General features: G+C 47.6%; 1 protein-coding gene across 1 annotated transcript; it reads left to right on the top strand.

The window, feature by feature from the left end:
• Positions 1-7,655: 7,655 nt before the first annotated feature.
• On the top strand, positions 7,656-43,645 carry LACTBL1 (lactamase beta like 1). The gene is made up of 7 exons (XM_074975637.1): positions 7,656-7,676; positions 11,134-11,278; positions 12,832-12,941; positions 20,936-21,093; positions 32,147-32,394; positions 35,711-35,816; positions 40,492-43,645. Exons 1-7 carry the CDS (start codon positions 7,656-7,658, stop codon positions 41,468-41,470), a joined length of 1,767 nt encoding a protein of 588 aa, XP_074831738.1. The 3' UTR covers positions 41,471-43,645.
• The last annotated feature ends 28,079 nt before the right edge of the window (positions 43,646-71,724 follow it).

The following is a 71,724-nucleotide window of genomic DNA, read 5'->3' on the forward strand; positions in this document are numbered from 1 at the left end:
AAGAAGAGAAGACTGAGGGGTAATTTGATAGCAGACTTCAACTTTCTGAAGGGGAGCTCTTAAGAGGATGGAGAGAGACTGTTCTCAGTGGTGACAGATGGCAGAACAAGCAGTAATGGTCTGAAGTTATAGAAGGAGAGGCGTAGGTTGGATATGAGGAAAAACTACTTCAGCGGGCAGGTGGGGAAGCATTGGAATGTATTACCTGGAGAGGTGGTAGAATCTCAATCCCTGGAGGTTTTTAAGTCCCAGCTTGACATAGTCATGACTGGGATGACTTAGTTGAGGTTGATCCTGCTTGAAGCAGGGGGCTGGACTCAATGACCTCTTGAGGTCCCTTCCAGCCCTAGGATTCTATGAAATGGGTCAATGGTCCAAGGATGACAACTGCCTGTGTGAGTTAGAGACACAACTGTGCTCTGAGTTGGGTTGAAAAAGCCTTTTCCCTTCCATGCCCTTCTCCACTGGTCCTGGAGAATGAGGTGTGCCGGGGGTGAGGGAATTCAATACTGTTGCCCATGTGTCCCTCAGATGAGGTGCTCATGCAACCACCCACAGGCAAACTGGAACCTGAGCCCTCTGGAGCTTAGTGCAGGAGGCTGTACAATTTGAAAAGCCAGCTAGCGCTCAGCAAAGGCTGCAGAGTTCTTTCTCTGTGTAAGTGGTGGAGGTGCCAATGCATGGGACAGTGACCCACACCCAGGTGAGTGGGTTCCCCGCACATGGTTCTGCAGGCTCACAAGGGCAGGAGAGCCTCAGCCAGGTCTCTATGCTCCCACTACTCATGCACTTACATGCCTGCTGCAACTGAAGCAAATTTATCCCACGGGTGAGGCAAACCTGCAGCAGCCTCCTGGACATGGCCCACGAGGAGCCGTCACTGCTGGAGGAGTAACACTGCCAACCCCACATGGCCAAGCTTGGGAGTCAGGCCCAAAATGCATGGAAGTGGCTTAAGAGTCAGGAGAATTTAAAACAAAGCATATGGGTTGAGTTTCCAGGCAGGCTACTTCCTGAGCTGCCAGGGACCACATTCTCCAGCTTGTTTTTGCAACCAGAAGAGCCAAAATGGGTCCTTATAAAAAAAAAAAAAAATTCAGCCTGGATCCTCCCATCATCCCATGACTCCGAGAGCAACACAACACATTTTACAACTCTCAATAAAACTGAATTTGCAACCCGGAAAGGAAGAGGAGCATGGTTCACGCCTTCTCTTGAGGCGCTTGAGAGTGTGCATGTATGTAAAAGGGGATTGTGGAACCCTTACTAAAACTCAGTGGGGTTTTGGTTGGCTTGCCCCCAGTGGCAAAAGAAAGAGAGACGGTCCATGGGAAATCAGGACCCTGAGACTGACAGTCCCCAGGAGCAATGGGAAGAGGCCAATGCTCCAGGTCTGTTTGATTGACAGAGTAGGCGGGCTCATGAGAGAATAGGAGGCTGGAAGGGGTCCCGACCTCCACGTGAACTGGACTTGCCTGGGTCAGACTGAGCAGGACCAATCTAAGAGGAGAGCAGGGGCCTGAGCTGAACTGGCATCAGAGACAGGCCAGCCAGAGAGAGCCAGAGATGGTGCACAGAGCAGATCCTGAGGCACAGCCTGGAGCACAGATCCATGCCAGGAGGAGAGCTGCAGCCAAAGAGCCAGGGAAGCAGCCCAGGAGCTGGAGCAGCCTGGAGCTGAGTGTGGTGAGGTGCTGGGAAGAGCAAGGAGGGCTCTGAGCAGAGACCCTATGCAGGGAGACGCCACCAGCCCTTCTGGGGGATCAACTCTGGGGAGAAGGGACCTACCGTCTAGAGTCTGAAAGTGTGTGGCCACCACCAGAGCAAGTGTCCAGCCTGCAGCACCCCTACAGCCCAGGCCTGAGACCTACCAGGAACAGACTGTGATCCACTGTGACCAGGTAAGACTGGGAGGGGGTGAGAACAAGAGGGAAGACCAGGGTAGGCAAACAAGCAGAGTGTGAGCAGCTGGGGAGGAAGCCGCCCTGGGCCAATTGGGGCCAGCTGGTCCCACTTAAGCCTGTCCCGCTTTTGCCTCTTGTTCTCACCCCCTCCCAGCCTTACCTTGTCACACCACCCTTACATCCCAGAGATTCTGTTTGTGATGTCCCTGTGCAACAGAGCAGGGTGGTGAGTTTTCCATTAGCTTTTCCCACTGTTTCTTTATTCTTTTTTTAAATGATTGCTGTTTATTAAATTGTATTTACTTTCAGCTGTTGGCAGTGATCAGGCATGCTACCCCTGCCCTAGGGACTACAACAAGGACGGGGGTTAAACTCCCCAGGAGTTCGGGGTCAAGCCTTATTGGGTTTCAAGGACTCTCCATACAGGAGGCTGTAAGGGGAGCCCTCAATGCCAGGCTGGCCACTCAGTAAAGGACATAGCAGTGAGGACTCAGATGCTTTCTGTCTCACTTCATAAAGATAGTGTAGAAGCAGGAAAGTTTCCCCTCAAGGGTGGGGCCGTTCATCTGCTCACACGTGGGTCTGTGTATGTGACGGAGAGACAGCTCAGTGCTCGATTAGGGACAGGAATCAGCACTGTTTCTAAGAGACTTTGCTGGAGGCAAGGATGGATTACCAAAGCCAAGTCTTCCACTTAGCAATAACAGCCATTAAACTCCTTGTTGCCATGGGACCGCAATTTCCAGAGGTGATACCCATTAACAGGGAGCTGGCTGCCCGCAGGCAGTTAACAAGGCAGATTTGGAATGGTTTAGTCAAAATCTAGGTCCCCTGCAGACTTCCGAGGCTTGTGTGAAATAGACCAAGGACCCCGGGCTATATACAGCTGCAAACGATACAGATGCAGGGCAGCTGGAAGCACGTCTATTGCTTCCCCAAGTGATGGAACCGCCTCTCAGACCTACCTCTAGAGGTTATTTCAGGCCAGAGTTGACTGTAGTAGGGCACCCGCGGAAATGCCTCCTGTCCTGCAGGGATGGCCTGAGGCTCTGTTCCAAGCATTGTGATTTGGGGCCATTCACCGCTCACAGCCACCCCCTTTATTCTGGACCCCTGCACTTTGGTGCAGTGGGGGGCTTCCCAGCTCCGCAGCTTCCCAGCTCCATAGGACAGGAACCACCGGCGTGTAGGGTGAGAGTGGCATGGCATTGATCCCCATTCCTACCCTTATTCCAAGGACCCCTTTGTGCACTGGCTGGGATCGGGGTTGTGGTGGCTGTCAGATAGTGGGGCTGCAGGTGGATGGTGCCCCCTGGGGGGGCCAAGAGGAGGCAGTTAAGGAGAAGTGTGACAGTGAATCAGGAGTAATTTGGTATTTGGTAATCCATAATAACCCCCTTTCCCCTGCATCAAGCTCTTCCCAGGCTGTAGAGAGCTTCTCTTCCTCCCACTCCCTGGGCACCCGGACTTGTTCACAACTTTCCTGGCATTAAGGATCCACTCAGATCTTGCTGGAGAACTCTGGGTGGTGCCCAAACGGCAGGAGCTGTACAGATCCCCGGTTTGTCTCCTGTGTTCATTCCCACAATGGAGACAATTAAACCCAAAAAAGCATTTCCCAGTCACCCGCTCCATCTCCCCCCAGCGAGACCTCTAATCATGGCAAGCACCTCCCAGCACTCCACAGTCCACAGGATGTGCTTCATGCCAGGCTCATTTTCACCTGTCCATCCTCAACACTTGGAAGCAAGGAACTTCTTCTCTTCTCTCCCAGCTCTGTGTTGGAGATGAAAGGGAGAACAGAGGTTGCTTCCAGAGCAGCAGTCGGGGGCCTGCAGATGGATTCTTTCAAGGCATCATTAGGAACCAGCTGGCAACTTGAGGGTTCCTACGTTGAACGGATCAGGTTACATGGCCCTCAACCTCACAGCTGTGTGGAGGAGATGACCCATAACGATGGCCACCTGCTACAACTGAGCAATGGGCAAGTAGGCCTGAACTACAGTGTCCCTCTCACCCAGTGTGAGGAGGTCTTTCTGTGGAGAGTTACAAAAGCTGCTTGTGTTTCCCTGTGGTAACAGGAGGGTGGGCTGGCCTGGATGCTGGGCTCACACATTGCCACGTGTGTAGAAGGCAAAGTCAGTGCGGAAGACAGGAAATAAAACTCCAAAGCACAGTGGGCTCAAGGTGCAAATTCTGGAGCCAAATCCTGACAGTCGCTCCCTCACTCAGGGCAGAGCAGGCCTGCGGGTGGGTATTCAGCCCCCTTTCTGCTTAACACAGTGATGTCAGACCCAAGCGCTCAAAAGCCATAGGTCACAGGACACCAAATGGAGCTATTTTATAGTCAAAGTGGGTCTGTGACTGGAGCCTCCAGGGGCCATATTTCCAGCTTTCCCATCTCACAGGGGGTCAGAAACATCCTGTATTGCTTTAATAAAACTTAGAATCTCTCCCAGCCCTGTGAGCTGGGTCTTTGTGGTGGTGTTACTTTCTCTCTCTCCCCCTGAGCCGCCTTTATCCTCACTACAGCACATTGTTCGCTTTGCTGTGGTGCTCTCCTTACAGTCCCGTCCTCCCAACAGCTGCAATAGTGTCCAAAGAGTCCAGCTAAATCCCTCAGGCCATTCATTCCCCAGGATAACGGGAACTCCAATCGTGGCGTCTTTCCAACACAAATAACCAGCCTGGGCAAATAAAGTGTATGTCTAAGCAGTAACTTGCCCTAAGCAGGTGATCTGCCTCTGGACATCCAACAACATCTAGTCTGTCAGCTGCTGTCAATTTTACCCAGCTAGCAGCCCGATAACAGAAGGTCTTTCACAACTCATATAAAAGTAACTTGCCATTATGGTGATAATTTCAGATCCTATGTTATGCAAAGACCACATCTTCATCCCTCCAACCTCCACTGCCATGATGGGGTTGGCTCCAGGAGCTCTGGCTTTCTTTTCCTCTGGTTGTGAACTGTCCATAGCTTTAGCCACTTGTTAACCTACCCTAGGTGAGGTAGTGGGCATCACATCCCCTTTTCTGAAAGTCTGTTCTGTCTTCACGGGAATCCCAAGCTTCAAATCTCTCCTTAATCTCTTCCTCAAGCCTTTCAGATTCATGGGGTTCTCTCAGACATGATCAAACCCACATCAGCCACAGCAAATTGTCCTAGTTATTGCTGGGGATCTCCTGAAGTTTTCTGCCCCTCCAAACACATTGCTTGCTGTTGAGCTCAGTGAACGATTTGGCTGATGCACTATTTTAAACGGCTCTTCTTGTTGACTGCTTGTTCATTGTACTGCTTTGTACGAACTCTCCAAGGCAGTGCTTGTAGACTCCAAATCTGCCAGAGTGGCTTGGATATTGCCATCATTTTCCCTCTATCACTACTTATATTTCCAACTCCTTCAGAATTCTTTCATTCTCCTCAGCTCCTCAATGGTTTCCCTCATCAGGTCACAAAAAGTCAATGTAGGCCAATCTCCTTTCCATGTCATGTCCTGATGACCTACCACTTCAGATCCATCATTCCCCATCCACATTAATCCTCAGCTTGCACATGTTGTGTGTACTCTCCTCTCTGGAAGGGCACTCAGCACCTCTGTTTTCATCACTGGAAGGCATAAGGACATATGAACATAAGAACAGCTATAGTGGGTCAGACCAAAGGTCTGCCTAGCCTAGTATTCTGTCTTCTGACAGCAGGCAATGCCCCAGAAGGAGTAAACAGAACTGGGAATCATCAAATGATTCATTCTCTGTTACCCATTCCCAGCTTCTGACTAACGGGCCAGGGGCACCATTCCTGCCCATCCTTGCTAACAGCCACTGGTGGACCTATCTTGCTCTTCTTTGAACCCTGTGACAGGCTTGGACTTCATAGCATCCTCTAGCAATGACTCCAATATCTCTTTCTTGAGCGGCAACAGCTAATTAGTCCCCATCATTGTATGCATGTAGTCGGGATTATGTTTTCCAATATGCCTAACTTTGCATTTATCAGCATTGAAATTCTTCTGCTATTTTGCTGCCCGCTCACCTAGCCTGGAGCTCCTTGGACTCCAAAGCGTATGAAGGGAGAGTTGTCTAAGGATCAGCCTATCCTACAGGGAGGGGGTGTGACTCCTGTGCTGATGTAACAATAACAAGCGGACTTGTAGCAACGTAAAGATGAACACCTTTATTTATCAGGTCATGAGCTCTCATGGGCAAGACCCACTTCGCCAGGCTGAGGGAGCACACCTGGGTAGAGGCCATGCCGATTACATATCCACTGCTTTCAGGCTGTGTCCATGAGCCAAGAACCACATCTCTCGCTCCGAGTGTGGACCTTCCTCTAGGGTGACTGCAAAGGGTGGTGAATGAAGATGTGCCATTGGGTCAGACCAGTCACTTCTCACCCCTTTGGCTACAGTGCCAGATGTATTTGTAACGAGCATCCCAAGAGTGTGCAATGAAGACTAATGACTGTTTTGTCTATGTGGCCAGTTGAAGCCAGCCACACCTGCAACCCCGTGTGATGCTTGTTGCAGTCCAGGAGAATAGCAATGCCACTCTCATTTTTTGCAGCTTCCCTGGACAGATGTTCCATCCCCTATGCAAGGGGGAGGCAGGGAGGATAATCTGCGCTGAGAGGCTGCCTGCTGGGATTAGTGCTCCAGCCACTCTTAACAACATCTGCGGCAGCAGGAAAGCCCCAAATTCATCAGCCCTGGAACCCGGAGGATGACAGCAACAAGACTGGTAAGAGCTTTCCAGGGTTCTTTTACCCACCACTGAAACCATGGCCAATGGACCACAATGATGGGAGAGGAGGGAGGCTTTGGTGGCTTGAGGGGCCAGTCCCTTGGGTGCTTGGAGCCCATGACAAAGGCCCTGGGCACTGTACCCAGTCCTGAGTGCACCACCAGCCACTACCCTGTCTTCTGTAATCATAGGCACGCCAGGTCTAGAGGGGCTCATGTCTTTTTAGGTGCAGTAAGTGGCCAGCAGAGAGAGGCCGGAGAAGGACAGGCATTTAATGACCCCTGTGGGGCCTGTGCAGGATGGATCATAGTCAGAGCTTGACCAGAGAAGAAATTTAAAGCCTTGAAGAGCTTTGCACTCTAATTCTCTGGGGGGAGATGGGGAGCTGCTGCCAGCCAGATGATTATGGAAGCAGGGTCCCAGCAGCAGGAGGGAAAGGGAACAGGACAATTCGGAAAGGATTCTGTATCGCTAGTTACCTCCCTTACGGCAGTGGTGCTCCATGAGGGATACGCGTACTGTTTGGAGCATGCCGAGATCTTCCCGGGGTACATCACCTTCTCTAGATATTTGCCTGGTTTTACAAGAGGCTACATAAAAAGTGTTAACAAAGTCAGTACAAACTACAAGTCCACACAATGGCTTCTTTCTGCTGCTCTAGCTACGGTACTGTGAATTGTAACACCATTGATTGTATGGCAATTGCTTCAACGTGATAAATAGGTGGGAAACTGAGAAAGGAAGCAATTCTTCAGTGTGCTGTGCGGCGTTCAGCTTATACCCTGGAGCCATCCCCCCTGCCTCTCCATTCCCTAATGCTGGGCTCACCCATTTCATTATAATAGAGAGCCCTGTGCTCATTTGCCATATACTAGGGTCTGGGATCTCTTCCTGCCTTGCTCTGGCTCACCCTACAATCCCTCTTTTTCCTCTGTTCTAACCCTTTGTTCCCTGTTCATAGGAGTTTCCAGCCCACCAGTCCTGGTGATGAGGCATAACTCCTGATCAGCCATGGAAGGGCTACCAATCCAGGTAAGGCTGAACCTTCCTAACATCCACAGCTCCTTCACGGCACCCTTCCCTGGGCTGCTGAGTGTCAGTGTCAGGCCAATAGAGAGGAAGCAGTCTGACATCCCTGTGTCCAAATACAGCATTCAGCTCACCAACAAACGACTGGGCTCAATTGTCCTCTTGCTTTCAGCAGGCTTGCTCCAGTGACTGAACGGCTGTTATTCCACCCTCGGTGTGGAGGGTGGGAGAGCAGGGTCTGCCTTGGGGTCCCGTGTCTCTGCCCAGTCGGGCTTGGGCCTCCTGGATTTTGTAAATTAGCAGCCCGGCGATTCTCCATCCTGCCTGCTGCCTGGCTCAAATGCCCTGGGGCTGCGCGTGTGAGCTGCGCTCCGCAGACATGGAGGAGCTCACACTCACAAGAGTTAACTGCCTCCGTGCACAGATGCCAAGAGGAGATGAAGCCGCTATAAATAGTTTCCTAAGCCCAGATGGTTTTGGCCCCAATTCGCACACATGGTGGCAGAGAGGCATTAGAATTAATATTCAATCTCTCAGGCACTTTCAACCCCAGAGAATGAAGAGCAAGCTCCACCCTGGCCCTGTCGCTTTAATCTCCTTGCCAGAGGAGATGAGCCCACACTTTCTGGAACCTCCGCTGGAGTTAAATGGGCAGAGAAACACAGCAGCAAAGTAACGGTCAGCAAAATCCACTTCAGACACTGCCAGAGAGGCCAAGCAGCCCCTTCCTGTGGCGGGAGGCTGCAGACGAGAGTAGGGTGAGGCCAGGTGGCTGGCTCTGCGGTTGCCACACTTAATCTCAGCTCGCCGGGATCGGAGCCATCCGGCACATTTTGTGATTCTTGGCAGTGGCTGAGACCAGTGTAGCTGAGACATCATCTGAGGACAGTACAGATGAGAGCTGTGAATCCTGCTGGACCTTAGTAATTTACAATATGCTCTGTCACCAGCTGTGACACATGCAAGTGTGAGTGTTAATTCCCTGGGAGGGGGCCCAGCGATATACAGGTGAAACCTCTCTAACTGTGACATCTCTCTGGCAACCTCCATAATCTGACATGATTTTATTTAGCCAGACACCCACTTATCATGGGTGAGGCCAAGTTTCCTGTGGGCCCATAAAGTTCTTTTCCAGCCACCAGCTCTGGGTCTCAGTGTTCTGTGCTGTTATTTAGCTGTAATTTACCCCTAGATGTTTTTTAAGAGCTCAGGAAACAGCGGGAGAAAATTCTCTCATTTGGCTCTGGTCAGGTCCCAAGGGTGCCAGATTAAAAGGGTTCAACCTGTATTACATGGTCTGGTGAAGAGAGGCATCTGATCCGAACCTTTCCCCAAACTCTGGGGGTTCAGAGAAAATGGACCATGGATGGAATCAGCTTTGGATTTGTCTCTCCCTCTGGGGGTGCGTGTGTGTGTGTGTGTGTGTGTACACGAATAGGCCCATGTTTCTCCCTGAGTGGTGACTGGGGCTTGCACAGTAAGACTGGGTATGTACTGAGCACTGCTGGGGACAGGACCTGTTCGGAGTCTCTACCCTGCTCTCTTTCTGTTGCTGAGGGAGAAGAGAGGGGAACAAGGTGCATTTCCGAGTGTGCTGGGTTGGGAATTATTTGTGTCTAGTTCATTTCCTACAAATGCCTTGGAGAACGAATAGCCGTGGGCAGTCAGGGGGATGTAAGTGCTCCGTACCCCAGTGGAGGCCATTTGTGCAGTTAGGACTGGGCCATTTGTCTCTGGGTTTGGGGAGAGGACACAGTCACTGGTGCTGTGGTGGGAGAAAGGTTCAGGGCGCTGACCTGTTGGCGGAAGTGAATGAAGGTGGAGACAGGTCAGAAGGTGCAAAGAGTCTGGGAAAGTCTGAAGTGCTAGAAGTGAGCAGATTGGGGATTACCTCCTCCCCCAGGGATTAAACCAAGAAAATCCCCAGATTTCACTCTGACGTCAGGCCCTGGGAGTCACCAGCAGCACTGGGCTGGGGATGAAGCCAGGAGGAGACAAGCTGGGGAGGGTGCAATCAGGGGAAAGGCAGTTGGACCATGTGGGAGCTGCAAACAGAGGCCCTGCTCCATGCTCCCAGGTCCTGCAGCAGGAACAGGTCATCTCTGGGAGGCTGTAATGACCAGCTCTTCAGCATGGAGTAACTGACAGGTGAGAGCAAGCTTTGTCGCTGAGGGTTGCCAGGGCTTGTGGCAGCAGGTCCCTAGCAATAGACCTGGGTGATAGCAGCAGAGGGGGTGATCTATTCCTTCCAACCATGTGAGCCTTTGCACCGGTGAGGGTGGTTCAGTGTATACCAGGCCTTAGCTTCGTGTGGCCCTGGCTTCTTTTTCCTCCTGCTCCCATATCTATTGCCCACTTCCATCACTCTCTTCCCTGGCTCTCTCAGAGCAGGCTGTCTGGAATCAGTGAGGTGTATGTTGTCCTTCCTATGTATGTCATTCTCCTTCGTCTCCCCTTCCTGTCCCGCTCCCAGCCCCTCCCCACTTCTTTCTACCTCCATCAGGCAGATGGCCTGAGGTTACTCCTCTTGGTGCATGCTGCTTCCTCTCCTTTCTGTGGGACACAAGATCTGAGACAAACCCAGGACTTTTCTGCTCCATGCTGCCTCCCTTAGTGTTCCCTTGGCAGGTGAGATCTGTCCTTGCTCCAGCAGCAGGAGCCAGAGAACGCAAGGGTTCAGGCAGTCAGCAGTTTGGTCCACCCAGGATGGCTGATGTCTGTACATGTCTGATGGAGGCAGGGAGAAGGGACAGGGGCTTGAAGAGCCCAGAGTACTAAGCAGCTGCAAAATCTTCTGGGGAAATGTTTGAAATAGACAAAATATTTACAACCAACCTCTGATCACATTCAGAAAGTGCCCTGTGGGCGTGGGTGTGGAGGGCGCTAAGAGCTGAAGGAGGCCGGGGTCCCCATTAGGATCCTCAGTCATATGGGCCAGAGGGGAAGAAAAGCATCTGTGAGTCTGACCATGCCTTCCCGAGACCCCTTGTTATACAAGACAGCGCCCGCACCCCACTGCGTTTGGGAGAAATCCTGAACCAGCCATCTGAGATGCCAGTCCTGGGGAGGAGACCAGGCTGTGTTGTAGTCCCAGAGGAGTTGGTCAACTGAACCTGATACAAAGATGACTCAGAGTGCAGACAACTTAATGCGACCTCTTGCGTGTGTCCCTAAGAACATCACACACACCGTGACTCCAATTGAAGGTGTGATGGGGAGGCCGGGAGTAAGCTATGATTGTTCTGTACCAGACAGGGCATGATTCTGTAGCAATATGGAGACCCAAACCCATTTTTAAGCAGCTTCCAGAACCACATCATAAGCTGTCTATGAATGCTGCACCAGCAGCTGGTGCCACTGCCTGTAGGTTATGCACCTACCTGTTCTGAAAGCATGGGGGGCTGTTCTTTTCTGTGTCCTGTACGGAATGCTACTAAACTCCCATGTCTCTGCTCTGCAGCAGGCTTCCGGTGGGCGGAGTCTCGTCAGGCTCTCTATGATGGAAGTGAGGTGGATCCATGTGGCGCTGATGTTCTGTTTCCTGCTCTCTGTGGCCATGACGGGCTGCTTTCTGTGGCAGTACAGTCTGCCCAAGGTGGAGCCTGGTGAGTACCCATCAACCAGACTGCAGCTAGGGGGTCTTTGAACCTAGAGGCCTAGTGCCATTGAAGCCAAGAGGCGGTTGCTTGTCTGAATAAATTCTGCAGGGTTGGGCTCCACGGTTAGTTGGCTGGATCCTGCCAGGTAGTAGCAGATACAGCGCCCCACCCTGCTGCCCCTCTGCATTTCATTACGCACACCCTAATTATTTGACCTGTCGGTTCAGTGAGACGAAAGGGTCTCACAGCTGGCACTGAGATTCTAAATGAAACAACAAGGAAAACCTGCCGGGGATGACAGCAAAGAGTTGCCTCCAGAAGTCAGGAGCTGCCCCGTGGTAGTAAATTCAAGGGTGGTGAGCGAGGTCGAGTATGACAAGCTCCTTAACAGCTGGCTGGATTTCCTTCTACCTACCAAAACCAAGCTGGAGTAACTCAGAAGAGGCATGTTACTGTACACCTGCTGACTCCCTCCTGCTAGCAGCATAACGTGTTACTTTTCTTTCCTGGTCCCTTGCCATCAGGGTCACGACTGCTTAGACCCCATAGTTACTGCAGATTCAGTGGGACAACTGCAGCGGCAGCATTTGCAGGGATGTAATGTATCCACCGGTAAGTGGATGTGAGGCTAAGGGAGCCCAGAGGGTTACAGAGACACACTGTGAAGAGATCAGAAGATGTGATACCCAGACCGCCTCCATCTAAACTCACATGGAATCACCTCAGAATCTGGATCTCACTTTCTTCTTATGGAGTTGCACTGGTCAGACTCTTCCTGGACAGCAGGGGCATTGCTCCATGATGGTCCCTTGCAAAGGCTCTGCAGTGACAATTTTCCCTGCAAAGTGGCACATATCCACCCCAGAGGGAGGGGATAATCACAGGCGTTTGTTTTATAATGTGCAGGGCTAAGGAGCTGTGCTTCAAAACTCATTCAAGTCTCAGGGTCAAATGTTGGCCCCAGGCAGGAGAGCTCCCATTTTCCTTGGCAAATGAGAGTTCTTCATCTGCAGCAAAAATCTGAGGTGAGGAACACAGTTCTGGGTCCCCAACTTCTCCCTGGCATGGCCGTTTTCTGTGGGTGGCCCTTGTGTCCAGTGTCTTGTGCTCTGGAGTTGCTTAGTTTCCTCAGGTACCCAGGTTCCCCTCCTGGGGATGCCTGTGCCCTATTGATGCTCGTGCGGGAGACCTTGGACACATCCTGGTCCCACGGAACTCAACAGCAAAACTTCTGCCAACTTCAATAAGACCAGGATTAGGCCCTGTGTCAACTGTACTGCTCTGCCAGCCATGGGCGCAAGCACACCCGCTCAGGGATTTCCTTCGGTATCTTGCTGGGGGAGCTCTGAAACTGCACCACCAGCATGGCACATGCTGGAATTCCTTGTGAGTGGCGGGTCTGTCAGCCCCTCCCTTGTTTACACAAGGCCTCTTCCCAGCTGTGGATGGCAGGCTCTGCAAGGCCTTGCCCACAGCTCTGCATTCGGCCTAACCCTCAGTTTAAAACTTGTCAGCAAACCCTTCCGCTCAACTGGCCTCCTCTCTGGAATTGCTTCCAGGCCCGTCTGTGATGGAGGTGAGATCGGAAGTAATGCAGATGTGTCCCCGCTATCCAGAACCCGTACCACTGGACCACCCAATCCCAGTCCTGAAGGATGCACTTGAAAAGGTCTGTGGGAATGGCATGGGTGGGGGGTCTGTATGTCTTTACTTCTCTTTGTCAAGGAGTGTAAAAGAAGAAGAGGTCTGGGTTCTTCAGGCTCTTGGCTGCCCAGAAGCACAGTGTCATATTAGGGGAATGGCTACACTACCAAGTTTTCTTGACAAAACTTATGTTGTCATTCAAAAGTCAACAAAACAAAAATTGCCAGAGGGTGTTCACGCTTGGCTGTGAACTTAGGCTGTTCTCAGTAGTGCTGGATGGCAGGACAAGGAGCAATGGTCTGAAGTTACAATGGGGGAGGTGTAGGTTGGACATTAGGAAAAATTATTTGACCAGGAGGGTGTTGAAGCGCTGGAATGCGTTACCTAGAGAGGTGGTGGAATCTCCATCCCTGGATGTTTTTTAAGTCCCAGCTTGAAAAAGTCCTGGCTGGGATGATTTAGTTAGGATTGATCCTGATTTGGGCAGGGGATTGGACTCGATGACCTCCTGAGGTCCCTTCCAGCCCTAGGATTCTATGATTCTGTGACTTTCTCCCTCTGTCAGTAGATCGTGTCCACATTGGGGGCACCGTCATTGACATTGTGAGCAATGCACTGTGGGTATGTATCCAACAGTGGCATTGTGAGAAGGCAGAGCGGATCCCTGCACATCTTGGGATTCCCTCTGAGCTCTCCTGTAGCATCCTCAGCTGTTGGGAGCAGCACTGGGAGTAGACAGCTGCACGTATCTCTTCCTGGTGCTCGACTCCTTCACAGCAAAGTGTAAGTGTCTCTTTATGACTTCACTGGGAAGCTGTGTGTAAGGGTGAGCCAGGCTGTAGGAATGAAGAGGGAAAACTAACAGCAGGTTCAGTAATCCCCGTGCCCCTCTGAGGTAAGGAACTCTTGTACCGAATGACATGGATAAATGTACAGAGGAGTCTCCAGTAGGAGCAGAGAGGTTATTTCACCTCTGTGTTTAGAGCTGGTGTCCAGAGCCCACAATTCAAGGAGGATGTTGATAAATTAGAGAGGGTTCAGAGAAGAACCATGAGAATGATTAGGACAATTAGGACACATGCCTGATAGTGATAGGCTCAAGGAGCTCCATCTGTTTAGTTAAACAAAGAGAAGGTTAAAGGGTGACTTGATGACAGTCTATTAGTACCTTTATAGGGAACAATTATTTAAAATGGGCTTTTTGGCCTGGTAGACAAAGATATAGCATAATTCAATGGCTGTAAATTGAAGCTAGATAAATTCAGATTGGAAATAAGGTGCAATTTTTTAACAACAAGGATGATTATCCATTGGAATAATTTTTCAAACATTGTGGTGGATTCTCCATCACTGGTGACTTTTAAATCAAGACTGGATGGTTTTTTTTTTTTGTATAAATATTCTCTAGTTCAAACAGAAATGAATTCAGATAAATTCTCTTGACTGTGTTATTCAGGAAGTCTAACTAGACAAACATAGCCTTACAATCTGTAAATTATACTTCTAGTTCTTAAAACCAGCATCTGGCAGGTACGTTTCCAGTGGCACCCTGCAGGGATCAGTTCTCGGCCCTACGCTATTTAACATTTTTATCAGTTACCGGAAAGAAAACATAATCATTACTGATAAAGTTGGCAGGTGACACAAAAGCTGGGCAGAATGGTAAATAGTAAGAAGGACAGATTACCGCATCAGAGTAAGCCAGCTCTCTTGGTAAACCAGTTGCAAACCATGTGCAATTTAATCTGGGGAAATATAAATGCATGCATCAAGGTACAAAGAATGCAGGCCATATTTATAGGGTGTGGGAATCTATCCTGGGAAGCACTGAGACTTTATATTCACTAAGAGATGTTTACATTACAGAGCTATTCTGGAATAGCTTATTCTGGAGTTATTATTCCAAAATAAACTATTCCGGAATAATGCGTCTACACTAAAGGGAAGCCCAGGAAAGAGCAAAGCTGATTCTGGAATAGTGTGTCGATACATAATAGAGCATATTTCGGTTTAGAGCTCCTAGAAGCACTGCTTCCAGTGGTTCTAACGTGAAATATTATGTCTACACAGCATAGTTATTTGGGAATAAACTATTCCAGAATATCTTATTTCTAAATATCCCCTATTCCCTGTTTACATGGCCCCTTTTTCAAAATACCTATTTCAAAAGAGGCACTGTTCCTCCTTACCAAATTCAAAATAAGCCGTCCGCTATTTTGAAATTATTTTGAAATAGCAGTTGTGTTGTGTAGACGCTTGCACAGTAGTTTCAGAACAGTGGCAGTTATTCCGAAATAACTTTGCAGTGTAGACATACCCCAAGAGACGGGGCTCAGGATAACATTCTCCCGATGAGATAGATTGTTATCAATTATCTATAATTGCTCATGTGATGATGATAGACCAGGTACCAACTCATGCCGAGGCCCCAGGCTACACTGAAGCATTGCAGTGATCGACGGGCATGTCCAAGGGGGCTGTCTCTGACTCCATTATATCACCATTAAAACAAAAAAGCAGTCCAGTAGCACTTTAAAGACTAACAGAATAATTTATTAGGTGATGAGGGTTCGTGGGACAGACCCACTTCTTCAGCTCATAGACAGACCGGAACAGACTCAATATTTAAGGCACAGAGAACCAAAAATAGTAATCAAGGTTGACAAATCAGAAAAATATTATCAAGGTGAGCAAATCGGAGAGGGGCAGAAGGTGTGGGGGGAGTCAAAAATTAGATTAAGCCAAGTATGCAAAAGAGCCACTAACAGATTGGAAAGAGAGGCTGCTGAAGTCTCTTTTGTATTCAAATTCAACACATTAACATGTGGTTTGAACCGTGATGGGAATGTTTTATGTCATTATAGGGGTCTTTTGCATACTTGGCTTAATCTAATTCTTGCCTCCTCCCCACCAACCTTCTGCCCCTCTACTCTCTGATTTGCTCACTTTGATAATATTTTTCTGATTTGTCAGCCTTGATTACTATTTTTGGTTCTCTGTGCCTTAAATATTGAGTCTGTTCCGGTCTGTCTATGAGCTGAAGAAGTGGGTCTGTCCCACGAACCCTCATCACCTAATAAATTATTTTGTTAGTCTTTAAAGTGCTACTGGACTGCTTTTTTGCTTTGATAGTATATAGACTAGCCTGGCTTTCTCTCTGCTACTATTATGTGGCCGTTGTAGTACTTTGGGAGTTCACATTTATTCCTGGGTAGGTGAAATCTAATTTTAAGCATCCCATAGGTTTGGGAGGTCTGTCCTGCTTTCTGACAGTCTGCTCCAAGATTGGCTCTCTTGGTCATAAGCTACAACAAGGAGTGTGACAGCCCAACTGCAGGAATTCTTGCACCTTCCTTTGAAGAATCAGGTATTGACCAGAATCTGAGAGAGGCTCTTGATATTGTCCGTGATATATGCCTGGACTTCAGCAAGGCTATTGGCATAGCCCCACCCAGGGCCACCCCTAGGGAGATGTGGGGCCCAGGAAAACCAACCCACCCCAGGTCCCCACCCTGGTCCTTCCTCTTCCCTACCCTCTGTTCTCGTCTGAGGATATCACAGACAATTCTGACGTTCCCATGAACTCTTTCTTGGGTTGGACATGGCTAGATGGTACTTCTCGTCATTCTTTGGGTCCCCTGCACTGGGAGTAGGCGGAATGTCCACTGTGGCTTCCCAGGTGGCTGCCCAACTTTTATTCAGGCTGGACTTCAGCCCTGAGCCCCGACCCCTGACCAGAGGTACCTCAGGTCCCTCTACCCACCTGCTGTGTGGGGAACCCGGGACACAGGGAGGGGGCTGTTTTTACCTCCACCTCATCATCCACCACTTTGGAGAGGGATCCAGCACCCTCACCCTGTGCTGGGGTGACTCAGACCAGCCTGCTGCCAGGCACTTCGGGCTACTGGAGTAGATGCTTGCATGGCTTGCCCACTCAGTGCTTCGGGGCCATGAGGTACTCAGTTCCACAGTCCTGCTATTCTTACAGTTAGGGAGTTTTTCTGACATTTAATCTAAATCTGCTCTGCTGTAGTTTGAACCCATTGCCTCATTTTATGGCAGCCTTATCTTCCCATAATCTTCTCTATTCCAAAATAAATATACCCAGTTTCTTCAGATGTTGCTCATGTGACTGCGTTCCACCCCTTCGGTAATCTATGTTGTGCACTCACCTCTGGATCCTTTCTAGTTTCTCTACGTTTTTGCTATATGTTGATGACCAAAACTGGACACAGTTCTTTTCAACAAAGGCCTAACCAGCCCTGAGCAGAGTGGTGCTATCACCTCCCCATCTGCATGTCTCTATGTCTCTGTACCTGCAACAGAAAATTGTAGTTGCTTTTTTTGCAAGAGCGTCACATTGCTGACTTGTGTCAATGTTGTGAGCCACCACAACTCCCAAATCCTTTTCAGCAGTGCTGCTGCCAAGCCGGGTATCCCCCATTCTTTATTTGTACGTTTGTTTTTCCTACCCTAAGTACCTTACATTTGTCATTGTGGAACTGCAGTTTGTTCTCTATAGCTCAGTACTTCAATTTATCCTGATCTCTCTGAGTTTTAACTCTGTCCTCCAACATGTTGGCCACTGCCACAGCTTTGAGTCATCAGCAGATTTGATCAGCGCCCCGTCTGTTCCTACACTCAGATGTTAAACATCCCTGGATGAAGAGCAGATCCCCTGGAACCACACGTGACACCACCCTCCAGTCTGATGTCATTTTCTTAATATTTGATCTTTGTGGTTGTTTAACTAAGTCTGTGGCCAGTTAGTGGTAGTTCTTCTGTCCCCATATTTCTCCAACTCACTTATTAGATTATCAGGTGGGAGTAGAACTGGGGGGGGGGGCCCTGTGGGGCCTGGGGCAGCCAGAGGACTAGCAGGGGCCCTGGCACTGACAGCAACCCCACACTCACCGGTGATGGTGGAAAGCAGAAGAACATGGCTGGGAGCCAGTGGAATGGAGTACGTTTGGCCCGGTTTTCACTGCTTCCCATCATTGCTGGTGAATGCGTGGGGCAGGTCCAACCCTGTTATTGGACAGGATAATGAGCCTTGTGGGTAAGGAAGCAGTGGATGTGGTGTACCTAGACTTTAGTAAGGCATTTGATATGGTCTCACATGCTATTCTTATCAATAAACTAGGCAAATACAACTTAGATGGGGCTACTATAAGGTGGGTGCAAAACTGGGCTTCCACAGACATCTGTTTTGGGACCGGTTCCGTTCAATATCTTCATCAACGATTTAGATATTGGCATAGAAAATACACTTATTAAGTTTGCAGATGATGCCAAGCTGGGAGAGATTGCAACTGCTTTGGAGGATAGGGTCAAAATTCTGGACAAATTGGAGAAATGGTCTGACGTAAATAGGATGAAGTTTCATAAAGACAAATGTAAAGTGCTCCACTTAAGAAGGAGCAATCAGTTTCACACATACAGAATGGGAAGCGACTGTCTAGGAAGGAATATGGCAGAAAGGGATCTAAGGGTTATAGTGGACCACAAGCTAATGTGATGCGGTTGCAAAAAAAGCAAACGTGATTCTGGGATGTATTAACAGGTGTGTTGTTTGCAAGACCCGAGGAGTTATTCTTCTGCTCTACTCTCCACTGGTTTGGCCTCGGTTGTAGTATTGTGTCCAGTTCTGGGCACTGCATTTCAAGAAAGATGTGGAGAAATTGGAAAGGGTCCAGAAAAGAGCAACAAGAATGATCAAAAGTCTAGAGAATATGACCTATGAAGAAAGGCTGAAAGAATTGGGCTTGTTTAGTTTGGAAAAGAGAAGATTGAGGGGGGGACATGATAGTAGTTTTCAGGTATCTAAAAGGGTGTCGGAAGGAGGAGGGAGAAAACTAGTTCTTCTTGGCCTTTGAGGGTAGAACAAGAAGCAATGAGCTTAAACTGCAGCAAAGGAGGTTTAGATGGGACATTAGGAAAAAGTTCCTAACAATCAGGGTGGTCAAACCCTGGAATAAATTGCCAAGGGAGGTTGTGGAATCTCCATCTTTGGAGATATGTAAGAACAGGTTAGAGAAATGTCTAGCAGGGATGGTCTAGATAGTATTTGGTCCTGCCATGAGGGCAGGGAACTGGACTCGATGACTTCTCAAGTTCCCTTCCAGTCCTAGTATTCTATGATTTTATGATTGGTCCTGGTCCATGTTGCTTGGGTAAGGGAGCTTGAGGGAAGGGGTGGAATTGGTGCAGGAAGGGTGTGGGGGTTTGGGGAAGGAGTGGACTGGTAGTGGAGCAAGTGTGGGGACTTGGGTGGAGGGGGATGGAGCCCTGCACCCCTCTAGGGATGGCCGTGGGTGGGACTATATCAAAAGCCTTGCCAAAGTCATAGAATCATAGACTCCTAGGGGTTGAAGTGACCTCAGGAGGTCATTGAGTCCAACCCACTGCCTAAAGCAGGATCAACTCCAACTAAATCATCCCAGCCAGGACTTTGTCAAGCCAGGACTTAACAACCTCTAGGGATGGAGATTCCACAGCTCTCTCGGTAACACATTCCAATGCTTCACCACCTCCTGGGAAAATAGTTTTTCCTAATATCCAAGTTATACTTCCCACACTGAAACTTCAGACCACTGCTCCTTGTTCTGCCATCTGTCACCACTGAGAAAAGCCTCTCTCCATCCTCTTTAGAGCCCCGCCTCTTCAGGAAGTTGAAGGCTGCTATCAAATAGCCCCTTATTCTCATCTTCTGCAAACTAAATAAGCCCAAATCTCTCAACCTCTCCTCATATGTCATATGCTCCAGACCCTAATCATTTGGGCTGCCCTCTACTGGACCCACTCCAATGCATCCACATCTTTTCTGTACTGGGTGGCCAAGAGCTGGACGCAATGCACTAGATGTAGCCTTACTAGTGCTGAATAATACGTTCAGGTATTTCATGTCCACTGCGTTTCCCCTCTCCACCAAATGAGTTGCCCTGCCAAAAAGGACTAAGCTGGTTTGGCATGATTTATTCATTGTAAATCCATGCTGGTTGCTCAGGACTATACTTCATACTCCAAATATTCCCAGACTGAATGTTTTGTACATCGAGCTAGTAGATAGCCAAGTGTCCAAGTCAGCCTGGTTGGTCTATGGTTCCCTGGCACTACATTAGCCCTTTGCCAGTCCTCTCCTATCAGACATGAGTCCAGAAATATTACCAATGTCTCTGAGATTTCTTCAGCTAATTCCTTCACTGCTCTCAGGTGAATATCATTGGACTCATTTCAGCTGAATTCATCCGGATTGGACAGAAGATCTCTGACCTGTTCTTTACTTATCCCCAAGCTGAATCCCTGCCCCTTTAGGACCTTCTGTTTGTGAAGACTGAACATCATTGGTAGAATGCCTATTAAGCACTTTGAGGTGTACTATGAAAAGTGCTACGTCATAACTAGGTATTGTTAGGGGAATTTTTATGTTTGTTTAAGATAACATGAGGTTTGCAGATACTCAGATGATGGGAACAAAGCAATAATCAGCAAGCAGGAGCACAGAGCACAAAAACATTAAATAAATGATGGGAAATGCAAAAGATAACATTTTATGAAAAATTCAATTTTCAGAGGCAGGTCCTTGAAAAATGCTTTGTTGTAAATAGTTTAACTAGTCTTAGTGCAGAGCTATTTCTTCTTCTTTGCACCCTTGTATTCCAAGTGGTGCATAGGTCATCTACAAGTCTCCTCCACTTCACTCTATCTCAAGAGAAAAACTTCTAGCTGACCCCAGGAGTACCCCAGTTGTCCTTGAATCTCAGTAGAACTTCTCCATGTTGGCCAAGGTCTTTCACTTTTGCATGGATTACCCTTCTCTCACCCAGGACAACCACCCAGTTTGGCACGTGGAACATTCAGACCATGTATCAAGCAGGGAAGACAGCAGAGCTAGTTGCTCACCAGTAAATAACAGTAATTATCATTGTTCGCTGTGAGTGCGTTATTGTATTGACTCATGCCTTTGTTCTACCCTGTGCTTACCTTCAAACTCCTCACCACTGTCCCATCTTCTCCTAGGTGGATATGCTTCTGCGCCACAAAATCCATAGCCCAGGCCTCCCTGCCATGTCTGCCATTGTTATCTACAATGACACCGTGCTCTGGACAGGCAACTTTGGGAAGAAGAATGGTTCTGACCCCTTCTCGGCAATGCCCAATGAATACACCATTTACCGGTGGGTTTGCAGGTTTACTCAGCAGGAGCAGGGTATGATTTAGCTATTGGTTTAGTAGATTGTTTCCCTTACCACACCCCCACAAGCAGGGAGTGCATAGGATGTATACAGTACATAACAATTAAATTGCTTAAATAGATTTTGAAATCTTAAAATGCCCCAGCTCTTCCAAACGTGGGACAATAAGAAAGGAAGAGCCATTACAGGTCCACCTTTTAAGTGCATCAGGTGCGGTTAATATGAAACAGTGTATCATGTGTAGCGTTGTAGTCCTACTGGTCCCAGGACATAAAAGAGATAAGAGCGGTAGGGAAATATCTTTTCTTGGACCAGGTGGAAATGACCTCTCCAGACTCACAGAACTCATCCTCAGGTCTGAGAACACTAACCAGAATGTCTGAGCTAAATACAGGGTGAGCAGATCGTTCACCATAAGAGTTTTCTGCATGCTGTAAGAGACCACTTAAAATGAAGGGCTAGCAGCAGTGCTGTGTGTTGGAAATTGTTGTCACTTCACTTAAAGCCTTGTGCTCCGGGTGAAGCATAGGACATCTAAAAGCCTCCTCCACTCTCCTCTGTCTTGGGACAAAAATTCTAGCTGACCCCAGGAGTGCCCCAGTTGTCCTTCAGTCTAAGTAGATCTTCTCCACGTTGTCCGAGGTCTTCATAGAATCAGAATCCTAGGGCTGGAAGGGATCTTAGGAGGTCATCTAGTCCAGCCTCCTGTCTGAAGCAGGATCAGCCCTAACTAAATCATCCAGCCAGGATTTTGCCAAGACAGGACTTAAAAAGTTCTACGGATGGAGATTCCAACACCTGTCTAGGTAAAGCATTCCAGTGAATGGTGAAATAGTTTTTTCCTAATATCCAGCCTATACCTCTCCCTCTCTAACTTCAGACCACTGCTCCTGTTCTGTCATCCATCACTACTGAGAACAGCCTCTCTTCATCCTCTGTGGAGCCCCCTTCAGGAACTTGAAGGCTGCTATCAAATCACCCCTCAGTCTTCTCTTCTGTAAACTAAGCAAGCCCAAATCCCTCAGCCTCTTCTCATAGGTCATGTGCTCCAGTCCCCCCATCATTTTCGTTGCCCTCCGCTGGACACACTCCAGTGTATCCACATTCTTTCTGTACTGGGGGGCCCAGAACTGGACACAATAATCCAGATGAGGTCTCAGTGCTGACTAGAGGGGAATAACAACGTCTCTAGATCTGCTGGAAATGCTTCTTCTAATACACCTCAATATGCCATTAGTCATCCTGGCTACAAGGGCACACTGTTGACTCATATCCAGTCTCTCATCCACTGTAATCCCCAGGTCCTTTTCTGCTGCACTGCTACTTAGCCAGTCCATCCCCAGCCTGTAACAGTGCTTGGGATTTTTCCGTCCCAAGTCCAGGACTCTGCACTTGTCCTTGTGGAACCTCATCAGATTTCTTTTGTCCAAATCCTCCAATTTGTCCAGGTCACTCTGGACCTTATCCCTACCCTCCAATATATCTACCTGACCCCCACATCTTAGTGTCATCTGCAAATTTGCTGAGGGTGCAATCCATCCCCCTCATCCAGGTCATTAATAAAAATGTTGAACAGTACTGACCCTAGAACCGATCATTGGGGCACTCCACTTGAAACCAACCACCAACTAGACATTGAGCCATTCACCACTACCCTTTGGGCCCAACCATCCAGCCAGCTTTCTATCCACCTTACTGTCCATGTATCCAATCCATACTTCGTTAACTTATGAGCAAGAATGTTGTGAGAGACTTTATCAAAAGCTTTGTTAAAGTCAAGATATATCACATCCATTGACTTCCCCATGTCCACAGAGGCAGTTACCTCATCATAGAAGCTAATCAGGTTGGTCAGGCACGACTTGCCCTTGGTGAATCCATGTTGGCTATTCTTGGACACTTTCCCCTTTTCCAAGTGCTTCAAAATGGATTCCTTGAGGATCCCCCCTCATGAGTTTTCCAGCGACTGAGGTAAAGCTGACTGGTCTGCAGTTCCCTGGATTGTCCTTTCCTTTTTTAAAGATGGGCACTACATTTGCCTTCTTCCTCTTCTTCATTTTCCTTTCGGGTTCCATGTGAGAGCTTGACAGACTGTGCTGGATGATGGTTTTCTGAGAGTGTGGCCTAGCTATCCCCACTGTCTTCTCTTGGTCTGAACATCATGTGGTTCTTGCCCTGCTGTGGTCCAAAGCTCCTCATCTGTGACCAAATCTGCCATTTGATGCATAGGATGTACCTCAGGCATCTGTTTAAGAATGTCTGTAGCTTGTGAGCAAATTGTTGTAATGAACCATAAGGCCCATGTCTCTGTTCAGTCCACGTTTTTTAGTGTCCAGCAGAAGTTTGTTCCATATTGTTGCACTGAGTCTGTTCAGAAGCATTTCTTTGGCTTTGGAGGTGATTAATATTATTATAGGCTTGCCTCTGAGCCAACCTAGAATGGGGGCCGTTATGCCAGCCAATCCCCAAACAGCGTAGTGGGCAGTCCCTGCCCCCAAACTGCTAACAATCTGGATCAATCAAACAGATGCAGCAGGGTGGAGAAGTACAGCACTCACCAAAAGGGGGAACAGAGACATGTCATGTGAATTACATGATTTCTTTATTGGCTGTAGGGGTGGGTTTAGTTTGGATAGGATAAGCTCAAAGGAAAGAAAAGGCAGGGGCAGAAGGTGATGGGGGCAGGGCAGGTGAGCAGAGGTTGAGGACCAGATATGGATGTGGAATGACACTAAGATGAAGAGGCTGTGGGGAAAAGTTGACGCAAAGAGCTAATCAGCACAGGGCAGTGGAAGTCTGGCCTAAGCTGTAGAAAGCTGGGTAAGTGGCTCCTTCTTCAGTTCTCTCCAAAGTTCATGTGAAAATGGGGCAACATCTGGTTCCAAAAACGCCCCCAGTATGTGTGTGGGCATCCCCCTGCACAACTGTGCATCTAGGGGATGTTAGGGGGTGAGGTGTCCCCAGCTGGGCTCTATTTCTCCCTCTCCCCTGGTTCTGCAGACTCTTGAGTTAAGGCTAGACAGCAGCTTCTATTATTTTTCCATATTAAACATACTCTTGGCTCATTGAAGCGTTACCACATGGGGTGAGTAGTCCCAGAAGGGCATTCTTGTTAGTCTGTAGTGTCCTACAATTTTATTTACTAGGTAATGAGCTTTTATGGGGAAAGATGCTACAGGACAGTTTGTTTCACTTGGGATGAAACTTTTAAAGCCGGCCTTCTGCAAACAGGTGGATTTCATGTTTTTGTTTTGTTTTGTTTTTTGTTTGTTTAAAGTTTGGACAATGCCAGCTGTTTTTAAGTTACATCAGAGTGAAGAGATTTTTTTCCACTGCAGAAAACAACTAATAATCATTTTCCGTATAACTATCGAATGCGTGAAACTTGGCTTGTGCATAACCCATACTGAGGGTTGAAGTTTTTTCTGGCTAGGGGAAAACATTGCATTCCTTCAGCAAGTTATGACTAGTTGGGAAATGTATCCTGAGTATGCCCACTAAACAAAACCGGTAAAGACCTAGTCCTTCCCCTATGAAATCAATGAAAGGTTAGTCATTCACTTAAGTACAAGGGCAGTAGGTGCTAGATAAGACCCTTCAAAGGCTGCCCTCCACATATGTGTGAATCAGGTTTTCATAACTTCTTTGCTATATTTAAATATTTCTAACTTTAAATCTATTGAATTGATTTTCCTCAAACTTGATATTTTGGTAGATCTCACTAAAATTCTGTGTTTAAGGAAAATCCATAGTATGTTGAAACTTTTGCCTTTCGTTTTAAAGCAGTTCAATGCTGCAGCTGTTCATAGCAGCTGAGGCTCTGAAGTATTCTGGTTTTGACTAGAGCTAAACTGAGTTAGGATGGTCCCAGAAATTGCTGACTTGAAATACCTATCACTCCAAAACTACTAAACTGACTTTCTTAAATTACAGTATCACGTGACTTTCTTACCAGTAAACTAGGGAGCTACAACCTAAATGGGGGCTACTATCAGGAGGGTGCGTAACTGGTTGGATAACAATTCACAGAGAGTAGTTATTAATGGTTCACATTCAGGCTCGAGGGGAATAACAAGTGAGGTTCCATAGGGGTCAGTTCTGGGGCCAGTTCTGTTCATTATCTTCATAAATGATTTAGATAATGGTATAGAGACTATGTTTATCAAATTTGCAGGTGATACCAAGATGGGAGGGTTTGCTAGTGCTTTGGATGATTGGGCCAGAATTCAGAAAGATCTGGAGAAACTGGGGAAATGGTCTGAGGAAAACAGGGTGATGGTCAATAAGGACAAAGGCAAAGTCCTGCACTGAGGGACGGACAGTCAGTTTCATGCATGCAAAATGGGACCGTCTAGCAAGAAGAACTGCAGAAAGGGATCTAAGGATCATAGTGGATTGCAAGCTAAATATGAGTCAACCGTGTGGAACTGTTGCAAAGAAAACAAACGTGATTCTGGGATACAGTAACAGGAATGTTGTGAGCAAAGCACAAGGGGTGCGTCTACACTTGCATTCCTTTTTCGAAAGAGGTATGCAAATGAGGTGAATTGAAAATGCAAATGAGGTATTAGTTTGCATATTCGGCACCTCATTTGCATATTCTAATTTCAAGAGAGCTTCTTTCGAAAGAAGAAAGCCAGTGTGGACGCTGCTCTTTCAAAAGTAAACCCATCTTCAAAAGAATCCTCCTTCCCTTTATTTAATGGGCAGAAGGATTCTTTTGAAAATGGGTTTACTTTCGAAAGAGCAGCATCTCCACTAGCTTTCTTCTTTCGAAAGAAGCCCTTTTGAAATTGGAGCATGCAAATGACATGTGGAATATGCAAAATTACACCTCACTTGCATTTCATTTGCCTCATTTGCATGCCTCTTTTGAAAGAGGAATGCAAGTGTAGACACACCCAAGAAGTATTTCTTCCACTCTATTCTGCATTGATTGGGCCTCAATTGGAGGATTGTGTCCAGTTCTGGGCCCCACATTTTAGGAAAAATATGGAGAATTTGGAGAAGATCCAGAGAAGAGGAACTAAACTGATTAAGGTCTAGAAAATATGACCTATGGAAGAAGATTAAAAGATTTGTGTTTGTTTAGTTTGGAAAAGAGAAGGCTGACAGAGGACGCGATAGCAGCTTTCAAGTACCTAAAGGGGGTTACAAGGAGGAGGGGGAAAAATCATTCTCCTAGGACAGGAGAAGGCACAATGGGCTTAAATTGCATCAAGGGAGGTTTAGGCTGGGCTTTAGGAAAAACGTCCTCCCTGTCAGGGTAGTTACACAGTGGAATCAATAGCCTGCCGTGGTTGTAGAGCCTCCATCCTTGGAGATATTTAAGGGTAGGTTGGATAAATATCTGAGGGACTGGACTTGTTGACCTCTTGAGTTCCCTGTATTCTATGATTAATCACAATTAATTTTTAATGTCTGGCATGGGAGTAAAGGGAAGAAGGAGTCTGTCGAAGATGGGGTTTACTTTCGAAAGAGCAGCGTCTACATGGGCTTTTGAAAGAAGCTCTTTTGAAATTAGAATATGCAAATGAGGTGCCAAATATGCAAATTTATGCCTACTTTGCATTTAGATTTCCCTCATTTGCCTACCACTTTCAAAAGAGTAATGCAAGTTTAGATGCAGCCCCTCAAGCAGAGGAACCCTGGCTGGTTGCAGCCGTGTCCCACTCCTGCCTGGGGGAGTCCGCACCAGCTGCAGCTGTTTCCCCTCCTGTCCCTGGACTCAGTCCTGCGGTAAGTGATCGTCAGCCACCCGGAAGCTTTTCCCCAGAGCAGGCTGGGTCTGGCTGGGGGAGGGGAAGCACAGCTGTGACTGGGCCAGGGCTCCTCTGGCTGGAGGAGGGGCAATCCGGGGGGGTAGGATGCATGTGGATCTGGCCAAGGGAGGGGGCAGGAGGGATCTTGCAGTTGCAGCCACGGGGAGAGGGTCCAGGGGGAAGAAGTGCAGTCAGGGGATAGCCTCCAAGCAGGGCTCTACCCACCGCCCATGCCTGGATGATGTAAAAGGGCAATTTAAAATGGCTACTGCACCAGTGGTGCCCCCCTCCTCGGCCCTTTTAAATCACCCAGGCCCTTGAGTCCCCCTGCTCCGCCCCAGCAGGCCTGGGGAGAACAGAAGAAAATGGGGCAGCAGGAGGAGGCAGAGTTAAATAGAAGCAGAGGAGGTGGGAGGAACCTGGGCAGGTGTAGCAGATTGTTTGGGAGGAGGGAGACATGCGCCGAGGGGAGCAGGCAGGGCCCGGGGGAGGGAGATTGAAGCAAAGGAGGAGGGGGGACATTGGAGACGATCACAGGCAATTTGGCGGGGCAAGGGTGGGGAGCGGGGCAGGTGCGGAGCAGATATGAACTGATGGGGAAGCAGGGGTAGCAGGTATAAGAGGCAAAGGAAGGCATTGCCTCCCCTGATCTTAGCACTCAGCCTCTCCCCTCTTCCTATCCCTATGCCGTCCGTGCCTGAGCGCTCCCACAGCAGGTGGTTACAGCAGCTGGGAGACCCAGTGTGGATTTGTTCACTCAAAAGTGAAAAGCTTCCCGGCTTGCCAGACCTATTGGCATAACGCTGGACCTGTGAATCGTCTCAGGGGGTGGCCGGTGTTAGGCTGTCAAGTCACAAAAAACAAGCAGTTCTGTGGCACCTGAAAGACTACGCATTTTATCTATTCAGTAATGAGTTCATTACCGAATAAATAAATGTGCTGTTCTTTACGGTGCTACAGGTCAGCTTGCTTTTTACTGAACCTGTGAAAGAGTCATCTTAGTAGTAATGAAACCGTTTAATGTGCATGTGCCAACCCTATTTACTGACAAAAACAGATGTGTGTATTAGTCTGCTTAGAGATCCCTAGTTTAAAATTTGTGTTAAATGTTTCATTAGGTTGTGTCTGAAGGTTATAAAATCACATCTCTAAAAACCCTTTTGCAGCTATTTAGAGGCACAATCTCGGTATTCAGCTTTAGCCTTGCATGCATGGGTCTTCAAACGTATATTTTCTTAATTCTTCAGAAAACACCCTTGTCTAAAGGGCTACGCCTACACTAGCCCCTTCCTTTTGGAAGGGGCATGGTAATGAGCAAGCTGGGAAGATGCTAATGAGGTGCTGCCATGAATATGCAGCACCTCAGAAGCATAATGGTAGCCAAGCATGATTTGAAAGTGCCATTTGGTTTTAGGAAGAAGGAGCTTTCAAAGTCTGGGGGTTCTTTTTGAAATGCCCCCATCTATGCGGGCAGCACACGATTTGACAGTGGCACTTTCGAATCACGCACGGCTGCTATTTTGCTAATGGGGTGCTGCATATTCATGGAAGCACCTCATTAGCATCTTCCCAACTCGCTCATTACCATGCCCCTTCTGAAAGGAAGAGGCTAATGTGGACACGGCCAAGTACTCATTTTAATTTTAATTACTGCAGTACAAAAACTTGCTTCCAAAGTCCTCCTGTGTCTTCTATCCATCCTTATTCTCCTTTCAGCCCCTTAAAGAGGCAACATTTCTTTTCTTCCAAATTGCTGGACAAATGAGTTTCCTTTTTTACTTGTATTGGATGAACGAGTGTTAAGAATATCCTCCACTAAAATCAGTACTTTACTAGGTATAAAGTCCTTTGATGTGCCGAAAATCTTTGGAAATCTACTTTAAGGTAAACATATAGTTAAATTTCATAAATATGTCTTGTTATGAAAATCATACCAAAAAAAATAGTGTTCCCTTTTTCAAACACAATGAACTCTCTTATGAACCCAGTAAACTGCTCTGACTGATTAATTTAAAATAATGTCTTTGTTTCAGTAAGTTTAGAAATGTAATAATCTGACATGATTACTTTATGCAGGTTTAACATACAACATAAAATCAGCTTAGAAATGCTGATAAAGAAAATGTAAAACAGAGAAGGACTTCATCATGTATTCCATAATATTTAATGTTGTGTTCAGCTGGACAACTGACTTGCCCTTATGATAAAATTTTTGCAAATAAATTTGTGACAAACTTCAGGATATATAAAAAAAACCCTGTAAATGACATTTTTATTCCCAAATTTAGTGCTTTGAATTAGGTACCTTCTTCATGTCCAGACTTCACACTCTGGTGTGCAGTGGAAAAGAAGCTCCACTTTCTTTAGAAAGAAATTTTAGGTGTGTTTTCCCAATGTCGTTTGCTACACTTACATTCAGGGATTTGGCTACAATAGGTGAGCAGGCAGAAAAGGGAGACGGTGGAGAGGGTGTGGGGTAGTGGGAAGGGACAGAGGGGACTGCGCAGTGTTGCAGACCATGGGGAACTTGCCTCCCCAAGCACCACCTTCAACCGCTGCCCCTGTAGTGAAGGGTACAAGAGTCTGGATGGGTGTGTAGGTTGAAGAAGAGAGTTAAAGGAGCAAAAGCTGAGGTTGGATTGGAGCAGAGGGGAGGAGGGAATAGGAGCCAGCACTAGGGGATAGATAGGAGATGAGCAACAGAGACACACTGAGGGCTCAGTAGAAGAGGCGAATATAAGCACCAGAGCCCACTCCTCTCCAGAACCTAGGTGCTCATTATGGTGAGGAATGCAGTGTAGGAACCTCTGCAAAACAGAATAGAGTCTTGGACCCGACCCTAGGAATTGAGTTTCTGTTTTCTGGCTGTCAACAAATACCTATGAAACTCACTGGCAAGGTGTGTGTCTCTACCCTCCTCGACTGGCCAGTGAACATGGAAGAAAATGGCCTATGGCTGCCACTAGTTACTTTGTTCAGTTTGGCCAATGTATATTGCAGTGGGGCATTGCTGGCACATGATGGCATATGTTATATTAGTAGATGTGCAGGTGTGTGAGCTCTTTATGGTGTGGTTGATGTGGTTAGGTCCTGTGATGATATCGCTGGTGTAGATATGTGAGCAGAGGTGGTACTGAGGTTTGTTGCAGGGATTCGTTCCAGGTTTAGAGTTACTGTGGTGTGATCGACAGCTGCTGATGAGAATTTGTTTAAGGGTGGCAGGCCAGTCCTCGCCTCCAGCCAGCCAGCAATGCCCCACTGCAATATACGCTGACCAGACTGGACAGTCTCTATGTAAAAGAATAAATGGACACAAATCAGACACTGGGAATGGTAACATGCAAAAACCTTTAGGGGAACATTTCAGTCTCCCTGGACACTCAGTAACAGATTTGAAAGTAGCCATCTTGCAACAAAAAACACTTCAAAAGTGAACTCCAAAGAGAAACTGCAGAGCTGCAATTCATTTGCAAATTTGACATCATCAGTCAAGGTTTGAACAGAGACTGAGCGTGATTAGCCAATTACAAAAGCAGTTTCTCCTCTTTTGAGGGTCACACTTCCACATTAGCTACTGGTAATGGGCCACATCTTCCCTGACGGGATTGACCTGATTTCTCCTCTCTTGATGTTCACAACTCCACATTAACTGTTGATAAACGTCCATATCCTCCGTGACTGAACTGACCTTGTCAGCTCTGGCCTTCCTCTTGACAAGGACTCCCTCTTTTTCATAAACTCATATATTTAAACCCGCCACTAATGCGTCACATATAACTGTGATTGGGCTTCCTTTTGTATATGCATTATAAGAAAGACTAATTTCATGGTCATGTGCTATTTTTTTCCGCAAGACCCGGGCTTATTTATTGCTATGAAGTTAGGACTGCAAAATTGAGGACAGGTAGAACCTGTCTCGTCCAGTACCCTTGGGACCTGCCCAGGGCCAAATGAGAGAATTTGCCAGACCATGGAGACTGATATTGTCTAACACATCACCAACACTTCTACTGCTTACTGGACTCTTTGAAGACATTTAGGGGTAAATTACAGCTAAGTAACAGCACGGAACACTGAGTCAGGACTGGTGACTGTAAACAAACTTCATGCAACCACGGGAAACTTGGCCACACCCATGATAAGGGGTCATCTGGCTAACTAAAATCATGCTGAATTACAGATGTTGGTGGATGAGAGAGTTCCAGATTAGAGAGTTTCAATTGGTATTCAAAAATAAAATATGAATGTGGAACCTACAACTGTATTCTCTCCCCATGTACATACACCTTATGTTACTGTTTTAATGAAATGAATGTGAAATAACTCAAACATACACGAGTGTCTTCAGGGCTGTAGAAAATTCTGTATTCTATTGTATTATTAGTGAACTACTTTGTGTTCCCATAAATGAAGGTTGTATCATGATGCACATGGGCAACTGGTTCAGAATATATATGTTCTAGCTTAACTTTCATCTTCCCTGACTGTTGGTCCCTTGTGGTTGTGTTCATGTAGGTTTTACATTTAATAAAGTGATGGACAGTCAGCTACTTGTGCAATCTGATATGCTGAGCACCCCTGAAATGCTTCCTCTGCTTGGATTGTTCAGATCGGCTGACTCGTTCAGGGAGGGTTTGGCGTGACGCAGTAGCCTCAAAGGCAGAGCTGTCCTGTCCCTGGGAGGCGGTGGGGCAGCCACCCCAAGCCTGGTGATTTCAGGGCCCCTCTTGCAGGTGCCCCAGATGTCCTGCGGATGGGGCAGGGGAGGTTTACCTAGGCCATTAGCAGGAGCAGGAGGCACTGCCCCCAGCCTTCCCTCACTCACCACGTGGGAGACCCAAGTAGCAGCTTGCGCTGCTGTGCCACAGCCTCCTGCCCTCTGAGCTCTGCTTTGCTGGGTTAGTGGGACACAACCTCTGCTCCCTGCGACCCTCCCTGGAGAAGTGGGGCTCAGCGGACCAGGAGGGCGCAGCGGAACAGGCTGCCGCTTGTGCCATGTGGTGAGTACGGGGAGCGAGGACTGGGGGAAGTGACCCACCTGCTGGTGCTGGTTGGCTGGGGAGGAGGTAGGGGGGCAGGGTGGGAGTGGAGTGGGGAAGGGGTTGGGCCCACGGCACAGGGGTTGCCCAGGGTCTCATGCCTGGGGCACTGGGGAGAGTTGCCCTGGACCCACCCCCTCCAGACGGCCCTGCTCAAAGGCCTTGACCCATGGACTAGCTAATGCTGGACTAGAAGCTGGACGTGAAGCCATATGCCTGTTTGTCCCCTGACAGGATCGCCAGCATCTCCAAGATCTTCCCAACCATCATGCTTTACAGACTGTGGGAGGAAGGGAAGGTGACATCTCTGGATGACCCTTTGGAACGCTACGCCCAGAGCTTCGTTATTAAAAACCCTCTCGGGCGACTCAAGGAATCGGAACACAGATACACAGCTGATGGGCTGATCTTCTTGGAGAAGGGGTCGTTGCCCCTCAAGCCATCGCCTGTTACACTGCGCAGGATGGCTAGCCAGCTGTCAGGTGAGAGAACCCTGCCTGGTCCCCAGATCTTCCGTACTCACCCGTTAAAGCCACAAAACTCCCTGTCCCCACTGGGAGCAGGTCACAGCAATGCCAAAATCCTTGGGCGTGTGTCAGGCAGTGCCAGCAGCCCCCTCCCAACATAAGCCAGGATCCTCCAGCAGGCAAGTCAAAGGAGAGACTTTTTCCAGTCCAGCTACTAGGAGGTGCACCGAGTTGGTCTGTCTCCCACTGAGCGAGCTAGGAGAAGCCATATGAGCAGGTCTTCCCTGTGGATTCCTGTGGAGCTGCTGGATTCCTGGCTGTTTCCCATCAATTTAATTTTCCTTTGCAATTCGGGCTCCTGAATTAAAATCAATGAGGAAACGTATTAGGCCGATGGACCTGGATTGTCAGCAGGAGGGAACGAACCTGCCCCTTTAAGGAACATAGCCACATGAGCTACAACATGAGCTAAAAGCCAGCTACTTTTAGCTAAGGCCATAGAGCAGAGACTTCACCCCCCCTTATCCTTGGTCTGCGGGTTTGTAAATGTAAAGCAGCTTCTTCTCACCGCACATTCCCCCTTGGCCCCAAGTGCTGTCACTGAGCAATGACGCTGGAAGGCAGAGAAATGCTAAACGCTGTCTGTCTGAAGACATGTAGCTTCTATAATCAAAATGCTGCAGGGCTGCCTGCTGATCTGGGATTCCAGAGCTATTAATAGCCTGGGGTTGGCTGTCGGGCTGGCTCTTGAGCTGCTGTTAGACACACGAGTACCTTTGATAGGAGAGTAGCTGTAGATGGCAGGGGCGGATGCAGTCTGGAAGGCACATTCCTGTCATTCACTGGCAACCAGTGCCCCGGCTCTGCCGTGTCTTTAGAAGCTTGCAGATTAACCCAGAATGGGTTGGCTTTCCTAATCTGGGACCTTTCCGAAGCAGGCAGGTCTTGTGCTTCCGCCTCCATCGCTCTCCCTGGGAAATGGGGATAATGATGCTAACCCACCAATGTAAGAGGCTTAAAGCTGGGAGATGAAAACACCTCACAGAGCAAATACAAAGCCCGTTAGGCGTGTTTTTATTGTCAGCAAGCTGCGGCCAGCTGCCCACATGGAGCCAGTCTAGAGGGGTGGAAACGCTAGTGCGGCAATGTTGCGCATGATGTGTATCTTTGGGGATACTTTCTACATCACAGAGTATCATACAGAGCAGCTGCACCGCCCTCCCCCTCTCTGATCTGCACACTGCAAAACCCATTCCCGCCTCTGAGCAGACGAAGTGCCAGTGCGAAGTGCCAGGCTGCCAAGATTTTGTGATATTGAAATGCTCATATGTATTCCTTATACTTTGAAATGCTGCTATAAACCATTTCACTACACTTCTCGGAGCAATTGACTCAGTATGTTGTGTAGAGTCGTGACCTTGCTTTTTCAGTTATGCTTACTTAGTACCTTGCTGTGAATCTTCTGGTCAGTGGTGCTAATTCGGGAGGCTCTGATGTACCAGCACCTGACCCTACAGGGGGCTGAGTTTGGAAGTCTTTGGAGCTGAGTGGCCTTACTCCAAATGAGAGGTGAGGGCATTCAGCGTTTTTCTAAAGGTTCTCAGTATGTTGAAGGACTGGCTACTATAGTAGCAGCTGGCTGGCTGGCCAAGAGATTGTGAGCCTACAAAACCCGAAAACACAGACCTACAAAACCCTCTGCAGGCCTCCGATCACAACTACCACCCAGCAGTTCATTGAGTGAGGGGAGAAGGATTCCAGTGGTGCTCTAGCTGGCAAAAGGCCCCACACATAATGTTCCATATTTGCGGGGAAGTTCTGCTTAAGCCAGAAAAAGTCATGTAAAGTAGTGTGATCAAGAGGGATCCTTGACCACGCTGTGATCGTGGTCTCTGCTTCGTCGCTGGATGCCTGAGCCCTGCCTCTCTGCTTGTGCCTGGGCTCCTTATCCCAGACTGCCTTCCGTTCCCAGTTCCTCACTCCGTGTCCCTATTTCTGAAGCCTACCGCTGACTCCGTCACCAACTCTGACCTTTGGTTTGGCTCTTGAGTCTCACCCTCGCTTCGATTCCAAGCTCCTGACTAACCATAACTGCCCTCCATCTTGATCCCTACAACCTGCCCCAGGTTAGGGCAGATAGGGGCACATGCATTGATCTCACAAAGAGGCAGGGTCTTCATTACACTTTGCCAACATTTTATGGCCTGTTTGATCACTGGGGTCCCTTCTGAATTAATGGACTGCAACTCTTGGCAGGCACTCATTGTGCTTGATGCAACCAAGGACGTTTTCTTGTACTCTCCATCATCAGTTCTCCCCAAACTGTGCTCAGGCCCGAGACCACTGAGGACTCTGCCCATGACAAGTTCCACACCTGAGATGCCGACCTTTGTGCATGGACCTCTCTGCCCTTTGATCTAAAAGGCAGCGGGCTCTCAGCTAAGACTAGAGAGAAGACTAATTCTTTCCCACCATAGCTGCGTCTACACGGGGATGGTATATTGAAATAGCTTATTTCGATGTAGCGAAATCAAAATAAGCTATTTCGATGAATAGCGTCTACACGTCCTCCAGGGCTGGTGCCGTCGACGTTCAGCGTCGACGTTGGGCAGCACTACATCGAAGTAGGTGCTGCAGGGGAGCGTCTACACACCAAAGCGGCCCACATCGAAATAAGAGTGCCAGGAACAGCTGCAGACAGGGTCACAGGGCGGCCTAGCACTTCCAGGGCAACAGCAAGCCGCTCCCGAAAAGGGCCTCTCCCAGGAACACTTGCACTAAACAGCACAAGATCCACAGAGCTGCCAACTGGTTGCAGACCATGTGCATGCAGCATGGATCCCCAGCTGCAGCAGCAGCAGCCAGAAGCCCTGGGCTAAGGGCTGCTGCACACGGTGAACATAGAGCCCCGCAGGGGCTGGAGAGAGAGCGTCTCTCAACCCCTCAGCTGATGGCCGCCATGGCGGACCCCGCTATTTCGATGTTACGGAACGCGGATCGTCTACACGTGCCCTACTTCGACGTTCAACGTCGCAGTAGGGCGTTATTCCCATCTCCTGTTGGGGATAGTGACTTCGACGTCTCGCCGCCTTACGTCGATTTCAACTTCGAAGTGGCCGGCACGTGTAGATGCGGCTTATAGGTGCAGCTACAGAGAACAGTGACCCACAGCCAGGAGGTGTGTGGGTCACAACTTCACTGAGTTGATGATGATTTATACAAACTGAGGGTCCCTTATTGACCAGACCTACTGAGAGAATCTTGATGTTACCCAAACAAAAATCACTACATGCCTCTGGCTGCTTTATGTCCTCTTGTTCCCATTGCACAGGGCTGCCCAGGAGGCTGCGGTCCACCAGTCTGCTGTGGAGAGGAAGCACTCAAGATGCCCTTGCACTCCTGAAGGATGATGTGCTGGTAGCTGACCCAGGAACCAGGTCAGGTGTATGCGCGACTTCCAGTTCTCTTGGCCACTACAGCAAGGCTTAGCTGCTCTGTGAGTCAGAACCAGAGCTGCAAGAGTAACCCACACACCTGGGCATGTGTCACTGTGCCATGCTGTGGTGCCTAGACCACTTACACAGAGGAAGACTGGGCCTCCTCTGCAGCCTTAGCTAGGAGCCAGCAGCCTTTTAGCTCAAACTTTAGAGGCACTTGCACTTAGCTCCTGAGGTCCCAGGTTTGAGGCTGTCTATAGGCAGCTCCTTCTTGTTCCTGTCCTTGCAATCCTTACTCCTCTTTAACACCCGCACACAGCTCTGTCCTGTTACAGTACCGGCCTTGAAATCCTCACACCCATCATTCACTCATGCAACATTACCTACAGAGCAAGAAGACAAAGGGAACGGTCTGGAAGTCAGCCTTATCGACTAGCAGTAGCCTAGTCAGCAGGGATGCAAAGCCATCCTCTCACATTAACCCCATGTCCCATGGCTGCTTTGTGTCTGGGGCTACAGCTACACTCACACACACTTACAGTTTGCGCAAAGCAACTTGTCAGCCAAACGGTGCCAACGTGAGAAATAAGCGGCTATTTCACCACAAGGGTTAGCGGAAATGGAATACCGCGCCTGAAATAGCCCCAGGGTGTTTAGCCCCAGAGTTGCTATTTCAGGATACATTTGTATCCTGAAATAGCAACAACAGTGCAGCCGTATCCTGGGAGAGAAAGAACAGGACTCAATTTACATCTGCAGTGGAGAAGGCACAGGCTGAGGTCTTGGTGATGCAATCCAAGTAAAAATTCAGTTCTCGGCTTAAGAAAAGGCATGAAAATCAACACATTGTTAATAAGATCTATAAAGATCCATTGCAATAAAACACTCGGTTATGAGCCTGTTTTCTAAGCTAAGCTTCCAAATTCAGGCACTTAAACAGTTGGCAAAATTCAAGTTGCCCAATAACAGAGACCTCATTAATCTAGGAGACAAATGGAGAACAGAAGCCAATGGCTGGAAATTGACAGTAAACACAATTCAAACAAACTTGGCCGATTGCTACTGAGGGTAATTAATCATTGGAAAAACTCGCCTTGGGCTTGGCAGGCTCTGCCTCACATGGACAGCACAGACACCTGGTTTTGAATGACCTGCTTAACTCCACCTGAAGTTATGGGATTGGCTCAGGACACTCTGAGGGAAACCCTGGCCAGGCAGAGTAGAGCCCTGTGCAGATAAAAAAAAATGTGGACTTGCATCCGATCCACACCCGCCAGGCTGCACCGTTCTTCCGATCCGTGATCCGCTAGCCGGGTTTTACCTTCATCCACCTCTGCACCCACAGCCGCAGGCCATTTGGAGAGGTGGGAGGGGAGCACGGATGAGCAAGAGGGGACAGGGTCTCCCCCCGAGACCGGCAGCTCTGGAGTCAGGGTACGAGGCAGCATTGGCCTCAGGGTGATGGTCCCCAGCGGGGAGAAGGGAATGGATCATGTGCTGCTGCCAGGTGCTCATGAATGGTGGCACTCACCAGCAGCAGCAGCAGCAGCAGCCACATTCACGGGTGCTCCAGTCCCCTGGCAGTCAGTGGGCCCTGCTACTCACGAACCAGCTGTGCCCTGGGCACTGCCCCTGCTTCTCCCACAGCTCCAGCTCTGACCCCCAGAGCCAGGCCTTCCCCTCTCAGGGTGGGGCAGCTCATAGATGCCCCTGCTCCTCTTCTGGAAATCAGAAGCCTCCCCCGTGCATGGTCCCAGCAGCACCAGCCGGCAGTGCCAGAGCAGCAGTGTGGGGTGGGTGGGGTGGACGGCGGGCAGGGGCTCCAGCAGGTCAGTGCTCATGAGGCCAGGGGGGCCCAGGAGAGTGGGTCATTTGGCATGAGCAAGGGGAGCCTGTTACGCCCTTTCCTGACCAGCAGCAGAGGGCCTTCCTGGCACCCCCCTTCCACCCAGCAACTAGGGAGAACCCTGTGGAGATATCCACATCTGCTCCATGCTCTGTAAAAACGGTCCATGGATGTGACGCCAATACCTGCAGAGCTGCAGGGCTCTATACATGAGCATAACGGTCCCTTATGGCCTGCAGATCCGTCTCTATTTCTCTCATCACAGCGGTACCTGCATGTTTGTTTCCAGCCACCAGGCCCGGCTCTCCGTGTTCTGCGCTGTTATTTAGCTTCAATTTACCCCTATATGTCTTGTGAACCTAGAAAGCAGCAGCAGTGTCACGATGCTGCTAGCCAGTACTAACCTCATGTGACCTGGCAGATTCTCTCATTCAGCACCGGTCAGGTCCAGAGGGTGCCAGGCTAGAGAAGTTCAGCCTGCAGGGAGCAAGGCATGCCCGTGTGTGTTGTTCCCAAAGCGTGAACTCGTTTGTTCTGTCTATGGACAGTATTCAAGCTTAAGACTTGTAGCTTATGGACTTACAAGACTCAAGCACTTATGCTTCCTTAAGGACTTAATATTGCTGTGCTGCAGCCCTGGGGACTCAATGCAAGTGAAGTGCTTTTGCCACCTGAAGGTGGTTTAAGTGCTTCTGCCAGGTGAAGTCTGCAAAGCAGCTCAGCTGGGACTTTTATGGCCTACTCCTGAGAAGCCTGGTGCGCTTCCACATGTGCGCGCCTTCAGCCCCGTCTGCCCTGTAACCAAACCAAACCAGACAAAGGCAAATGAAGTGCAGAAAATTCCACTCACTGTCTGCGAACAACTCAAATGAGCAAGGTAGTAAAGGCAGAATTCACTGTTCTTGCAGTGATCTCTCTTGGCATGTCCTGGGTGTGGTATTTCCAGCCTCTGTTGCTAAATATGGACTGTTATATCTACAGGTCATGCACCAAGATTTATTTTTCTACAAGACTTGAGCTAGGATTTTTTTGGGGGGCAGAGGGGCAGTTCTCTGGCTTGTGTCATACAGGAGGCCAGACTAGATAATCTCAAAGGTCCTTTCTGGCCTTGGACTCTGATTATTTAAATCAGCATTGCCAATTTAATGCTGCTGGAGGAATCCTCCTGTCTACATTTCCTGAATTACCAGCAAATCTGCTGTTCCTCTTTCTTTCTTCCTCTGGAGTGACTGGACAGTGAGGACCCATCTCAGGGCTGACTGTTAAAACCAGGGCAGACCCCTAAACTGATGGCAAGATTTAGAATTAGATTTCATCAGCCTACTACAATTGTCTTATAATGGAGTTACAGGCAGTTGCCTCCTCCACTCCAGGCTGTCTTGCCACCCAGATGCTGGGCTATATGATAAATGGTCACACCAAAAATCACCAAATAGCTGGGTTGCCCCCAGTCCCAAGAGACCGGTCACTTGCCCCAGTCAATTTGTACCTTATATCTTCCTTAGCCAATTCTAAACTAAAATAAGTAAATGTTTATTCATTTTAAAAAGGGGGAATGAGAGTTACAGAGAGGTTAAAGTGTGTGAAAACTTATGTACAGGTGAGTCAGTCTAGAGTTTCAAAAGTAGCAGAGATGTAGCAATCTGCCAGTTTCCCAAAAAGGTTTCAGGGCTATGCAGCCTAACTCTGGGGATCCCCATCTTCCCATTCAGTTCTTCTGCACTGCGGGAATCCACACATCCCAGAGGTGAAGGGTTTTCCCGTTTGTCCATATTTATAGCTGCTTCTCATAGAAAGCTGAGAGGAGCAGTTCCCACCAGGTTCCTTCTTCATGGGATAAAGAGAGGGGGGACATAGTTAACAAAGGTACGTCTATGCTTACTAGGAGATCGACCCAGTCAGGGTTTGATTTTGCACACCTAGTGAGGAGGCAGGAAATTGAAATTTCAGGGCTTGACGGTCGAACCTGGTACTCCTGAGTATCACGAGGAATAAGGGAGGTTGAAAGGAGAGTGTCTGTGAGGACGGCCAGAAAAATCGACCTAGGATACGTCGATTCCAGCTACGCAATTGTCATAGCTGGAACTGCATATCGAGGATCAACTTTCAGGTTTAGTGTAGACCTGGCCAAAGTCTTTGATCCTTGATCTCCCGCAGTGACTCATCTGTGCTTAATGAACAGGATTTTGTAAGAGGCCATCATTTGCATTAGACGAGGCTTCTTTCTCATTTGATGGATTACTTAGGGGAAGTCTGTGCTAGAGCAATAAATTGAATGCAGATACTCAATTCTAGCTAAGCAATTGCTTAGCTAGAATCGATGTATCAGAATCGACTTACTTCCCTAGTGAAGTCCAAGCCTCTGTAGTGTCACATCGAAGTCCCTTACTCAGCAAGACAGCGGGGAGTACAGGAGTTGATGGCCAAGCCCAGAGAGGTCAATTTTGCCACATCTTCACCAGACACACTAAATTGAACTCTGGAAGATCAACCACAGCACATTGATCTTCTGGTAAGTATAGACAAACCCTTAGTGAAAGGGGCATGTAGTACATACAGTTTGCTGTAACAGTATAACCTGAGGAACAATGCATGCCACATCCTACGTATATTGTCTAAAACACTAAAAACATTCTAATCAACTTAACATCCAATAGCTATGTTGGTGATGCTAACAAACCAGATAAGCAACACTGGTTTCCAGACTGGCTGTTATGAGAGTTCAGTGAGGTCTCATGACTTGGCATGAGCGGGCACCTGCTCTGTCAGACTCACAGTTTCAACCCTTTTCTGAATATGACACTGAGACGCATTTCTTTCTCATTTCAGGTGCCATTACAGTAATTTGGCCTTCTCTCTGCTGGCCCACGTGTTGGCAGATCATGCTGCCGAAGGCAAGTACCAGCAGTGGGTCTCAGAGAACATCCTGGACCGCTTGGGCATGGAGGACACTGGCTTTGATATCACGCCACCGATCCGTTCCCAAATGGCTGTCGGGGTCTACAGCAGTGGGCAGGCTGCTGCCCTTTATGATTTGGGCTGGTACAGACCCTCTGGCCAGATGTACTCCACAGCTGCCGACCTTGCCAAGCTGGCGATGGTCTTCCTGGGCACCTACCACCGGCGTCTTCTGGAGCCTGACACAGTGAAGACAATGCTGACACCTCTTTTTAAGTGTTCCACTGAATACTTTGCCAACAAGACTGGCACCCCCTGGGAGATCAATGAGCAGCTGGGCTACGATATTATCAGGAAAGATGGGGATCTTGATGGCTACTCAGCCACCTTCTCCCTTGTCCCCAAGCTCCGCTTAAGCTTCATAGTGCTAATGGCAGGGCCTAGGCCCCAAGGGGGAGATATCGTGACTCAGACATATGAATACCTTATCCCAGCCATGGAGACAGCATTCCGGGAGGCAGAGAAGAGCCTGAACCCTCCTCCAAATCCAGCCCCTTATGTTGGCTATTATACTTACGCAAACCTGACCTTCTATGAGATTAAAGTTGGTCCCATTGGCGTACTTCTCATGCAGCAGTTTGGACCCCATATTGAAGAGCTGATCCCTGAGAACTACCGGACAATCCAGCTCCACCACCTGGAAGACCGAGTCTTCCAGGTGGTTTTTGACAAGGAGTTCCCCTGCATTCTGCGCCTGGGCTCTGCCTCAGTCTCACTGGAGACCCAGGATGGCCAGCTCTTTAATTTCTATCCTTTTGACCGCAAGGGTTTATCTCCCGGCTTTGATGCCCCTGGACTAAACACATACAACGTGGTGCGTATACATCACAAGCCAGTGTTCTACAGCTAACTGCCCTCACTCCTGCATGCCCATGTGTGGAAGTCGGCATCTGTTTTGTGTTTCCTTGATTCTTCTGTCTCCATGGCTTTGGGGATGCAGCTTAAAAGCGAAAGATATCAACAAACTGACTCTTTCATCCAACAAAAACTTGCTTCTGAAATGACTGCGATGGGTCATGTCCCTGGAGCTCTACAGACCTGTGCTGGTTGGGGTGGGGGAAAGGGGAGCCTGTAGAAGCTAAATGTTGGATATGTTGGATTCAGTTGGATATCCAGGATAAGGAGTCCACTGCATAATCTCTAGCACTTAAATCTTTCAGTGCTAAAGGGGCCCATTTGATCACCACCACAAAGCATGGCTGGCTTCAGTGGGCCCCTGGGAATCTCCCATGTTTCAGAGTCTATCTGATAACCAAGGATTTTTCAAGCCGCTATCAGCAGCAGCAGCCCAGCTACTCTGATCAAACTGCCTTGCCCTCTGACGCTAAGCATAAGCTATGCCCTAGACCACCTTGGAACATCTAAGAGATTGAGGTCCACCTCTTCCATGGGGCTCAGGGGGGTAGCGTGAGAAACTTGTATCTATATGAGTGATAGGGAGCAGTATCAAAACAAAAAGCAGTCAAGTAGCACTTTAAAGACTAGCAAAATAGTTTATTAGGTGAGCTTTCGCAGTATGCTTTCCATGCGAGCCATGTGAGGTTTCTACTGCAGTTATGCATTAACATTGGAAATCACAGCATTTGGATACAGAAGATGAGGTTGATACATGCTGAAGTATGACAGTGACAAACTGAGTGCCGAGATAGGTAGATGCATGCCAAGTGTATGTTGGTATGGGAGGGTGTGTGTGCACTAGTAGAAGGTTGGTGCTGGGACTGTATGCCTCTCACTATGGTTAGGTAGCTGTCTGTGTGTAAGGTTGTGAGTAGCCATTCAGGAATGTCTGTACTAGTTGTGGGCATTGGTGTGTGTATGTACCTCGCTGTGGGAAATGTAGTTGTGAGTATTCTATGTTTTGACCTATGTTGTGGCTCAGATCCAAGTACAGAGCTCTGTGTGCTCATGATGAGCAGAGACTGGGGTGTGTCAGGCCAGTGGCTCCAAGGGGCTCTAACCTTTCCCCGTTTCCATGTGTGGCAGATAGAATTAGCTGTAACACAGACTGAGGCACATGATAAGCACTAGACTGCGGCTTGAGCCCTTTAAATTAGGGTTCCCTTGTAAAGCCCTGGATGCATTTTCCTCCCTGCTTGTACCCACCTAGCAGCCTTGGCAGAGACATCAGATGACACACAATAAGCCTCCATGTTTGGTAATTTGCTTTATCCCCCTCCTAGGGGGAGCTGGCAGTGATGGGAAAACATCTCCTCAGCAATGGCCACAGAGACTATAGGAACATGGCCATCAGCAGAGCAAGGAGCCCATCTGGCAGAGCCCTTTGGCTTGCTTTGTCTTAGCACAGCATCACTGCTTACAGCCCTGCCTGAAGCCTGTGTTCAAACCGACCAGAGGGCTGCAGCTAGCTAAATGTTATCATTGCAATTAATCAGCCTCACAGCCAAGAGATGGTTCAGACTATGGGCTGGATAGCCCTGAACTTTCAGTCTCTGTTTGTGGTGCAGGGTTTCAATTCAGTGATTTTTCATCACCGCAGCTTCTCTTGCACCAACCTGGGCTCCTGCGGCTGGTTAATTTCCTCCCCTTGGTTATATGCTCTTGTTGGCAGCCACCAGTCATTGCAAGGTGCTCTGCAGCTGTTCATTCTTGCAGGATTTAGGCGAGTTTTGCTCATCCTAGGAGTTGCCAGAGCTGGAAGATGGAGTTCTTGCCTTTTCCCTCTCCTTTCCATCCTGCCCTCCTTTAAATTCACTGGGAAAAAAGGGATCCGAACAGAGCCTAGAAGTTTGTGATTTACCCCTCCTCCCCTGCTCATGCCCATTCTCCTCCATCTACACCCACCATTAAACCTAGGATATAATGTAAGGACTGCCTTGCTGCTCTTTCAGATCTCTGCAATAACAGCTGCTGCTGCATTGTAGTCTTGGTCCTATTGCTGTTCTCTGTAGGTGATCACAGCTCACACCTTGTGCATCTCCAGATGTTTAAACTGTGCAATTACATTAATATTAACCCCTGCTTCCCTTGTGACTGGGTCTGAGAGTGGTAGTGCGTGGAACACATGGGTGCAGATGGTGTGACTATTGGACTGAGATTTTGTGTGTACACAGTTGACTGGACGAGGAGAAAGTGATGAGGAACAGTCAATATATATTCACCCAGGGCAAGTCATGCCTGACCAACCTGATTGCCTTCTATGATGCCATAACAGGCTCTGTGGATATGGGAAACGGGGTGGACGTGATATACCTTGACTTCAGCAAAGCCTTTGCTAGGGTCCTCCACAGTGTTCTTACCAGGAAGTTAAGGAAGTATGGATTAAATAAATGGATTGTCAGGTGGACAGAAGGCTGGCTAGATCATCCGGCTCAGTGGGTAGTCAACGAGTTGATATCTGGCTGGCGGTCAGTATCAACTAGAGTGTCCCCACAGATCGGTTTGGGGGCTGGTTTTATTCAGCATCTTTCTCGATAACCAGGCTGAGGGGATGAGTTGCACCTCTTGCAAGGTCTCAGATGAAACTAAGGCTGCTTCTACACTCCCACTCTCCCAGCTGCAGTGGCATGGGAATGAGGCACTTTGAAGCAGGCTAATGAGGCGCCAATGTGCATATTCAGCACCTCATTAGCATAATGGCAACTGTGCGAATTTCAAAGTGCAGACTTGGAATTGCAGATTGACAGTGTAGATGGGGGGCAGCTTCGAAATAAGCCCCCCACTTCAACATTCCCTTACTCTGATCTACCTTTGTGGGAGTAAGGGAATGTCGAAGTGGGGGGCTTATTTCGAATCTGCCCCCATCTACACTGTCAATCTGCAATTCGAAGTCTGCACTTCAAAATGCACGTGGCTGCCATTATGCTAATGAGGCACTGAATATTCACGTTAGCACCTCATTAGCCTGCTTCAAATTGCCTTGTTACCATGCCACCTCCTCCCGGAGAGTTAGAGTGTAGAAGCAGCCTAAGCTTGGGGGGGAGGTAGATATGCTGGAGGAAAGGGATAGGGTCCAGTATTATCTAGACAATTGAAGGAATGGGCCAAACGTAACCTGATGAGGTTCAACCAGGACAAATGCAGAGTCCTGTGTTTGGGACAGAAGAATCCCAAGTATTCTTACAGGCTGGGGACCAATTGGCTAAGCAGCAGTTTGGCAGAAAAGGACCTCGGGACAACGATAGGTGAGAAGTTGGATACGAGCCAACAATGTGCCCTTGTAGCCAAGAAGACTAACAGCGTATCAGGGTGCATTAGTAGGAGCACTGCCAGCAGATATGGGGAAATGATTATTCCCCATTATTGGGCACTGGTGAGGTCACATCTAAAGTATTGCCTCCAATTCTGGGTCTCCCAGTGCAGAAAGGGTGTGGTGGCATTGGAGAGAGTCCAATGGAGGTCAAGAAAAATGATTAGGAAGCTGGGAGACATGACTTACGAGGAGAGGCTGAGGGATTTGGGCTTATTTAGTCTACAGAAGAGAAGAGGAAGGGGGGATTTGAGAGTAACTTTCAACTACCTGAAGGGGTATTGCAAAGAGGATGGAGAGAGGCTTGTTCTCAGTGATGGCAGATGACAGAACAAAGCACAATGGTTTTGAGTTGCAGTGTGAGAGGTCGAGGTTGGATATTAAGAAAAGCTATTTCACTTGGAAGCTGGTGAAGCTTTGGAATGAGTTACCTGCGGAGGTGGTAGAATCTCCATCCCTGAGGTTTTTAAATCCCCGTTTGACAAAGTCCTGGCTGGGATGAGTTAGTTGGGATTGGTCCTGCTTTGGGCAGGAGTTGACTCAGTGACGTCCTGAGGTCTCATCAAGCCCTAGGATTCTAAGTCCACAGTGCTCCTCTAGACATCTACTGCAAAACGCAGCTTTCAGGATTTCAAGCTCGTGACTTCTGCTGACCTTAAACTAGATTAGCTGGCTGATTCTGTGGTCTCTCTGGTCCTAGTGTACAAGGGGTTAATTCTTACTCACCTTCCATTTCTTTTTGCACTGGTACCAGAGGAAGGGCTCGGTGTACTTGGGTTGCTTAGGAGAGGGGGTGGGATGCTTTTGAGGAAATGGGGCTCTTCATCCAGAGGCCAAACACCAAGGCTGAATCCCCCAGCCATTGTGTCAAAATGTGTTACTTTCCTGATAACACTGACCCCAAGGGGAGACCATTGTAGACTGTGACCACTTCCTTCTACTGAGTGTCTCCTCTAGCTTATGTACTTGTACTACCTGAACTCATGCTCCTGTTGACACCTTAGGACCCAGTAATTTTATGGAACCCTGTCCTGTGTATGCTACAGCTTTTTTTTTCTAAATATTTTTTAAAACAGTATTCAGAGTCTGTTTTACCATAACCTTAATTTTACATTAACAGAGAGTTTCTCGTGTGAGTGTGTGGAGCAGGTGGGGCTATCAAAGGAGCTGGATTTATGGAACCTGATGTGCTGTCATTCCCACTGGTGTAAATAGTGACTCTCTGTTGATGTCAGTAGTGAAACACTGTAAAAAAACTGGTGAAAGTCAGAGAGAGCTTCTAACTCAGATCCTTTTTCACTAGGGGAGCGAAACATCCCTGGGACTGACCCTTTCCAAAAGGGAGAAGGACCTGATCCCTTGATTTCCCTCAGACATTCTGTCTGCATCTGATTGACCTTAGCACACTACTAAAAATAGAAATGGAAAATCCACCACCTGTAGGACACTTCAGGCTCCTTCGCATTTATTTCTTTTTCCCACGGAATTCCAGCAGCGCCTGTATCTGATTGCACAGAGATCAATGTGTCTAGACCAAAGCTGGTAAACCAAGGGTGGAAGGTGTGGTGAGTGCCAGCCCTGAATAAATCAGAACTGAAGAAGGATAATGTGTTGTCTCTGTAGTCCATGTTTGCCTGGTGCCTTTCCACAGCTCATGAACACCAGCGTGAAACTTTGATACCAGCTGGACCTAATCCTTAGGGATGTATTTTGTCTTACTGTAGGGGATTCTTGATGGTTTTGTCCATGTGTCACACAATGTATACTCATCTGTAAATGATCTGTGTCCCTTGCAAGTGGACTTAATTTGACTAGACTTAAACCCGTGTACTCTGAGGGGAGCTTAGGTCGTTTACAGGTCTCCTCCACTTCACTCTGTCTCAAGACAAAACTTCTCGCTGGCTCCAGGAGTACCACAGAATTGTAAGAGATTAAAAGATGCCCAAAGGCTAAATGCTAAACTACATTTTTAAATGTGGTTATGTCAGTTTGACCTTGTTCTCACTAGATGGCCAAACAACTGTGAAAGCCACTGGAAATGAGGGGGGAGGCACATCTGTTAAAATACAATTCTTCAAGTGAGCTGGAGCCCTCAGACTTGATCCAGCTTTTGTTGATACCAACTGAAAGACTCTTTGCCTCTGATAGGAGGCAGGTAGGCCCCCAGCGACCTCTGCTTCCATCTGTGGAAAGGCTTGTGAGCACTCACATGCCACCGTTTTTAAGATCCCTTCACAAACATTGCTGTTTGCTCCAGAATCTCAGCTTTCATTTTAAATACCGTTCTCACCTTCTTATTGGCCAGGTCAGAAACTGACTCCAGCCAAACAATAGCGGCAGGGCTATGAATTCTACTCAACTCCACACACCACAGCAAGGCATGAATTTCAGAGTTTGGTTGGGGCCATGTATTCTGGGTTTTTCAAAAACTTTTTGGGTGTGTCTACACTTGCATTCCTCTTTCGAAAGAGGCATGCAAATGAGGTGAATTGAAAATGCAAATGAGGTGTAAATTTGCATATTCCACACCTTATTTGCATATTCTAATTTCAAAAGAGCTTCTTTTGAAAGAAGAAAGCTAGTGTAGACTCTGCTCTTTTGAAAGTAAACCCCACCTTCAAAAGAATCCTTCTTTCGTTTGTTTAATGGGAAGAAGGATTCTTTCGAAGATGGTTTTACTTTCGAAAGAGCAGCGTCTACACTGGCTTTCTTCTTTCGAAAGAAGCTCTTTCGAAATCAGAATATGCAAATGAGGTGCCGAATACACAAATTTACACCTCATTTGCATTTCGATTCACCTTATTTGCATACTTCTTTCGAAAGAGGAATGCAAGTGTAGACACACCCTTTGTTTATAAACATCTGTGATAGTGACAGATGCTTCCTGGGGAAAATCATATATTCAATAAGAAGAGCCATCAGTTTAAGAAGAGATACAAACAACCAGGACATCATATACCAATTATGTCAGTGGGTCACATTCTACTCTCAGGTGCACTAGAGTACTCCTTTGCATCGCAGAGCAGAATTTGACCAGGGAGTTGTAATGTTTTTCACTCACTGAATACCTCATGTAGTACACTATTTGTAGAGAAAAGAATGCTCTAACAAGCTGCATTAACTACAGGGGAAGGAGCAGCTCTTCAGTGGGGTAAATCGGCACAGCTCCCTTGCCATGATGAGCAACAGATAAAACATGCAGGCACCTAAGTGTCTGGCATCAGCCATTGAGGAACAGCTGAGATCACCTAGTTAATCTAACTTGTATGGCTCTGGAAAAATTCCCATGGCAGTAAAATCACCAGTGGCAAAAGTTTTAGTGAGCAACTAGTTATCCAACATGCATTTAGCTTCATCCTGAGCCAGATGCTTCCTCAACCAAAGCAATATGGGCTCAACTGTTGCTTTGACTGGAGCGTTGCAGGGAGTACAAATCCCTTGACGTCCCTATGAGCCTCAAGGAGTTGGATCTGGGAACGCAGCTAAGGAGATGCTTTAGATCTGCAGGTCCCTGCAACAAGCGGATGGAGAATGCATGAAGCTGGCAGAGCTGACTCAAAGATTTGGCATCAAAGAGGAGTTCTCTCTCTCTCCCCCTCAGATGGATGAAAGGGCACAGCTGGGCCAGCAGCCAGTTCGCTATGTCAGTGCTGCCTTTATTAAACAGGTGTATCCAAAAACTGCCCTCCTGAGTCAGTACCTTTTTTTTCCTCTCCTCCCCATTACTCCAGATGGGCTCTTTGCACGCTCAGACTCCACATCAGGACTTGCTTATCTCACTGCAGAGGCTGGAAGGAGGCTGGGATGTGTGCTGACCCATTATCTGGTGACCTCTCTCCCACTCTTTTCCCTCTGGATGGGCAGATGGCTGCTGTTTTAAATTGCTGATGCAAATCCTGTGCATGTCAATGGACAGAAGGGACACAGTAGAGTTAAAAGGACTGTGAAGGCCTGGCTTTGTTATACTAGGACAATGCAAGAGCAACCTTGTGTCCAGATCGTGCACTTTCTCTGCAGGATATACACTGGCTGCTTCACTTTTGTGGCATGCACTCTTCTAGTGATCGTGTCTGAGAGTCTTGCTGTTCTTTCTGGAGAGCTATGTGGAAGCCCAGCACTGTGCATGGCAGCTATTTCCCTAAAGCAGCTGCATGACTTGAGGAGAGGAGGTTGTAGGTAATGGGGCTGCTGGCAGAGCTCACGAAGACGCCGGAGAGGATGCAGGAGCAGTGGAAGATGGAATACATCAACTCCAGCCACTGGGGTCGCAACATCACACCACCCTTTTAGTGCAGAATGGAACCCAGCAGAGGGTAGACACCACAACCAGGACATGCATCCCTCGCTCAGTTCTTGTCTTCCTCTCTCCAGGCAAGACAGCAGAACAAAGAGAAGATTTAGCGAGGAATGGAGCCTCGCAGGTGGGGCCCTGGCTTATAAACGTGCACTGCTATTAGTTATAGGGACACCTGATAGCCATTAACAAATGGTCTGAACATTCCAAAGATTCTCTGACATTATGACTATTCATACAGCTGTAACAATAATTCAGGAACACTTCAGAAATGAGCCACTGGCAGATGGAACTTTTGAAGATACATGAGACATAGGTGGGTTTTGAGTTGAATACTGCAGCTGCAATAGTCCCTGATTATTGCATTGTATTATTACTAGGGTTGTTGTAGAATTTCCATAATTGGAGATATATAAGAACAGGTTATATAAATATCTTACAGGGATGATATAGGTGGTGCTTGGTCCTGTCATGAGGGCAGGGGGCTGGACTTGATGACCTGTTGAAGTCCCTTCCAGTTCTGGTGGTCTATGACTCTATGAAGGTGCTGGATAATGTTATGACTTCTCATATAACTGATGCTGTGGAAAGTTTATCAAGTCCTCACACTTTAGGGCATACGCTGAGTGCTACAGGAGCCAGGAAGCAATCTCCCTTCCTTCATGTGCATCACTGCACAACTGACAAGACACAGTATGGAGAGACTGAACCTTCTGCAGAATCCTCAGGGAGCTGGTGGGTACAGGGAGATGGGATTCTAGGCAAGGTGAACCCACTGTTTGATGAGATATAATAAACTACTCTCCAGTGAGTATCTCTGAGAATGACATGGTGAATATCGACTCCTACTGTTTGGGACTGGGGAGAGTTGCCACCAAAAAAAGTTATCCCCATGAACATCATATCAGGTCCGGTCATTGATAAACAGGAGAAGAAACTGGCCAGTTCCAATAGGGACAGCTCTGTACAAGGTGTTTTCTGTGCATAGTCTAGGTATAATTTCATCCTCTGAGAGGCAGGCAATCGAGCTGGTTTCCTCTCTGGTGAAGTTGTCCTTAACCTCTGCCCTTCTGCAGTAAGAGAATGGCATGCAGAAGAACTGATAAATCTGGTCTTCATTTTCCAGCCCTGGTCTCCTGTTGTGCTTAAGGACCACTGTTGTGCCTTTTGCTTTTACTCATCAAATGTAATATGAGGAAAACCTTTGGGCACAGTGGGGTCTAAGGAGCCATGTTTACTAACTATAAACAACATGTATATCCCAGCTGGGTAGGTGCATAGCAAGATTTTACCTACAGAACACAGTAAGCTGTGCAAATTATTTAAAGGAATATTGCCCAATTTCTGTGCACCACTGTAAGAAAAGTTGGATATTGCTATGTGAGATGATTCACTGCCTATTGATTCCAGTGTGCATAGTCAACACGGAGCAGACCCTGCAATGCAAATGCTGAGATACTCCAGTTAACCGACAGATCAATTATGAAACGGGTGCACCTGAGACCCACTCTCTGGATCGTTACCTTGTCAAGGTGAGTGGACTTGTGTGTTCTAATGAACCCAAGCGCGATATCGTAGGGAGTCTTGTATTCCCGACAGGGTCACCCATGGCGGCAAGGTCAAAGGAGAGGGTCCAAACAAAGAATGATCCTAAAAGTCCTCAACGCGGAGCAGGTGGAGGATAGTGATTGTAATGCTACAATGGTTGTAAAGGCAGATGAAGGTTGCAGCAGACAGGAGACTCCCAATCGTGCATCCATGGACCTGGGCCTTCTATCTGTCAAGGATCATGTGGTGGCTGCAGTGCAATAGTCCCCCATTGTTGAAAGAAGTCACGTACAGGCGTCTTCCTCTGCATACAACTCTTCTAACAGCAATGGACTCACAAATCGGAGGGTGACATGAAGAGGTCCTACTCATTATCAAGTGGCCACCAAGCGAGAAGACAGACTTTTTTCACCTTCCTGAAAACGTCACTGTTTTTTCTTCCAACGTCCAATGATATTAGTGACAGAAGAGCAATGGAAAGATGAGCGAGATACAAGATGGCAGATGATGGGGAAGTGAGGTAAAGCCCTGGGATGCAGAGAGTGAGGCCAGAAGAATCAGAGACTGTTCAAATGAATGCCAAAGCTAGGCTGGGGTCTGCTTTCAGGGACGCTATGAGGTTTGTAAACCACCTTAAAGTCTTTAGCTGAAAGGTCTCATATCCAGATCAAGTGAAAGGCCTTAGAACCCTATTTCCTGAAGTGAGTTATTGCTCCTGGGAGTGGGATTGTATTATGTATTCTTAATTCAAAAGGACAGCGGAGTTGGAGAAAACTCTCCCTGAAAATTCTCTTTCTATTATTGCCTTTGCTCCTGCAGTACTTGTCACTAGTACACATTCTAAAACCTCACTGAGTTCTTGGACAGAATAATTTATAAAGGAAGAATAAATTCTGCCCATCCTTCATCCTGACTGAATGCAGAAATGTACTCACTCTGCAGTGCAGCCTTCCAGAGCCTCGGCACTGCGGTCTCCTCTGAAATTCAGCTATGGCAGGTCCTTTCTGCTTCTCCCTAGCAACTGGTTGGGAAGGCAGCCCCTCGACAGGCAGCTTTTTAAATTGAGGATGCCTCAAGGAGGAGCCCAGGCCTGCTAGGGCCGCGTTTCTGCTGGTGGTAAGTACATATAGACCACACTCATGGTGCAGAGCAGCAGAGCATCTGAGACACTCCCTGGAAGAACAAAATGCTGCCTGTGTCACACGCTAATTGGGGTCGACCTCTGGACTTTTTCCTGTCCATGAAATCTTTTCAAGAGACAAGTGACTCTGCAATGGCTGACCATGTAGGGAGAGAGGTAGGGGGCTATTTTGTTCACTTGTCATTGTTATCCAACGATATTCGTTCTCAGAGACTCATGCTGATGGCAATTGCTAGAAGACGTAATCCATAACATTCTCATTAACATGGTCCACAAATAGGTCATCTGAGCCAAGAGGAACTGCTCAGAGTGGAAGGGGGAGCACTGAGGCCTAAGCAAAGTGATGATGTTGCTCACACTTTGGGGGAGGGGCTTGCATTTGTTCCCCTTTGCATAAAAAAAATCCTATTTGCTGCCAGGTTTCCTTGCAAATCCAGCAGTGACGTTGGAAGAAGTGGCCACTCTGCCTATGGTCTGACACAACTCATGTGATGCGCCGGGAGCAGCCAGGAAGCAGGTTTGTCATGGGACTGGCCCTGAAAAACCAAGGAGATTCACCCTCCTCCTCGAAACACTCTTTTAAGTACCTGAAAACCACTATCATGTTCCATCTCAGGCTTTTCTAAACTAAACAAATCCAATTCTTTCAGTCTTCCCTCCTAGCTCATCTTTTATCATTCTTGTTGCTTTTCTCTTGGGCCTTCTCCAATTTCTCCACATTTTTCTTGGAATATGGTGTCCAGAACTGGACACAATACTCCCTAATATTTTGTTCAGTGTTTCAAACAACCTCCACGTTTGAGGTGTCCATAGCTCTTGAATAAAATGTTAGAGCTGTTTTTACTGATTATTGAGTTAGTACATCTTGAAAATTTTAATGTGCAGAAGATAAATGCTGCTTTCCCTTAATGTTTTTAGCAATTTACATTTAGCATAATACCTCTCTAGTTCAGCACTCTCTGGTCCAGCAACATCCATGGTCCAGCATGATTTTAGTTAGCAGGACGTCCACTTATTGTGAGCGTGACCATAAAGTTTGTTTACAGCCACCGATAGTGACTCTTAGTGTTCTGTGCTGTTATTTAGCTGTAATTTTCCCCTCAGTCTTCTAAGAGCTCAGTAAGCGAAAGCGTTGGTGATGTGTTAGACAATATCGACCTCCTATGGACCAGCAAATTCTCTCATCCACCACCGGTCAGGTCCTGAGGGTGCTGCACTAGAGAGGTTCAACCTATAGTAGGTGTTTAGGGGGATGTTTTGTTTTGTTTTGTTTTGTTTTTGGCTATTGCTCTTCAAGTGTGTACTTCCAGTTCCAAATGTGATATGTGGTTGACTAGTCAGTTTGTAACTCTGGAGCAGGGGGTCAGCAACTTTTCCGAGGTGGAGGGCCAAAATTTGACCTTTTGACCTCCATGTACAGTCCGAATGCTGCTGATACTTTTTAAAATCACAAATGGTCCTACTTACAACAGCATCATTAATGAATAAATAAAGATGCAGAGCTTAACCGTTTAGGTGGTGGTTGGTAGCATTAGCCGGTCTCTCGTTTATCCACAGGTGACCTGGCTTTGAGCGAGCTCCAGGCTGCGTGGAGGAGGAGAGGTGTGGCTGAGCTCCCGCCTGAAGTGCCAATGAAAATTGGCTCACATGCTGCTCTTAGCACCCGTGCCGGGGGTTGCTGACCCCTGCTCTAGTGTTTGTAATTCTCAGGTTCAGCTGTATGCCAATGTGCAGCTTGTATGGCTTCTCAATTGCTACAGTTGGGTTATCCAACTTGTGCAGCCTGCAACCTTAACAATGATGCCTTCTTTTTCCATTCTCTTTGTTGTTCCCACTGGTATATCTTTCTGTGCAGTGGCTGCTCTGCAAGGCAGGTTCTGCACTGGCTGAATTCTTTTATCCATTTCCACATATAATCTGCCTTTGGCATATTTCCATCCTTCAAAAACATCATGGTAATATTTTAGAGGTTTTCCTCCTGCAAGACTACAGTACAGTGTCTGCCCTGGAGCTGGGTGGTTTTGCTTGTGTGTTTATTGTATGAATTGTTTGACCAGGTTTAGCGACTAGGATCAGGAATGCACTTGTTTTAGCTGAAAGCAGTGGCTTCTGTATTGTCCGTTATAAAGACTGGAACTCAATAGTCCAGACTTCTGTTATCTGGCAACATCTGGAATCATAGAATACTAGGACTGGAAGGGACTTCGAGAGGCCATCGAGTCCAGCCTCCTGCCCCAATGGTAGGACCAAGTACTGTCTAAACCATCCCTGATAGACATCTATCTAACCTGTTCTTAAATATCTCCAGCGATGGAGATTCCACAACTTCCCTTGGCAATTTATTCCAGTGTTTGACCACCCTGACTGTTAGGAACTTTTTCCTAATGTCCAACCTACACCTCCCTTGCTGCAGTTTAAGCCCATTGCTTCTTGTTCTATCCTCAGAGGCCAAGAAGAACAAGTTTTCTCCCTCCTCCTTATGACACCCTTTTAGATACCTGAAAACCGCTATCATGTCTCCCCTCAATCTTCTCTTTTCCAAACTAAACAAACCTGGTTCTTTCAGCCTTTCTTCATAGGTCACATTCTCTAGACCTTTAATCAATCTTGTCGCTCTTTTCTGGACCCTCTCTAGTTTCTCCACATCTTTTTTGAAGTGCGGTGCCCAGAACTGGACACAATACTCCAGCTGAGGCGTAACCAGCGCAGAGTACAGCGGAAGAATGACTTCTTGTGTCTTGTTCACAACACACCTGTTAATGTATCCCAGAATCATGTTTGCTTTTTTTGCAACAGCATCACACTGTTGACTCATATTTAGCTTGTGGTCCACTATAACCCCTAGATCCCTTTCTGCTATAGTCGTTCCCAGACAGTCTCTCCCCATTCTGTATGTGTGAAACTAATTGTTCCTTCCCAAGTGGAGCACTTTGCATCCCTTCCAGCTTCCCCATGGGTGCTCCCAGGCTGGAGCACTGATGGGAAAAGATGGGCCCAGCATTCAGCACCTCTCCTGCTGCCCTTCCAGAGCACTGTAAATAGCTCCTGTGTGGTGCTCAAGGGGGGGCTAAGGGGATGGGCAAATGCATGGTGGCTGTGGACCCTGTGGCTGACAGTGGAGCCCCACAGCCAGGGGCCAGGAACATAGGTGCTGCAGCATCCCCTGGCTTGAAGTGGTTTCTATTATATCCAGGATTTACAATTTGGTTCGACGGCTCTCAGCTCCCCTTAGGCACAAATTGTTCCAGCACCCCGGCCAGCAGGACAGTCCTATGGCCACGGCCCAGGAGTGCAGCCTCGCATCAGGGCCAGGAGCATAGCCACCCTAACTCTTCCTCCAAGCGCCTCCTCCCTGGTCCCCGGCTGGTCAATGCTGGCCTCTCTGCTGCTGCTGGAGTGGAGCCCTGCAGCTGGGGGGTAGCAGAGGGAGCAACATTGATCTTTCCTGGTCTGGCAAATTTACTGAGCTGGGGTCTGGTCAGGTCCTGAGGGTGCCAAACAGGGAGTATAATCTATACATGAAACTGCAGCCTGTTAACCATTCCTTGGTATTCTGCTTGTACTTTACATTCTCCTAGAGGCCTTATAACCAGACCTCTGTACACTTTCAAAAAGTTTTTCCTTCCTTGCAATCTTGCTTTCTTCCTTGGCACATTGTTGAGGAAATCTTTGTACCCCAGGGCCTAGCACCTTCACTGACCCCCCCGTCCTTTTGGAATTCAGTTTCCCATTTGTATACAACTGTAAAGTCTTCGCATCTGATGCTAGTCTTCCCAGTCTGTTTTTCTTGTTTGCACTTGTGACAGATCTCCCCATCTGTTCCTGCACTTCTGGGTGGCTCCTTGTGTACTTCAGAGAGGCCCCTTTTTTGCCCTGGGGCTTCCCAAGGGCAAGGGTCTCCCTTTACCAAGTCATTTGCATCACAGGCCAATCTTGAGTGAGCGCAGAGTATGATCCTCTCCACAGGTCTCAGGCTGCCCCGGTTTGGCCCGAGTTGGGTAAGGGAAGAGTCGGGGGAGTCCAGTCCCACCCACTGCCCTGGACTCTGGTCCAGGGACCCTCAGAAGGGAGGAAGAGAGCTAGTGGGGCTTTCCCTGGGCCTCTGCACCCACCACTTCCTTCTGGCACCTTGTGACTGGCATCCCTCAGCTTCACTCAGGCCTGTCCTGCTCCGCCTGCCTCTCAACCCTCCAGCCTCCTTCTCTCTGGATACGACTCCTCTCTTCTGCTGCCTGGGGAAAGCCTTTTATATGGAGCCTGGAGGCCTTAACTGGTAGCAGGTGCTTGATTGCAAGCAGTTGCTGGCTGACTCCTAACAAGCCCCAGCTGTCTGTCCAGTCTGCAGGTCTGCACCCTCTTGGAACTTAAGAGCAGAACAAAAAGGAGCTCCTCCAATGCCCAAAATATTCACCCTCCATCAGGCAATTGCTGGCTGCAGCTTCTCGGCTGCCACACACTATATTAGTACTGTAAACTTGCAGCATTTCATCCTCTGAGTCACTGATTGTTTCCTCAGAATAGTGATTATTATTATTACAATTTTGCCTGCAAGCGATTCCTTTGCCACGGTTGTTCTATATAACCCCGTATACACCGTTTCTTCCAGTATGTCTTTTTTTTTCCCCTTCTTAACAGTATCCACAAGTCATCCTTTGCACTTGGTGCATCACCTCTGCTGTGTATTTCTGCACTTGCTTTTGCTCAACTGTGATGTATTTTGCTTGGACTTTTATGCTTTCCCTGTGTTACTTGGTAGATTATCTCTGAGCCTATTCCACAGATTCTAATAGCTCTTAGGAACAATGAGAAGTCCTGTGGCACTTTATAGACAAACAGAATTTTTGAGACATAGATAAGTCCCACGAAAGCTTGTGCTCCAAAAATTATTAGTCTATGAGGTGCCACAGGACTTCGCACTGTTTTTGCAGATACAGACTAACACGGCTCCCTCTCTGATACTAAAGCTCTTAGAGTTAGCAACTGCGCAGAGAGCTTGTAATATTGCTTGTCCATGCAATTAGCTCCTCTTTTTCAGATTGCAAGAATCAGTCACTTGTGGCAGTTCAGCAATATATTGAGCTGCGGTTTCTCCAGATTCTTGTTCAAGGTGGCTGAAAAGGAACCGTTTTCCAGGAGCCCTTCTATGATTTTACATGCATCTACCCAGCTTACTGCTGACTGTTAAAAATAGTCGAGATGAAAGCCGACCGTGAAGAACTTCAAAAAGATCTCAACAAACTGAGTGATTGAGCAACAAAATGGCAAATTAAATTTAGTGTGAATAAGTGTAAAGTAATGCACACTGGAAAAAAATAACCCCAAGTATACATTCAATATGATAGAGGGAAATTTAGCTACAACTAATCAGGAAAGAGATCTTGGGGTTATCATGGATAGTTCTTTGAAAACATCCACTCAGTGTGCAGCAACAGTCAGAAAAGCGTATAGGATGTTAGGAATTATTAAAAACGGGGTAGAAAATAAGACAAAGAATATTTTACTGCCCCATTATAAAACTATAATACACTCACATTTTAATTACTGTGTGCAGATGTGGTCTGCTCACCTCAAAAAAGATATTTTAGCATTTGAAAAGGTTCAGAAAAGGGCAACTAAATGAATAAGGGTTTGGAACAGGTCCCATAGGAGGAGAGGTTAAAGAAACTGGGACTTTTCAGTTTAGAAAAGAGGAGACTGAGAGGGGACATGATAGAGGTATATAAAATCATGAGCGGCGTAGAGAGGGTGAATAAAGAAAAGTTATTTACTTGTTCCCATAATGTAAGAACTAGAGGACACCAAATGAAATGAATGGGAAACAGGTTTAAAATTAATAAAAGAAAGGGTTTTTTCACACAGCACACAGTCAACCTATGGAACTCCTTGCCAGAGGAGGCTGTGAAGACGAGGGCTATAACCGAGTTCAAAGAAGAGCTAGATAAATTCATGGAGGTTAGGTCCATAAAAGGCTATTAGTTAGGGGGGCAGGAATGGTGTCTCTAGCCTCTGTTTGTCAGAGGCTGGAGATGGATGGCAGGAGACAAGTTGCTTGATCATTGTCTTTAGTCCGCCCCCTCTGGGGCACCTGGCACTGGCCAGTGTCGGCAGACAAGATGCTGGGCTAGGTGGACCTTTGGTCTGACCCAATAATGGCCGTTCTTATGTTCTCATGTTCTTATGCCATCAGACGCTGTGTGGCTGCCCTTTGCTTCTTTTTTGTCCAGCTTCACTGCAAGTTTGAGGTTGTTTTTTTTTTTTTTTTTCCCCAGTCTGAGCTAAAGAATGTCCGGTTGCTGACGACGTCTCCATGCACATCGGTCTCTTAGCACACAGTACTCTGGTAGGGCCTTATAACTTGTTTGTGTGGGCAGACGTAGTGCTTAATTAGCAAGGAACAATGTGCCACAGCTCAGTAACTGACGTGCCAAGCCTAGAGGTCCTGAAGGAATAGGGTAGGAGTGGGAGTATTCTTTGGGGGATGTGCCCCCAATATCAGCACTATAATGAGGGCGGGGCAAGTGGGGTCTTCACCCCGGGCGCGGCAGAGTCAGGGTGCAGCTTCCATAAGTTGCAAGACCCCCACCTTTCTCTGGCTTGTCTGTGCTGACCCCTGCCCTGGCATCAGTGGCAGCTTCTAGGAGCTAAGGGGTTCACCCCCTCTCCCATGCTGTAGGACTCTCCACCCTGCCTTAGGAGGGGGTGGGGGCTGGGCTGCTCTGCACATCCAGGGCTGGGCTTCCTGGTCCCACGCTGCTGCTGCCTCCAGGTACATCCGCCAGCCCCAGCCCTTTGGCAGTTTGGTTTCTGCTCTTATGGGGCAAATAAGGTCTCTGGAGTTTTTTAAAGCTCACTATTTTATGATGAGCTTGTGGCACTAAATGTGCACTGAGATGGGGTGGACTAAGCCCTGATGCCCCCTACAGGAGACCGGAGGCCTTGCCACAACCCTTCCCAGGTAGAGGAGCAGACAAGAGGTCCTCCAGGGAGGATAGAGCATCTGTCTCTGCTGCAGCCAGTCTGAGCTCAGCAGGCCGATATAAAAGAAGCTGCTGGGCTAGGACCTGGCAGTTCCTCAGAGGATCTTGACCCAGGCAGTTCTGCACACTGCTTGGGGGACCGGCAGCACTTCAGACAGCTCCGAGTGCAAGCTGAACTTAGATCTGGGCAAGGCTCAGGTTCAGTGGCTGGCAACTGGCCACAAATCCAACACAAATCAACAGCGGACAGAGCTACTCAGATCCTAGTTCCAGAACGTGGCCAGGCAGCCAGAGAAGACCCTTTGTGGCACCCCTTGGCCACAGAGGGGCGCTCACAAGCGGGTGGATCCCATTACATGTGTAAAATAACTTTATAATAAATATTGCAATTATTTTTGTCCTTTATTATATGCGTCAGAATTAGACAATGTGGGAATTACCCTAGTAACATTGCAGGTGTGCTGTTCATGTTGACACATTGGCAAAAGCACCTGAAAGATGATGAAAGATGAGAACAGACTGACAGACTGGTAGAAACTGGATGTGTCTGAGGTAAAAAAGGAGTGATTAGGGCTCTGTTGGATTCCTGAGGAAGTCCTGGACTTACGTGGCAGCAAGCACCAGCACTAGTCACTCAGCAAACATTAAACAGGATTGTAAAGAAGCAGAGGTGCCTCTATTGCTGAGTTTATCCAGGCGGAGAGGGAGATTTAACGTGTCCTGAGCACAATGGTTCATCGTCTAATGTTGAATCACAGTCAAATATTATGTTTGCTTTCAGTTACTGTGATGAGTGGAGATATTCTTCGTCTGTCTTTGGATCTGTTCCTTCATGGGGCTATTGCAGCACTCACCCACGTATCACGTAGATATGAAAATGTCTAGTCCACATGCAGTATGTTAGAGGGTAGGTCAACACAGCATAGTTATTTCGAAATAACTTCCCTACCATCTACACAGAGCAGCCGCCATTTTGAAATGATTTCTGAATAGCGGTTGCCTTGTTTCAAAATTGGTAAACCTGGTTGCAAGAGGAATAGCTATTACAAAATAGGACCTATTTAGACAGGCCATGGCTATACTAGTCTGCACCTTGTGAAAGGATATGCTAAGCAGCCACTTCAGCAGATGCTAATGAGGCGCTACCATGAATATGCAGCACCTCATTAGCATAATGGTGGCTGTGCACGTTTTCAAATTTCTGCTTTCAAAATGCACACTGCTTGTGTAGACAGAAACCTTTAGAAAGGACCCCCACCACCCAGACTTTAAAAAACCCTACTTCCCAAAACCAAATGGGAAGATAGTAGTAGTGTCATCCTTCAGTCTACGTAGACTATGGATCGCGCCCTTCATAGTTCCGTTTGGCATCCTCATTTGCAGCGTCAGCTGTGACTGTGAAGACCCACACGAGAGTGACAGTCCTTGCTGCATCTGTTGCATATGTAATAGGTGTCTGGCAGGTCCTTGCTGTGCTTTCTGTGGGCTCGCTTCTCCTTTGCTAGCTGTCTGGTCCTCAACTCACCCTTCTGAAGGCCCTTGTATAGTTCCTGCCTCCATCTGCTGCGACCATCTGCCAGCTCCTCCCAGCTATCTGGCTTGATGTCTACTTCCCTGAGGTCTCTCTTGCAAACATCTTTGTAGCACAGCTGGGGGCGTCCGGGAGGTCTTTTGCCAGAGGTTAGCTCGCCATACAGGATGTCTTTTGGGATCCTTCCATCATTTATCCTGTGGACATGGCCAAGCCAGCGGAACTGCCGCTGCCTGAGGAGGGTGTGCGTAGTTGGGATTCCAGCTTGCTCAAGGACGGTAGTGTTGGACACTCTGTCCTTCCACGATATTCCAAGGATGCGCCTGAGGCAGCGTAAGTGGAAGTCGTTCAGCCTCTTTTCCTGGCGGGCATACAAGGTCCAAGTCTCGCTGCCGTAAAGGAGGGCACATACAAGTCTGTCCACTCCTTTTGCAAATTTCAGTAGTGTTCAATAAGATTTTCTTGGAGAGAATGAAGACAGGAATTGATAGACAGCTCAGAGAAGAACAGGCCGGTTTCCGTAGCAAGAGATTCTGTACTGACCAAATAGTAACTCTCAATGATCACAGAACAGTCACTTGAGTGGAACTTGCCCCTTTACATTACCTTCATAGACTCTGAAAAAGCCTTTGACAGCACTGATGGAGGCACTTTGTGAAAACAGCTGCAACACCATGGCAACCCACCTAAAACTATTAACTTGATTTGCTCAATGTATGAACCCTCAACGTGCCAAGCTGTTCACAATAGTGTCTTGACAAAATCTTTCAACAAACTGTATGGAGTGCGACAAGCATGCCTATTATCACCTTTCCTCTTCCTGCTCACAATGGACTGGATTATGAAGAAGACAACAGATGGCCATCAACGAGGCATTCAGTAGACACTTTTCAAACACCTAGAGGATGTTGATTTTGCTGGTGATATCAGCTTCCTTTCAAACCAACATGAAAGCATGAAAGAAAAGGGCACAAACTAGACAAAACTGCCTCAATGACTGGAGTGAGAATTAACAAGGGAAAGACCAAGACAATGAGGAACACCCAGTCCAACAACAACACCATCACACTGGGAGGGAATGACCTGGAAGATGTGGAGCCGTTCACCAACTTGGGGAGTATTATGGGCAGAGATGGAAGAGCAGATAAAGATATCAGTGCCAGGATAGGGAAAGCAATAGCTGCATTCAAGACTCTGCCTCCCATGTGGAGGTCACAAATAATATCTGTGGAGATGAAACTGCGGATATTCAACACAGATATGAAGAGTGTGCTCTTGTATGGATGTGAGACCTGGAGTACTACAAAGTCTTCAGATCACAAGTTACAGACATTCATAAACAGATGCCTGAGGTACATCCTTCCCATCAAATGTCAAGACTTCATCACAGATGAGGAGCTTTGGAACAGAACAGAACAAGAACTAAATGACATTGAAATCAAGAGAAAAAAGTGGGGATGGCTAGGCCACACACTCAGAAAACCATCCAACAAGCTCTACCTTGGAACCTGCAAGGAAAACACAAAAGAGGAAGACCTCGGACAATGTGGAGAAGGTCTACGGAGATTGAAGGGCAACAACTGGGGTACTGCTGGAGTCAGCTAGAAGTTTTGTCTCAAGACAGAGTGAAGTGGAGGAGACTTCTGAATGACCTAAGCGCTATGCGGAGTACAAGGGTTAATTAGTAGTAAGGAAGTAATACCAAGAAAGTACAGTTTTTAGTAGACCAGTCGTCATGAGCAATCCTGCAATAACAAGCAGCGTGTGCAGTCCAGGACCCACAAATTATTCCCCATTGTAGTAATAAAGCAACATTTCTTAACCATCAGCGACAGTAGAACCTCAGTGTTACAAACACTTGAAGAATGGAAGTTATTCGTAACTCTACTATTTGGAACTGAACAAAAGTTTGTGACTAAACAATTTGCAATTTTTCTGCGCTGGAAACAGTTGCTTTTAATCGTCTTAATTTAAGTGAAACCACACAAATTTTCCTTACCTTGTCTAATCTTTTTCTAAATTTTCCATTTTTTTTTCAGTATTTTACAGTTAACATACGACTGCACTGTAATTGCTCTTTTTTGTTTGTTTGGTTGGTTGATTGTTTTTTTGGTCTCTACTGCTACTTGATTAAGTTCTTCTGGTTCCAAATGAGGTGCATGGTTGACCAGTGTTTGTAATGCTGGGGTGCCAGTGAAAAGGCATTTCCTCTTTTCATTCTTGGCTGATACTTATCATAATGTCAACAGACTAGGAAACGTGGGTTTATAAACTCAGCTTCTGCCAAATAAATAGTGATCTGAAATTGATCTGAAGTTCTTGAACAATCTGTTCATTGTTGTTTTAAAGTTGCTGAGGAACTCTCCCTCAAACAAATGGCTGTAAACTGCTGTAGTTACAGTCGCCAACACGAGTGTTGAGAAATTTTCCTTTATGATTCTCAATATCTGATTATTCCTGTTAACAAGAATAAACTTACTCACCAAACTCTGTAAAATAGACCCTTGACCGGCCCTATTCTGCTAAATTCTGTTATGACACCTTACACGCCTCGCACTGTGAATCATGTGTACATTATAACTCAGTAAATTTTATCAGCATCTCCCTTTTCACCTCCTTTCCTGCCAGTCTTTGTTGTTTTATGTACTCTGTGAAATTTGCTATCAAGATCTCCAGGGTGATGACCTTGCCCTTTTTGCATGTTTTGTAAAGTGCTCTATATATCTCTGGCCCCAGAAATAAGAAATACCATAAACAGTAATAATAGAGGCCAGAAACCTGCCTGAGCTCTGCAGACTGCATCTAAAAGGAACGTTATTGTCTTGGGCGTTTTGCTATACAGTGGTGGTGGGTTGGAAGGAACGTATTGTGTACAGGGTTATTAGAAAGTGTGCTACACTGTATTGAATACAGTGAGGCAATGCAAGATGTCAGGTATGGAATAATCTATTGTTGCACATAGATAGCTAGGGGAATGATAATTTATCTGTTGTGGATCCACTGGCTCCAGGGCTTAGTAGATTTAATTCTTTTTCTGTTCTGCTGCAAAAAATAACTAAGGACGTAACATTGTACCAGAAACCCTCAGCATTAGTTATTGTTAGTCACTGTTTGTTCCTGCACGCAGGTGTCACCAAAACTCAAAGGAAAAGCGGAAGGGGAGGCTAAGCCATTTAGCATGAAGTGGGGAGTAATGTACAGCTCTCCCCACCTACAGTTTGTGAGTGCACTAACCTCCTGCCCCGCTGCCTTCCCTGCTGTTCCAGCTGGGAGCCCCTGGGCAGCGTTTGCGAGCCTGACCATGTACCTCCTGCTGTCTCATGCTGCCCCTACTCTGTAGTGCTGAGACTTTCTTCTGTCTGTGTGAGACACTTCCTGAGAAATGGCCTGAGGCCAGTAAACTCCTTTCACTTTTGCTCATGCTGTTGGGCCACTGCGTTCGTTCTCTCCATGGTCCCTCAGCCTCTGACATGCAGAACTGAAATCCGTGAGGCTCCTGGAAGTCTGGTGGATCCAGGAGTCATGCACCTTGGGCGGGCATCCAGGTGGGTCGACTTTTGCACTCCAGACTGATTGGCGGCAAATTGGTAGCTGTCTGGAGTAGCCGGCCTCCATGCCACATGCTTCTCCATCAGCAGGGCAGCTCTCATCCTCGTGGCCTTTCACTGAAGGGTGGCAGCAAACTCATCACACAGCCATGAAAGTGGCTTTCCTCCTATGAGCGTTCTGCAGCCACCGCTCATCATCCCAGACTTGCATGATGATGTGGCTCTACCCCTCAGTGCTTGTTTCCCAAGCCCCAGAGCAGCATCCCACTGTGGTCTGCACCTCCCTGATTGCGGCAAGAAATCTTGCGTTGCAGGTATTGTGTGACAAGCTCAGTGCCTGGCTCCCACGGCATCACACTGCAGCTTCAGGGATTACTTGGCTGCTGTTTGTGCTGTGTTAGTGAGACCTAGCAGCATCTTCTTCAACTGTTTGGGATCCAGTCCCCTGGCTGAGGAGGCAGAGTGACCAGCACAAAGCCATTGAAAGATGGCAGCAAATGCTGATGGAAGCATATGAGTTGCTGGAATGCAAAGTGATATGCCATGGTGCATTGGCACAGTACCCAGGATGCCCTGCAAACCCCCCACCCCCACACACACTTTCCCGCAAGCCTCAGCTTCAGAAGAGGAAAAGGTGCTTGGTGTATTTCTGTGGTATGGCCCGTGGTTGCTACGGAGAATTTTCCTGAGGTTAGACAGTTGTCTGTAGTAAAGGACAGGCCTCTCTCACCGAGGGCTTCTCAGAGCGTAGAATCATGTTCCAGTATAGGTTGCAGATTGTCAGTAATGCTCTGTAGGGGGTTAAGCTGGGGGCTATAGGTGATGACAAGTTGTGTTCTATTATCAACCTTCTTGGGCCTATCTAGAAGTGGCTGGTTTCTGGGTAATTGCCTGGCTGTGTCAATCTGTTTTTTTATTTTCTTTAAACTTCTCCTGGTGGGTCATTAAGCCTGGTAGATATCATGAAGTTTTTGGTTTCTGACAGTAGGATTGGAGCAAACGTGGTTGTATCTAAGGGCTTGCCTATAAACGATGGGTCATGCGGTGTGTGCTGGATGGAAGCTGGAGGCATGTAGGTAAGTGTATGTAGCCAGACAGCGTCCCCCCAGCTTTTTGCTCTACTCCATCTTGTCTCTCCTGGGTTCTTCAGAGCACCACAGGGTTAAAAGAAACAGCTCAGCCCTGGAATGCCCGAGAGCGCAGATGTGCTTATCTCAGGCACAGTCTTTTGATGCTCTGGAGCAAAACTGCAACATAACGACCCTGAATGGGCCAAAACCAGACAACAAAAGACAAATGGGCTAACAGATGGACGGGCCTCGGGCTGCCCTTGGCTAGTACCATCAGTTGATCCACCTACACAAATGTCCCAGGCAAGGAAACCTCTGGCCCATAAAGAAAGAATGCCCTAAAATTATCTCCACCTCACAGGTGTGAACTAGATCCTTGAACTCCCTGTGAGAACTAGTGTCATGAGACGATTTAATTCAATTGGCATCTTTTGAGATAAGGAAGAGTGTACGTGACCCAATGGGTATAAAGCAGAGCCTGGCAGCCCCCTCTAACTGAGCTCCAATTACCTCTACCTGCCGGTCAGGAGGGTCTTTGCCTCCCGAGGTCCCAGGGGACCCCCTTTCCACGTATTGTTTCTTTCCGAGGCATTGAGTGAAAATGCTGGTCATGCCACGTTGGGTAATGCAGGGGTGAGAATAAGACCTGTTCAGTGTATGGCTTTTGCTTTTGTGCACATTCAATAGTAGATCTATGAATTGTTATATGCTAGCTATTGGTAACTAAAGAAGGGAAGTACAAACCTTGTAATCTTGTAACAAAGTATAAACCCTGTAACCTTGTAACCATAAGAGTTAAGTTCCTTAGTCAATAAATAAGTAACTAGTTAAGTTTTTAACCTGACTCTTCCTGTTACTGTGCAAACCGAACACAAAGAAAGAACTCATCTGCTTTTCAGCTGTTTTAGCCTGGTCACTGGTGAGGTGTACTGAGAGCTGAGCGCTGAGTCGTGCTGCCTCCATGGAGCAGACTCTTGGGGCACCCGTCAGCCTCCCTGGCTGCCCGCTGCGAAGGACTGTCTGTCCTAGCAGTTAAAAGCTGCGTCTACACGTGCACGCTACTTCGAAGTAGCGGCACTAACTTCGAAATAGCGCCCGTCACGTCTACACGCGTCGGGCGCTATTTCGAAGTTGAAATCGACGTTAGGCGGCGAGACATCGAAGTCGCTAACCCCATGAGGGGATGGGAATAGCGCCCTACTTCGACGTTCAACATCGAAGTAGGGACGTGTAGACGATCCGCGTCCCGCAACATCGAAATAGCGGGGTCCTCCATGGCGGCCATCAGCTGGGGGGTTGAGAGATACTCTCTCTCCAGCCCTTGCGGGGCTCTGTGGTCACCGTGGGCAGCAGCCCTTAGCCCAGGGCTTCTGGCTGCTGCTGCTGCAGCTGGGGGTCCGTGCTGCATATACAGGGTCTGCAACTAGTTGTTGGCTCTGTGTATCTTGCACTGTTTAATGAAAGTGTGTCTGGGAGGGGCCCTTTAAGGGAGCGACTTTCTGTTGAGTCCGCCCCGTGACCCTGTCTGCAGCTGTGCCTGGCTCCCTTATTTCGATGTGTGCTACTTTGGCATGTAGACGTTCCCTCGCTGTGCCTATTTCGATGTTGGGCTGAGCAACGTCGAAGTTGAACATCGACGTTGCCAGCCCTGGAGGACGTGTAGACGTTATTCATCGAAATAGCCTATTTCGATGTCGCAACATCGAAATAAGCTATTTCGAAGTTGGGTGCACGTGTAGACGTAGCCAAAGACTTGGGTGAAGGAGGCTCTCAGTACAACCTTTGGGGCACCCGTCAGCCTCCCTAGCTGCCTGCTGTGAAGGGACTTTGTCCTAGCAGTTAAAGACTCGGATGTTAAAACCTTGGGGCATCCATCAGCCACCCCTGGCTGCCCACTGCGAAGGGACTGTCTGTCCTAGCAGTTAAACACTCGGATGAAGTGAGGGCACACGTGATATCTCACCCCAACCATCGGCTAACAGTGTATCAGTCAGTGATTTGGGGGCAGAGAATGGCATTGATTTGGCCATCAGTGATTTGTACTGTGGTGTCCAGGAAATGGATCTCTGATGTGGAATGTCGAGGTTGAGGTAGACCATGGGGTACAGGTTGTTAGAATCTCTGTGGAATTCTTCCAGTCTCTTTGTGGGTCCAAATGATAAAGATGTAGAAGCCAGAATCATAGAACACTAGAACTGGAAGGGACCTCGAGAGGACATCGAGTCCAGTCCCCTGCCCTTACAGCAGGACCAATCACTGTCTAGACCATCCCTCATAGATGGCTATCTAACCTGCTCTTAAATATCTCCACATCCTCCTTAGGGAATTTATTCCAGTGTTCAACCACCCTGACAGGTAGGAAATTTTTCCTAATGTCCAACCTAGACCTCCCTTACTACAGTTTAAGCCCATTGCTTCTTGTTCTATCCTCAGAGACCAAGGAGAATAATTTTTTCCCTCCTCCTTGTAACCGTCTTTCAGGTACTTGAACACTGCTGTCATGTCCCCTCTCATTCTTCTCTTTTCTAAACTAAACAACCCCAGTTCTTTCAGTCTTTCCTCATAGCTCATGTTCTCTAGATCTTTAATCATTCTGGTTGCTCTTCTCTGGACCTTCACTAGTTTCTCCACATCTTTCTTGAAATGTGGTTCCCAGAACTGGACACAATACTCCAATTGAGGCCTAATAAGCGCTGAGTAGAGTGGAAGAATGACTTCTTGTGTCTTGCTCTCAACACCCCGTTAATGCATCCCAGGGGTTGTCTCATCCCGTCACACTGTTGTCTCATATTTAGCTTGTGATCCACTCTGACCCCTAGATCCCTTTCTGCCATGCTCTTTCCTGTACAGTTGCTTCCCATTGTGTATGTATGAAGCTCATTGTTCCCTCCTAAGTGGCGTATTTTGCATTTGTCCTTATTAAACTTCATCCTGTTCACCGCAGACCATTTCTCCAGTTTGTCCAGATCATTTTGAATTGTGACCCTATCCTTGGGATCACATATCATCAATTCCTCAGCTCCCTTCCCCTATTATCCCTTCTTTACTTATGCTACATCCCTTCTGAGCACCCCTGGGTGCTGAGCCCTAAAATTTCATCCTCCCAGAGCTGTGGTTAAACAGTATCTGGATTCCTCCACAGGAGTATGGTAACTCCAGCTCTGTGCCTTGGCTGGAGGAGACCAGAGGATCTGGCTCAGCAGGACAGGATGGTGGGGAGCTCCAGAGAGCAAGAAAGTGGATGTCAGCAGCATGATCAGCACGCCAGGAAACATCCCAAGGGGTCTTCTGTGACTGCCCCCGACACACATATACTTTGCACAGCTTATGTTGGCCTAGGTTGCTGTGTTGAAGAGGCGTGTGCAGTTCTGAATACTTTCAGGAGGTGTCAGAGCTGCATCAGGTGGCCTTAGGGCTAAGAGGGGTTGAGGGTGATTGCAAGTCTCTTCTGAGGTGACCTTGATGTCACGTCCTGTGTCTATGTTAAAGTCAGTAGTTCTAGTCAGTTTCACTCTTCAGATGGGCTCTACGTCTTCACAAGTGATAGATTCCAGGGACATAAATAGGAGGGTGACATGAAGATATTCCTACTTGTTATCAAGTGACCGCCAAGAAGAAGGAGACACCTATTGAAACAGCAGAGCTCTTAAAGCAGCAAAACCTAGAGCAACTTGACATGACTGAAAAACCTAAAACTAGCTTAGATGCGAGAAACATGTGAGTGTCAAAAATTGTCACCATAAAACGCTCAAGGACAGTGGAGAGATCTTCAAGTCTGAGAGGGTCAAATTCCAGCCTCCATGCAAGTGGTGTGGAAAAAGCTTTATCCCTAGGAGGATACGTCCATCCAGCTGCTCGTGCTGTAATACCTGCACAAAATATGGAGTTTAGACAGATGTTTGCTGCACCAAAGCAAACAGGGACTGGACTCATTTTGCAATAGCCATTGTCTTCATGTCACCCTCCTATTTATGAGTCCATTGATGGCTGACCAGCCTGTTTCTGGAACTACAGGTCTGTTCTGGTAGGTATGAATAACCTATTGCTGAAAACACTGAGCCCAGGTGTTTGTCTACACACCCACTGGGTGGGAGCTTCCTCAGATGGGCAGAAGGATGAACTAGCACTGCTTGAGCTAGTATCTGAAAACTAGGCCTGACTGTGGCAGTCAGGTTTAAGTTCAAATCCCCTTTATATTCACACAGAAGTCAGTGGAGCTCCTGTGCAGTTCCAGGACACCATTCTGGGAGGGAGCGGGGAGTTTGTGTGGGTTACACTTGCTCTTCTTCCCATTCCAGTGACTATCAGTGGAAAGCACACAGGCCACATGAAATATGCCTCTGCGCCAACCCCTCACCAGGCAGGAGTGAGAGGACAGGTACACAAGCTTCCTTCCTTCCCCTCGCTCCCTGATAGGGGAATGGGAAGAAAAGCAAGCAGCAACCTGGTACGCATGGCTAATGCCATCCCCACCCTCCCAAGATGGTGCCCTCAGTGTAGATGTGCCCTGTGTCTGGTTTTCATAGATGAGGGAAGCTGTTACTCTGAAAGGAGGGAACAACAGGGATCTAACAGCACTGTCAGGTCTACCACTATGTTCATTTAGCATCTCTAAATGAGATTCGGGCATCTGTTGCAAATTCGTGGTACACAGTAGACCAGGAACATTCTACAATACGCTTCATAGAAGACCCCTTCTTGTGAAGCAGGCTCGGACCTGGTGTTCCTGCCATCCAAAAATGGAACAGAAGAGAAGGAAGACCTAGTGGTTAAGTCGTTAGCCTCCATCCCAACAACAGGGGTTCAGTTCCCAGCTCTGAGTCACCTTGGGAAGTTCACTTTTTACTTCTACTGTAGCCCTCCTGCCGTCCTGGGAGATGCTGAGATATGACCATAATGGGGCCATCTGAGTATGGTGAATGGATAATAGAAAATCCAGCCAAGGTAAATAAGATTGCCCTTGTGGGAAAAGTCAAAGCCAGTTATTTGTGAAGTTTGGTCCATTTCTTGCTAGCAGTTCCCAAAATGTTTCTCAGATAAAACGAGCAGAGTGAAGTTCTTGTTTGCTATCTTTGGCAAATATTGCAGGGAATGAGAAACTCGTGTCCCTAAGAACCAAGCTTGATTTCCTTCAGTAACTTGCAGGAGCAAAACAGATAGTTCCTCTTTCACACCAACAAATTTGACACACTGCGTCATTCTGCCTCTGGTTTGCACAAACACCGTAACCATAAATCAAGTCCATAACGTAACTATGAGACCAAATATTCAAAAAAATTATCTTGAAGGCTGGCACATTCCCAGCATGCCAACCTAGAGATTGATTTAGGTTGCCAGGGAAATAAATCCAGAGATGAGTGGGAAGTAAATAATCCAGACAAAAGAATTAGCAAGTAGTTTTATGCATGGAGGCACTTACATGGGTTCTCTATGATTTGTGAGGACACAAATCATTGTTATTCACGAACACTTGGACAACTAACGGGAACTACTGAAAACATCCCTGAATCTGAATATACACCTGTTTTTCCACTAATCATTATTTATCCAAACATTCACAGAGGAGAGTGCAGTATTCCTATTCCTTTTCTCCTCCTTAAGTTGTATCAGTCCTGCAGTCACACAGCAGAAACAATACAATGGGCCAGCAACAACACAGTGACACACAAATTTAACAGTGCAAGGTCATGAATGCAGAGACTAACCACAAAATTTGTGCTATAAAATGGGGACTTAACAGTTGGAGACAACAGAGGAGGAAGATCTGGGTGTGTTGGTTGGTCAAAGGGTAACTATGAACCACCAGTGTAATGCAGCAACGAAAAACGCTAATGCAATCCTTGGAAACATCAGGCAAGGTATCTCTAGTAGAGACAGGGGAGTATTAGTACCATTATACAAGGAATTCAAGACACCTCTTCTGAAATACTGTGTGCAATTCTGGTCTCCCTTGTTTGACTGAATTCAAATGGAAACAGGTGCAGAGTGAGGCTCATAGGGTGATCCGAGTAATGGACACCTACCTTAGGAGAGGACCCAGGTCTGCAGGCACAAGTGCAGGAGTGAGGGATACCCTGTCATCACAAAGCAGCAGAAATGTAGCACTTTAAAGACTAAAAAAATGATTTATTCGGTGATGAGCATTCGTGGGACAGACCCACGTCTTCAGATCCAGGAAGATCTGTCCCACAAAAGCTGATCACTGAATAAATCATTTTGTTAGTCTTTGAAGTGCTACATTTCTGCTACTTTGTGGTGTTGGAGTACAGACTAACGTGGCTGCCTCTCTGTTACTAATAATAACTACCATGTCATCCTTATTTCTGCACTGCTGTTGGCAGCTGCAAGGCCTTGAGAGATGGGCGCCCACCAGCAGCTGCCCAGCTCTGGCACTGCTGGGAGCAGCAGATTAGAAGGGTAGCAGGACCACACCCCCACCCCACACACAACAATCTTGTAACTCCCCCACAACTCCTTTTTGGGGCAGGATCCCAACAATTACCACCTCAGAACATTTCAGACTTAAATAGCTGAAATCATGACATTTATGATTTTTTGAAAATCTCACGACCATGAAATTCACCAAAATGGAATGTGACTTTGGTGGGGCCCTTTGGAGAACTCTGCTTCTCTTTTGCCAGGCTGTGGAAAAGTTAATGGATATCATATTGCACTACTATTTTACTATCCCTAGATACTGAAGTGTTACATCTGGCTTAGGGAAAGTCTACCAAAAAATGAAAACAGGAACCCCCTCTTTTCCCTGCCCACCTCCTCTGGCTGTGGCT

The sequence above is a fragment of the Carettochelys insculpta genome, chromosome 23 (assembly GCF_033958435.1).
Source record: "Carettochelys insculpta isolate YL-2023 chromosome 23, ASM3395843v1, whole genome shotgun sequence".
NCBI lineage: Eukaryota > Metazoa > Chordata > Testudines > Carettochelyidae > Carettochelys > Carettochelys insculpta.

Excerpts from the sequence above, each read along its gene's own strand:
- LACTBL1 (XM_074975637.1), top strand. The coding sequence starts at position 7,656 with ATGGAAGGGCTACCAATCCAG. Across the intron at positions 21,094-32,146 it reads AATGAATACACCATTTACCG|GATCGCCAGCATCTCCAAGA; the intron begins GTGGGTTTGCAG and ends GTCCCCTGACAG. Across the intron at positions 32,395-35,710 it reads GATGGCTAGCCAGCTGTCAG|GGCTGCCCAGGAGGCTGCGG; the intron begins GTGAGAGAACCC and ends CCCATTGCACAG.